Raw genomic sequence first — 52,690 nt, forward strand, 5'->3', positions numbered from 1 at the left:
TGATCTTCAGATATTCAGTTTCTTAAATAGCTTTTTATTCTTCAGACTTATCAAACTAGCCAGAATCATAAACTAGTCCCCATGTGATTGGATTCAACAACTTCTTTACACTTGTGAAGGCAAAAGAGCAGCAAGGAAAAGTAAGCATGCAGTTCAGTCAGACGTAGATGATGACCTTATCATGCAATGCATTTCCATTTTCACTTGGTTTATACAAAGCACGACATGAAGGATTACAAGTTGACGTGGTGTCTATTATCTGACACCTTGAGAAACTCCGACGTTCTTTCAATGATCACTTCAAAAGTTGTTTCGACATGTCATTATGCACCATCACTACTAGTGTTGCATGAATGGACTCTAGAGCGTAGAAGACTTAGGAAATTGCATTCGTATCTGTATGTTCGCATTCATCAACAAGCAAACTTTCAACTTGGTGAATTTGATGATCTAGAACCCTCGACAGTCTGTAAGAACAATCACAATAACCAAAATTTAGGAGTATCTTTACATGGAGAATCCAAAGCCTAAGTCTGCATCCTGATGATATCTGCAAACCAGAACACTCTCTTTACTTTTAATGGAAGATTGATCAGTAGTCTCAATGCATAACTTCCTCACGATTCAACATTTTGCTTCCATCCAAAATCAAAATCCTGACCACGGGTTTCCCATTCTTCATCTTGTGACCGCCTTGTGAAGTAACAATGTTGTTGCAAGTCTAAACTTCATGCATAGGAACTTCATTTTTAAGATAAGCATGCTCGATTAAAATCTCCACAGTTTTAATAAAGTCAACAACTTCATCACACCATTCAAGTTCCCCAACTTGCAACTTTTAACCACTCCCTCAATCCATTTGGAAATCTATTAAAGTGCAAAAGGTCCCACACCAGGCTCCCTTAGATTCATCAACTATTGATAAGGCCATCAACTATGAGATCAATCAAACTAAACAACTGCAGTAAAGATAAGATTTATCATAACAGTAACCTCGATAATCTGCTCCATATTAGTCAACTGAACTATGCTTGACATTTAATAGTTTATAACCAAGACGGAAAACATATGTTGCAATCTCCCACAATATTTCTTTTGTTCCATAATTCAACCAATCTCCTTAGAATCACAAATTTTTTGTGCACCACCGAAACTCGGGTTTTTCATCAAAGTGCATGATTTTTGCTTAAAAGGAAACACATTATGACTAGGGTACTTTCTAGAAGCTAGCACTTGAATGAAGAAAAAGTAAGGAATTGAGGAATGGGTCATGGGAAATGGCATTGGTCAAGGTTCCGAACTTGACGCATCTAATGTGTGCCTTTTAGTTACCTGAAACCAATCATCTTGATGCTTAGGTTCAACAAAGGTGTTCATCCAAAGTCAAAAACTCTTGAATTTCCATTCTCAAAGGTATAATGCCCTCTATCAATATCCTCAGCAATGCAGTAGCACATATTTCAAATCCCACAATCTTGAGCAAATATTTTGTAACTGTACTGGTCTTCCATCTTTCTAGTGTAGTGACTTTATGCAGATATCCACAATAGGATCAGCCTTAATACTTGTCTAGAGCAAACCTCCCAATAACGACATCTCAAACTGCCTCAAGGGGACCGGAAACAAAGGAATATAAGAAGACGACAAAAGACAAGGAAAATGAGCAGGGCATGAAACATTCACCAAATAAGTAGAACCCATTTCATTATTTTATCCATGGGTTTGATAATCAATGGATTCATCCATGGAAATTGTCTTAAAAGAAAAACACAAAATCTAACAAGCTCTTCACATATGGAACAACAAAGGATATCTCTTGAATGGAACCAGATAAATAAAGATTAAGGCAACAACAATCAATCCATAATAACCTAATAAGCAATGTAAAATCATAGGGAAAGAAGTGGGAGAAGTGTGAAAGATGAAATAAACAGGAAACCATAACAGTCATACCTGAAAGTCTCCTCTATAGAAAGGTGTGTTGGGCTTCAAACTTACTACTCCTACTCCTAAAATTGGCCAACTCATCTTCTCTCTTATCCTCCGATTTTCTTCTTTGCTCTCTGGTTTTCTTTTTTTTCTTTTTTTTGGTCTATGATCTTTTCTTCTCAAAGCAATAGTGTCTTTGTCTCTAATCTTCTCTTACAACCCTCGGCGTTCCACCAAAAAATTCACACTACCAAAGTTGCCTCTCACCCACTACTACCTGTCCTTTTCTTTTTCTTTTTCTTTTTCTTTTTTTTTTATATCATTTTTTCAAAAAAATACTTTCTTTTCTCCCTCCCCAAAATTTTTCCATCTTTTTTTTCCACGAAAAAAAAAAAAAAAAAGAATTCCAACCCCTCAATAAATCTGCTACTTCTTTTTTTCATATCAAAAATTTGCCACTTTCTCTTTCTTCCCAAGGTAAGTTCATCATTCTCCTTTTTCCATATCAAAAACTCTGCCACTTTTCCTTTCTCCATGTAAAACAGTCAATCATTGTCCTTCTTTATAAAAGAAACTGCTACTTTCCTTTTCTAAAAATCTTCAAATCTCTAAAAAAAAATGCTACCGCATATTCTCTTCTAAAACCTTATGTGCCATGTAAAGAAACTACTTTCCAATGTGGCCAAACTTTCCATCCATGAGCTACTGGGGTGTTTCCTCTCAAGTCAAACTTTCTTGGAAAGTTAAGATTTCCTCCTTGCAAAATCTCATGCAAAATAAAAAGTAAAGAGCAGAATAAGAATTAAAAAAAAAAGTCATGTAATTGAAAATTAAAAATTAAAATTATGCAATTAAAACTAAAATATCAAACGCATGCATATTTAAATACTTATAATAATAAAATATAATTTCAAATAACTTAAAAAAAAGAATCATTAATCTTAAGAAATTTCCTAATAACAAGTAAATAAATAAATAAGTGAATAAAACTAACCAATAAAAAAATAATCAAGCACATGCAAGTTATACAAGTCATGCGAGTCATGCAACTATGCAAAACATGCAAGAAAGTGAGTCAAAAAGTGCTCAAGTGACGTAGGGCGAACTAAATGGAATCTAACCTAAAGTGCAACCTAGTGAAGCCTAACTTAAACTCAAAGGGCTGCCAAGGTTACAACAAGGGGGGACAAATAAATCCCTCAACCAAAGTCTCCAGGGTGGCTAAAAAAGGTTAGTAGTATGAGTAGCAATGGGCCACCAAGGAACTATTGTGGAGCACTGGAAGTGAACTTAAAGATATGTGTTAAAGGGACAAAATGGAGGGTCTACATCGAGTTTAGAAATGCTAATTGACACTAAGGATTTATGAACTCTATGGATTTTAGATCAAAAACTCAAAATTGTTTGCATATTTTAAAATCTTTTCAATGTCCAATTGTTTTAGCTATGACAATTGATAAAGGTATACTACTATGGTTTATTTAGTTTGGAAAGTCTCAAGTAAGAATTTTCCTTTTGTTTATTTCTCATATATTATTAATTCAATTTCATATATTTTATTTCATTATTTTTAGGCACGAAAATGTATAATTTGACTACAATAGTGTGTTATTAAAATGAGAAGTAATTGATGGTCCAAATGGAGTGTATCTCCATTATCCTCTTGAATAAGGCTAACCAGCAATATGATAAAATTTGGTGACTTAAAGGATAAGTTGTATCATGTCATGTCAATTTGTCACACTCACACTAAATTAATTATGTTATTTCAATATCCAATTCTTCTACTAATCAAAAGTGGGAACATTATTGTCTACAATTACCAATTAAAAATGATCACGTGATATAATGCTAACATTTTATGCTATAGCACAAATCCTATTATAGAATACCATTGAAATGTAATGATTGACACTAAAAAATGTCATATTTTCATAACTAAACCATGATTTTTAGTATACTTTTGAGTGTTTACCACTCCTAAATGTATAGTATCCCCAAGTATAGAAAGTCAATTCTAGTCTTAATATCCTAATTAGTTATGTGTGAAACCATTAGGAGGTTATCTTAGGGGTTTAGGGGAATCGGAAAGACTTGAAGAGTGAGTGAAAAATTTTGAGGCAATTATTTAATTTATTCAAGAGTTTGGAAAAAGATATCGATGAATTTTGTGAAAAATAAGGACAAAACTAAGTGAACATAAATTGAAATTTGTCATACATAAATTTGTAGAAGTGTTAAGGATAAGGGATCCCTTTGACTCCATTTTTTTTCCAAGAAAATATCCATAATTAAGGTAACATCAAGATTACCCATAATTATTCTCATTTGGAGAATTTTAAACATAAACACATTTTAATCAAACTTAATGCCTCATACTTGTGAGTTTGACCTCCATATACTATCCTTTAAGCCTCTAATACCCACTTTGTCACCAAATCATAGCCTTGGGGCTCAATAAGGATTTTCTCATGTCAAAATGACTTTAAGCCAAGTATTTGAGATAATATTAAAGGAGCTCTTGCACTTCAATTTCGAAGCATCAAGGTATGGTATTCTTGTTAGGATAAAACCCTTAAAAGCATGACATGATGTAACAAGTTTGGAATACATTATTCATTTAATGATATTCCAAGTTCACTTTTATCTATCCTTAATCCATGTATTACACTTTATAAGGATTCTAGTCTAGCATCTCTTACATTGTACATGACTTGGGAGCATTAGAAGTTGCACGAAAGATCCAAGTCATGAGTTCCTTACAAGTAGATGATTTATTCAACTCATGGTGAGTGCACTAGTATGTATGGTTACACATTGGACAAGACCTATAATGAGTCTTAACATAAGGCTATCAGGTAGTCATAACTTCACCAAGCTGCTATATTATATAGTCTCTTAACCTTGAGAGAATATTAAGTTTGTGCAGAAGTTAATAGTGGCTTTGACCTACAAGTGAGATCGTAAGTTATTCATATATTCCCTATTAATTAGGTCACTGTTGATGCAAGCTGGTAACAATAGGTATTCTCAATAAAGGCACCATGATATCTCATGGACTTTGAAATAGTGTGTCCCATTGGGTGATCCTAAAGAATTGTGATAATGAAATTTGTGGGATAATAGTAATTCTTTTAATGGAATTTGACATATGCTCTTAGTTGTTGGGAACCCTGGATTACTCCATTCCCATGTCTTGGATCTCGTAGGTGCATGCATCTATCCCTAGGCATCTCTAAATCTATCGCATTGAAATAAAATGGCAATTAAAACCATTATCAACCATAGATCTATAGACACAAAACTCATACTTGTGATATGGATGTTCTTAGATCAAAATCCATCTAATGAAGAATGTGCCTAAAAAATCTAGAGGTTTTGTACACCCAAGATCTTCTACTCGATGACTCAAACCATGATCTTAGCACTCCAAAGTGTGGGCAATGGAAGGGAGGAAGCTTTAGCTCTCTCTATCTCTCTCTTTGGAAGTGGGAGATGACTAACTAAACATCATTAGGAAACCCTAACCCATAAGGGGTATTTATAGGGTTGCCCACTAGGCTTAAGTGATTTGAACCCATCAAAGCTTAGGTCATTTAATCTAGCCTAAAACGGGTCCTAATTGATTAATTAATCACATTAGGTCATCTAATTAATCAATTAGCCCAATCCAGAGACCTTGTTCATTATCCCTTATACAACCTTGTGTAATTACCAAAATACCCTTATGCACAAGAATGAACCAATCTAACCCTCATAAATTGTGTCATCATGGTATATGAACTTAGAGTGGGGAGCATTGGGACCCATAAGAGTACTAGCTCCCTCAAAATCCAATTCTAAAGTTGATTTAATATTCCACTAAAGAAAATCAACTGCACTTCGGTACCCTATGTAAATAACAAGATGAAGCTCAGGTACATAACTTACTATTCACTACATGCAAACTCCCTATGAACTAGTGTCCATAATCTAACAAGGTAGTGTCATCACTTATTAAGATTACCCCTCAAATACTTAAGTTACATATCTTACTTATGTGATCAACTAACATACTCTAGCTCCAAAGGGCATATGTCAAATTCCACTAGAGAAATTACTATGGCCATAGATTTCATGATCACATGTCCTTTAAATCACCCAATGGGACACACTTTCTCAATCCCATGAGATATCATGGTGCCTCTAATGAGAATACATGTTACCACTAGCCTTCGTCAACAATGATTCGTTAATCCATAGGGATATATGACCACTTTAAGGTCTCACCCATAGATCAAAGCCTCCTATTGATTTTGGAACAAGTTCAATATCCTCTCAAGGTTGAGAGTCCATGTAGTATAGTAGCTTGGTGAATCATGATAATTGGTAGCCTTGCATCATGATTCATTGTAGGTCATATCCAGTGTGCATCACATACACTAGTGCACTCACCATGGGAAACCCATCCCGATGGCCAATACAAGCCATCCCTCCAATTAGGAGATGGTGTACTATAATCTTTACTAGATTGCCTAAATCCATGAACCAACTATTGACAACTTATCTACTTACAAGGAATTCATGATTTGTATCTTTTGTGCAACTTTTAATACACATAAGTCATGTACAATGTAAGATACATGGGTTAAATACAAATCAAAGTCAATACACTAAAAGGATACCAAAAAAATAATTAAGTTTAATTTTGTTACAACATATCTTGCTTTTAAGGGCTCAATCCCAACATTAACGAGCTAAAGTATGTCATTTAATCACATAATAGGAGGATCTGTAACTCAAGGATTGTAAAAATAGTCTTGAAAGGTTGATAGTTTTCACCTTGTTACACTACAGACGATTAGTTCATAGGGAGACTGTATACAGTGGATAGCAGGTCACGGACATGAGCACTTGGTGTCTTGTTGTAATATACATAGGATATTAGAGTTATGTTGATTCTCTAAAGTGGGATGTTGAATCAACCTCAGAATTGGATTTTGAGGGAGTCAATACTCCTATAGGTCCTAGTGGTCCCTGTTTTGAACTCATATTCCTTAATGACACAATTTATGAAGGTTGGATAGGTTTTTAGTTCATTTTTATGCATAAAAGCATTTTGGTAATTATGTAAGTTTTCACATTAAAAGCTTATATAAACCTCCTTAGGGGTTAGAGCTTTATTCTTTTTCTTCTTCCCTTCAAAAAATAAATAAAAACAAGTGGTGACTCCAATTTTTCACAATAAAAAGTAAAAAAAAAAAAAAAAAAAAAACAAGTTCTGCCATCGAGTGGGGACGCATGTGAAAAAATGCAAGTCCACATTATTATCTATTAAATTTTATCTAAGGCATTATAGTTTTAATATGATCATTATCATACAATGCCCAAGATGCTAGAGACTCAACTATAGATGGTTTTCTCAGCCCTTCAACTCCTTGCTATCAAGTTCAATGAGCTTTCTAATTTTGATTTTTTTAAGCTACCAAAGTTGTGTCCAAGCTACAAAGGATTTTGAGATATCTTATAGCTCTTTTGAGCAAACAACTAATCACTATTTGCATTAACCTAGCTCATCTTAATCCAATAGCTAATCATCTCATGATACGAGTAAAGGATCGCCTTCATGGCGTGTAATTAGTTCCTACTAAGAATAATGTTGTATGAAGATGGGTTATCAACTATAATGAATGGAACAAGTAATCTTACCCAATGGTGGCATCATAGTGCCATTAAATATGTTCAGCAGTTATCCTAGCTTAGCCAATGTCTATATTGAAAGTGTTATTTGATGGAGGGAACTTAGATGTTTGAGCACTCTTTTCTTGCCACTTTTCAATTCTCAAGTTGTGCACTCTTTCCTCACAAGCAATAAAAGTTCCTATCTTTGTGTTAGTTCATTTGATGATTGATTATAATGACTTAGGAAGATCCAAAGGCCACATGATCCTCTTCTAAGAGCATATTCTTGCATTCCTTTCTAAAGACTTCCTCCAAACTCTTAATATTATTCTTAACAATAGAGTTTTGTAACGTGAAGCCCAAGATAAGGACCTCATAGATGGCAAGCACAATTAAAGTTTCATGCACTCCTTCAATCCTTGCTAGATATTGACTAAACCTAAAGATGAATTGTTTGAATAAACCATCAACCCTTTTCTTTATCCTAAAGAGGGTCATTGCCCTAGTTTTAGGTTAGGTAGAACAACAATACTGACCACAAAATATTTACATAAGTCTTGGAATGAGGTAACAGAATCTTAGGGTAAATTCTAAAACCACAACAATACTTGAAGGAAAGATTTTGCATAGTATTATATCACTACTCTTCACCTCTAAGGTCATTGCTTTTCTCTAATGCATTAAATGATCGAATGGATTATTTGTCCCATCAAAGAGATTAAATTTAAGGATAGTGAATCAATGTGGAGACTCATGTAACAGTACTCATTGGGTGAATGGATTTCTAATGATCTCCATCCATGATGTTAATGTAACACCAAGCTTCCATTCCTCATTCTCACTAGCGAGTATGTGTCATAGATGAGTCTATTGACTAGTTATACAATCATCATCACTATCGATCAAATATGGCATTAGTTCCACTTGAGATTTAATAGGAACCTATTACTGTTAACTTGTACCTAATTAATCACTTACAGATGAAGAGAGCATTAAAATCCAATAGTTGCTTATCAAGCCTAGCTTTCAAAGCCTTATTTTCATTTAATCAATTATTCTTACAAAGGCTTCTTTATCTAATTGTTGCCTTCTAAGTTGCTCTTTCATAGCACATGGTTGTTCCTCTATAACAAAAGTAGAGGCCTGATCCCTCAATAGCTAAAGTTATCTTAAGTGTGGACCATTTCCAACATTATAATTAAGACAATTCCCACAAATGACATCAATTATTATAGCAACTTTGCTCTACTCTACCATCAAAGGACATCATTGCCAACAATAGACCTTCTAGAATGACCTTTTGTGCTTAAATTGGTCCCTCATTTTTAAAGAAATACATTCCATTTTATAAATTGTCCTTGATAAGTATGGAAAAGATGATAGATGCCCATTATCCTTTGTATATTAATTATTATTTATTGGTTGATTGTAACAAGGAAAAGATTATACCATAAAGTTTTACCTTTCTTAAGATTGCATATTAAGGAAATAGAGCTAAACATATCCAAGTAGATACTCATGCCACTCAACCAAGGCGGAAGATTCAAGTGACTAGGCTTGTGGCTCGATTAATTGGATGCTACTTATTGTTTTCAATAGAAAAATACAAAACAATACTATGTTTATTAAAGAAGCAACGAAGACAAACACGACCAACTACTCATCAGTTTCTTTTTTTCTGCCTTAAATGACGCCCCTAACTTGCCACCAAGCGCCAACTTCATCCGACCTTTTTCCCCTCAATAAATTAAAGAGCATAGTCGTCAACACGCAAACCCCACAACTATATCTGAAGGCATCCTCACACACGGAGAGCCGAGCCACAAGGGCGAGGCACACGCCAAAGGGAAAAGCTAATAAGGGAACAGCCAATTATAGTCATACCGAATACGAGAGAGAGAGAGAGAGAAAAAAAAACCAATCCTCGTTTTCCAGGGTCATCTGGGTTGTGATCGGCGTCGTCTTTCTCCACTGTAAGTTTCTTGTTTTGTAATCTAGTCTTCCTGTTTCTGCAGATCTGGGATGCTGTTCTTTTTTTATTTTTCTTTGCTGGTTGTAGATTTGTTTGTCTGTGAGTTGGGTCGTTTTGGAGTTTTTTTTTTTGTTGGTGGAAATTCCGATGGGAAATGTGGGGATGGGAGGTTTTTCGAATTAGGTTTTCTTTTTCTTTGTTTTCTCGTCAGGCAAACGTGGGGTTGCTGTTGTTATTACTTTAAGCTTTTTAATGTTGGGGAAAATCGGTGTCTGTGTTTCTTTGTTTCTCCGTAAATTGAGTTACTTTGAAGATTGTGTTTGATTGATGGGTAAATTTGATAGGACTTTTGCTTGCAAAATCCGATTTGGAAATTTACTTGGAAATTTTGATGACAATACTTGGATGAGAAAATTTTCTGGAAATTTTGACGGAAAATTTTGATTGGAAACGTGGGGTTGGGAATTTTTTTAAAAACTTGGGCTTTGCTTTTCTGTATCTTCTGGTCAACCAAATGTGGAATTGTTTGGCTACTATGTACGTTTCCATGTTGGAAAGTTGATGCATCTTTGAATGAAGTATGTTACTTTTCCTTGTTCTGTAACGTGTCTTGATTTGCTCTTTGCACATTGATTAGAGTCTGAGAAGGAAATTATATTTGTGTCAGTTTCAATTGATAAAGAATAAAAGGAAAATGTCAAAAATAGCAGAAGAAATAAATCTATTTTTAAGTAATTTCTTCTTGGAAAGATTAGGATAGAACCTAAAAAAATCTTATCAAGAAAATAATGGCTTAGAGATGTAATGTGCTTATAATCCCCGTGATCACAAAGAAATTCAAGATAGCTTAAAGGTGCAGTCCTGCACATGAGAGTGCATGTCTTCGATGTTTTAGGTCAGACTTACTGTTTAATGCAGATGAAAAAGAGGAAAGGATGTTTAATCCTTTTAAAATAGTAGATCCACAAGAACACCCACAAGTTTTGCCTCTAACTAGGCTGTCTCAACTTGCAAGTCACGTCTTTCTTCTGTGTGTATCTTTTGGTAGGCCCTATAAATGCTTTTGCACATATTGGATTCCACTTCAACAAAGAATTGTTTCTTCATCTGTACCCATAATTAAAACTGTCTGTCTTGATGCTATCTATACCAGGCTAGATGTTAAGTGTCCTTAATGTTTTTAGTGTTTGCATGTGAAAGAGGATAGTGTACACTATCCAAGTGTTGATTGTTTTTGTTTTATTCCTCACAAGCATCCTCGGTATTTTGTTCTTGGATGATTATCTTGGTAATACTCCTCCCATCCTTGTACCAGCAATACACTCTCAGTTCTAGCCAACTGTTGTGAGAGAAGCTTGTGTCTTTTACATTATCTCAGTATTGCTCCTCTCCACACAGTTGGAAGTTGAAAGAGGATAAAATTTTCTCTGAACATTGTTAATTGTTGGTTTGACAGATTCCTTTCTTTCTTTCTTTTTCCCCCCTTTTTTAAGATCAGAAACAAACAAATTCATTGATATGATGGTTGGTTGGATGGGTTTGCTAATAATAAAGGTACCCTTGAAATTTTCGGGATAAATCATGCTCCATTTTCCCCTGTTCTTCACTTATTATTTTAGACATCAGCTTGCAATCTTGTGTGTATTTGTCCATCAAACGACATTTTTCCATAAGATAGCTTGTACTTCAGCAGGGCTGATTCAACCAACAAACTCAGTCCTCACCAATATATCTTGAACTTCAATCTTCGTGAAAACAATTTCTGACTCCATTTCTATTAGTACTTATTTGACAGCAAAGGATTCACATAGGTGGAAGCATAGCCCCATATTTTTCTTTAAAGCAAGCTCCATTGCTCATTTTCTCATTCACTATCACTTCTATTTTTTACCCTTCTGTCCATCATCACTCAGGATGCACATTATTGTTGCTCTAGGGTTCCAGCTGTCATAATCATTTGGATGTTTTAATAGTGGCACCACAGTGTATGGTCTCATTATTCCCCATGAACAGCGACTTGTCAGACCATCGTTATTCCCCACATACTTCTGTCTTTCGTCCTTATTCTTTGGTATGAACCTTGGTTGTTTTGTCATATTCACAAGTAAATATTTCTGATTCTTATATTACTATTCTTTCTACTATTAATCCCTTTTGGGTGATGTTGTTTTGTTTTGAGACCTTGTCTTAATCAACCCTTTTTACCCCTCATCTCCCACAATTTGGGTGCAGAAAAATTCAGGTGTGGCCAAAGGGGATTGTCAGCAATGGTTCATGACAGCATTCTATCTCCTCATCGGAGGTCACAGACTGCATTCTCTTCACCATCCTTCAGGAAGCAATTCCAAGCTCGAGAGGAGTTGGGGAGTTGCTCAACACTGATCCAGAGGCATCGCTTCCTCCTAACAGCTCTCGTCCTCCTGGCCTTCCTTTGCACCATTTACCTCTACTTTGCTGTCACACTAGGCTCCACCAGATCATGCTCTGGGTTGACCGGAAGCGAGAGAACCTCATGTCGCCTAGAGCATGCAAAAAGTACTCTATCCTCAGGCAAACTGAAATTCTTCTAACACCCAGATGCTGATCCGGCTCATAGAGTTGTCATTGTTTTTAGTCTTCTTATCCTTCCTCCTGGAGTTTGAAATCTGAACATATTGTTTTTGTGTTACTAGTAGGTTGTTTTCTACTGCTCAACTAGCTCATTGTCATTCAATCAAGTATACATAAATTCCAGCAGCAATCGATCCGGGAACAGAACTGTTACAACCTCAACAGTTAATTCTTATTATCAAGAAATGAAATTATGGTTGTTGGTATTCTTCCATTTTTAGTGACCTTGTGATGATGATGATGATAATGATGATGACAAGCACATCCATTATCTGCTTCTCCAGCTAAGTAAGAGGTGTGGTTGTACTGTGAATATTGCTTTTCTCGGTGTGAATTCTCTGGCATCAACTAAAGAAACAGAGCTCTTTCTTTGTTTCTTTCTTTATTTGTCAAGTTGGGATGTACGAATCAGAAAGTGGTTTGTCTGCTTTAGGCGGGTATTTTATGAACCAGTTTAACTTAAGTTTATGAGGCTAAACTTGATTAAAAAAATTAACAATGCTTTCAATAACTCTATTGTGATTTTGATTAAATTTCTAGGAAAGTTGCTTATCTTTGCGGTTGTCTGTTTCTTAGGAAGTTTGGGTGAAAGAAAATCAAGAGGATTTGAACGAAAAAGTTTGAGGGAAAGAAAATAGGGAAAATGGAGAGAAAATTTGAATGAAAAAAAAAAAAAATTCTTGTTTGGCAATCAAAATTAAATTGTCACTTCTCCCAAAGTTTGCTCAACTCTCTTTAAGATTAATAGAGGGAAAAAGTTTAAATAATTTTTTATTTTGTTCCTTTTTATGTTTCCATTTTGAAAATTTTGGTTCTCGAGAAAATATGAAAGAAAATGTGAGGAGAAAAAAATGGAGAGGAAAATGGAAGAACATAAAAAGGGAAGGAAAATAAAAATAAATTTAAAATCAATAAATTATTTTTATATGCTATTTTAAACTCATTTTACTTATTTTAACTTATAAATATTAAATAATTTGAAAATAAATAAATTTCTAATTAATTTCTCTTTTTTTTTTTTTTTTCCATAGGATAAACCAAATATGAAAAAACCATTTTTATTAGCATTTTTTTTTTCTTAATACTTTTGGGGACCACAATGTAACCTAAAGGAAAATGCTAGATAAAAGAAAAGAAAAAAGTTAGATTTAAAGTTTATAAATTATTCTTAAATGTTTCTTCAAACTCCTTTTTTTTCTCTTTTTAAATAATTTTAATTTTTTTTCATGATAAATCAAATATGCAAAATTTATTTTTTACTCTCCTTAGTATTCTTTTAAAACCAAACATATTGCCATTTTTTCTTTTTTTTTTTATTTATTATTTAAATATAATAGTTTGTTGCATTTTTGCTATTTTAAAGAAAATTTATTTGTGTTTGAATATAAATTGAAAAAAAAAATTGTTTTGATAGAATTTTTATATTATATCATACAAAGAGAAGAAAAAAATCATTTTAAGTGACTTTAAGTATGACCATGACATGCCATGACCAACATCCCTCTTTTATTTATTTATTATTAATTATAATTATCATTTAAAGGTTTATTTATAGAAATTCTTTTGTTGTAAAAACATTGATTTTATTATTATAATTTCGATGTTATTATTATAATTTAATTGTTATAGAACTTTATGTCTCTTTAGTGTTTTACAAGAAGATATTTTTATTTTTTATAGTCCCTTTTTTTTTCTTTTGAAATTTATATTATAAAAATTAATTGTTTCATTGTCTATTAAAAAATGGTTGCATAGTCTCCCTTTTTTGCCCAATATTATTATAAAATAAAATTTTAATTATATAATTATCTATTTCTTCATGAATAAAAATTTGATCTAAAAATTGAGTGAAATATTATTAGATTCCTCACAGGAATATATAGAAAACTAAATAAATAATTTAAATATATTTTAGCATCAAATTTAGCAAGAAATTATAATTTTAAATTAAAAGTTCAAAGTCCAAATAACTTTAAAACCATGTTTGGTTCCGAAAAATTTGAAGGAAATGTGAAGGAAAGAAAATAGAAAGGAAAAGTGAAAATAAAGAAAATAAAAAATAAATTTAAAATCAACAAATTATTTTTATATGTTTTTTAAAACTCATTTAATTTATTTATTCTATTATATAAAGATTAAATAATTTTAAAATGTATAAATTTCTAATTAATTTTAATTATATTTAATTTTAAAAAAAAATTATGGTGAAACTAAATAGAAAAAATCTCAACTTTTTTTTTTCCTTAGAATATTTGGAGAACTAAACATAGTTTGAGGTTATATTTGGTTCCAAAAAGTATTAAGAAAAAAAAATTTCTCATTTTTTATTTTACTATGGAGAGTGCGAAAGAAAGTCAAATATATTTAAAATTATTAAAAAAATCATCTTTTTAAATTATTTAATTTTTATATAGAAGAGTCAAATAAATGAAAAAAAATTAAAATAATATATAAAAATAATTTATTAACTTTAAATCTATTTTTTATTTGTGTTCATTTTTTCTTTCCTTCTATTTTCTATTTTATTTTTTTCCTTTCACATTTTTCTCCAAACTTTTCATGAATTAAACATTTTCTAAAAGAAAAGAATATAATAATTAAAAAAAGATTACACCAAGAAGACTTAAAAGGAAGATTGTTGACTATGACAAGTATAGTCCCCATCAATGACAAGAAATAGAGTCCATTACGATATGTTCTTTTTCCAAGTAAGAGGTGTTGGGAAAGTTAGGTATCATCCTTTTGAGAAGCATGGCACATGTCATGTTTAGAGGCTATTTAGATCTCTTTTGCTCATAGAACTTTTTTTTTTTAATTATATACCTGTGAACCCCGCATTTCGGCTCAATGCGTTTCCCACTCGATAGCGAGCTCGATTTTTGATTTATTTGAAAATTTGATTTTTATTGATTATTTGAAAATGACTTGGAGTCGCCACTTATTTTTGTTTTATTTTTTAAAGGGTAAACAAAATAAGAAAGAAAAACCCTAAGTGTGACTCCTTGTTTTGAGAAATATGGTCTGTAAAAAACCGGATCGGGTTCGAGGGTCAGGTTACTTACCGGGAAGGTACGATAAAGACCGTAGCACCCCTCTAAGCCCCTAAAGTCGGGTCTCTACTAATAAAATGAAGCAATCATGGCAATTGATGAGGAAAACAATGAATACCCGGAACTATCATGCACATAGGAGAATCAAAACATGTATATGGAAATACCGGAATGGGAATAGATACGTGTCTGGGTGACGAGCCATAATGCGCTTATCAAAAAGTGAGGTTAGTACACAATTAACGAATACAAATTATAGCTCATGCATATCGGAGTGAAAAATGAAAATCAAGCAAAATATATTAAGCACAACAGTTGACAGTCAATAGGGATCAAACATGGGGCCCTCACCAAAACCCAATTTATTGTTCATGAACTAGTCCCCCAAATTTCGTGTTTTAGAATTATGAAGAATTCATTATTACTTATGTAAAATCAAAGATATCTGAAGATTATTTAGGAATCGAAATAGAATTAAAATTATTCGAGTAAAGACTGGATTCTTGGAATTTGTTTGAAAATCGGGATTTTGGGAATTAAATTTAAGAGTTGGAATTTTGAATATTAAATTAGAAAGAAATTAGAATTTTGAAAATCGGAAATTAAGTTTGGAAATTGAAATTTTGAAAAAAAATGTTAAAATAAATAAATAAATGGAATAATAATAATAAGGACGAAAATAATGATTAAATAAATGAATGGAAATATTGGAATTTTCGAAATTGAAAATTAAATTCGAAAGCCGGAATTTTGAAGAATTTGTTTAAAGATGGAATTTTAAAAACAAACAAATAAATAAATGAATAAAATGACAATGATTAAATAAACTGGTGTGAAAATTAAAAATTGAGAATTTAAATTTAAATTTAGAAGAAATTGGAGTTTAGGAAAATTATTTGAAGATTAAAGTTTTTAAAATTAAATTTTGGCAACAAAAGGTAAAGAAGATAATAATAGTAATAAATAAATAAAATGACATATGGATTTGGGTTAGTGAAAACCGGGCCTTTTTTCATTTATATGACATGTAACATATGGCTTTGGGTAAGTTTGAGAGTGTGAATGCCCTTTTACCAACAAAAATTTATTTATATGTCAGCATCAACTTTAATAAAGAATCAAAGTCAAAAAAGTGAATACTTTGAAGAAAACTAATATTTTGTATGGGAACTTACTGTACTCTTTAATATAAATTATACAATCTCCTGGGGGGGCACTCACAGTAGGCTTCACTTTCACTACTGCAGACTTGACTGCAGGGGGCACCAGCACATCAACCTTGATGGGTTGTTCTTCAGATTTTCAATTGCTCTCAACCCCATTGATGCCGCTGTCAAGTAATAGCTCTCTGCTACCTTGCCGAGGAGGTTCCGTTGTTGCATCTGGAAGTGAGCTAATAGGTACGGGACCCCATAGACTAACACAAAAGCTGTCCCAGTCAATATCTCCATCAGGCGTGGTGCAATTCGGCATATGAGCACTTCCTAATGCTCGGTCACCTTTGTTGGGGACATTCAGAGAAGCTCCAATATCAACATCGACCATAACATCAGTGGGAGTTGCAAGCAATGACACCATACTAACAATCCGAATATTCTTCAAATATGATTTTCATTTCATGGATTACGGAAGACACAAAATCCACAGGAAGGTCATAAAGAACCTGCTCAAAGTTATTGACGCCTTCTCAGTGCCTTTAACTTGTTGGCTTTCAACTTGTCCAATAGGAAACATGGCAATATCCCAAAGATTCTGATGTAGAGACCCCCCTCAAAGAACACCCCAATCCAGACAGCCAAACTCAAACGAGATGCCCAACACTCAAAGAAAGAAAGAGAACAGAAACAGAGGAAAATAGAATGAAGAAACAGAGCATGCGGGAGAGAGGATGATGCCTTTAACTCCAAAACCTATTTTAATGAAGATTAAGAAGCTTTCAAAAGAAGCTAGTGGGGGATCCTAACACATGAATAAGTAGCACAACCATCATACGGTACACTTAGAAGAAGAACAGAGACTCGACAAGTAACCATGAAAAGTGAGTTTAACATCTTAGATGATCAAAGCAGGTATTCGGATATCAGCAAAAAAAATATAGCAAAACGGTAATAATGGAGAAACTTAAGAAGTAAGAATGCTAAACCTGCGTGAATCCTCTCAAGCAGAAATTTTTTCCCGAGTAAAAGAGTCCTTCCCCCTTTTTCATCTGTCTCCCCCCTCCTCCAGCTCTCACTCTCCTTTCTTTTTTCAGCTCGTTCCCCCCTTCCTTTTTCTTCTGTTTTGTCTTCCTCAACAAGCCACTACCGGCTCCACTATTGCTCCACTCAGCAAGTATGGCCCCTCTGACCACCAGCATGGCCTGCCATCTTGACTTGCTGCCTCCACCAGCTCGTCTCCTGTGTCGGGAAGGGGTCCCCCCATTTGCCTAGGGTGCTGCCAGCTGCTGGTGATGAGAAGGCACCCTCCCCATGTTATAAAATCCTTAAAAAAAAAACTTAAAAGTCCCCGACTCTTGAAAGGGTCAACAATACCATTGATTTTTTATTAATTATATGCCACTACTTGTTTTTACTACTAATGATTATATATGTATTAAATATAATTTTTTTAATCTTAAAAAACATAAATAAGTAGTGATATAGCTAATATAAAAACTAGTTAATACTATTAAATTTAATTTTTTTTAACCCAATAAAAAAATAGTGAAATAACTAATATTTTCATTTTGAGTGTTTACATTTACATCTATTGAATCCCTTCACACGTTCCCGGAATTTTAAAAAATTTTAAATAAAAATAATATTTAATAAATAACCAAAATACTCTTAGAGTTAGAATTGTTCATACTATATTCCGTCCTAACATCCTTAAAAACATCTGAAATTATACTTTTAAACACGCTTTAGAGTGTGTGAAGGTATAATTCTAAATTGTTGCAATTGAGTTTGAGTGTCCAAATGGGACTTACCTAATCCAATTCAACAAACCGCGAGTTAAGGGAAATTGTTTTTGAGAGTTGAAACTGCCTAGAAACTTCTCTATATAATAATAATAATAATAATAATAATAATAATAATAATAAAAAGAACATCTCTCTCACTCTTTCTCTATCTGAAAAATCGAAAAGAAGATTTTGTAAGAAAGTTATCTTTTAAATTTCATTCAAAATTTTTCTTCTATGTGAAAGAAAGGTTAAAGAGCATTTGTGTGCATTTGTGCCGTGAAAATAGAGTGGTTTTTAAAGGTAGAGAATTCATCGATGAAATAATTAATTTCAATTTTGTGTATTTCGAAAGCCTTTTTTTTTTTTTTTTTTTTACACAAACATATTTTTAGTATTGGACCTTACACATTTAGACACCACAAATCTATTGTTTTTTTTTTTTTTTCATTTCTCTTTTACTTTATTCAAAATTTCTCATTTTAAAGATATTTTTAAATTATTCTTAATTATTTTTTTTAACTATCTTTATTATTATTATTTTTATGACAATTTTCATAAATTATAAACCCTAAAATATATTTATATGGCAAAAAAAAATATATTCAAATATGCATTAAAAATATATATAAAATGTTGAAATTATCTTTGAGCTTATCTTAAATTCTCTTTTATTAACAAACAAACTTCAAAGAAAGAATTTTTATCATACGATTTGTTATTGAGAAGAAAAAAAATTAAGAGAAGGAAGAAATAGGCATGGAAGAGAATAATAAAGAGGGTATTTTAGGTATAATGCAATCTTTTACGTGGATGAGTTAATACTTAATACACCCATTTTTTCCCTTTCAAAAATCTATAATTTCCTACCTTTTCTGAAACGGTGTCGTTCCGTTTTCTCCGTTTCATGAAACGACGTCGCTCAGATGCAACGACCGAGTAGTCATTGATTTTCCACCTGCAGTACTGATACTGATACTGAAAATCAAAATCAGAGCAAATCCACTGACTCTCATGGAGTCTGAGCTCTCAAACAAACCAACAAGGCGTCGTTCAAAGAAACGGAAGCTCTCGAAACGGCGACGTACGGGAGAAAAAACCCTAACCCCTTTGAAAATTTTTAGTTTCTCCTCTTTTTCCATAGTTTCTCAGGAAACAAACACACCGTTCTCATTCTGTATTTGCATTACGTCACTATATTTCGTTGGCCTATCATCAATTTCGGAGTTTTCCTTTCTTATTCTGTTTTTCTTTCCTTATCGGATTAGGTATCTCATCTTTGTGGGTAGAAATGTGATATCTGGGGATTATATTCATCTTTGGAAAAAAAAAAAAAAGGGAAAAAGACTTTGTTTGGAAACGAGCAGAAGCTCTGTTAAGCTTATAGCATTGCTAATCTCTATTATTAGCCTCAACCAACAACTTCATTTGTTTATTTTCCTTTTTTTTTTCTTTGTTTGTCTGGTTTTTTTTTTTCCCCGAATTCTCTTTTCCTTTTTTGTGTTGGTTGTTTGCATGGGAAATGGTTGCTTGAGACAGTTATCCTTAGAACTGGGGATTGAATTTTTATTTTCAGGGAAAATAAATGCTTTCTGGGAAACAAACAAGAGCTCTGTGGAGCATACTCTGAAACCCGCATTGTTCCATGGAACCATTTTCAATGATAATGGCTTCATACCCTGAAACCATGGTATTTTGGACCCAATTTCCAAGAAGTAGTTGAGAGAGTTGCAAGATAATTTCATTTCTTGTTTTTTGAGAGTGAGAGCAATGAAAACATTTTAGTTTCTTTTATTTTCCCAAATTTTCTCAGCAAACAAATGGTACATTACTAATCTCAATTTTGTTTTTTTCCACTTTTATGGGCAGCCTGTTATGATTGAAAAATGATTGCTTGGAACACATAGTTTGAGAACTGGGGAACTGTTTTTTATTTTCTGGGGAAACAATTGAAACCTCCACGAGGCATAGTCTGAAACCCCCACCTTCTTTTTGTTTCTTGTCCTCAGTGAAAATTAAAGGGAGAAAGAGAACCACAGAAAAAGGGATCAGCCCTCTTGTTGAGAAGTATTGGCGTCAAAGGTACAATCTTTTTTCGAGCTATGATGATGGTATCAAAATGGATGAGGAAGGTTGGTTTTCTGTTACACCTGAGGAGATTGCAATAAGGCATGCCGAGAGGAGTGGGGGTGGGTGTGTAATTGATTGCTTTTCAGGTGTTGGAGGCAATACCATTCAATTTGCTAAAATGTGAGTTTTGCTTTATGTCTCTCTGCCTTTAACTTGTCAGTTATCTTTATTTTGTTTACTTGTTCAACAAGCTGAGTGCTTGAGCCCATTCAAATTTGGTTGAAGTTTCTTGATTATAGGAATTATGGGTTATATTCATCTTACTTCTTTTTAACATTGAAAGATCTACTTCGATCTATTCTCCCTTTGTTCATGGGTCTTTAGAGGGGTGAAAATTATCCTTGTTAGATTTCATTGACAGCTTGAGGGGATGATAAGCTTCATTTTGGGGTAGTGCTTTTTTTCCCTTGACTGTGTCTTCCTTTATAACATTTGTCTATCACAATATGTGTGTGTGTGTGTGTGTGCGCGCGCCGCGCGTGTGGAGAGAGAGAGAACCAAAAGTATTTCACTAACCATGTAAGTATATTTGACTGGGTAAATGCCACTACACCTTTGCAAAGCTCAAGTTTTTGGTTTTCAACCTTGGCTTTGTTTATCTTTTATTTTAATCATGTCAGATTTAAAAGATTAATCTATATTTTATGTCTAGAATAGGAGTTGGTTGACTGTTCTTTTTGCCTCTTGTAGGTGTCACCATGTTGTTGCTATTGACCTTGATCCTCACAAGGTTGAATTGGCTTTTAATAATGCGAAGATATATGGAGTGGAAGATTATATTGATTTTATTATTGGAGATTTTTTCCAACTTGCTTCATCTTTAAAGGTAATGTTGTCCTTTGTACCTTTTAAGTTCTAATTAATACTGCCTATTCCTGCAGTTGATTTAAAAGCAATGTCATGCCAGTTGGTTTGTTAGTTGGCGCCTGCAGTTTCCTGCTCCTTTAGATTGTGTTTCCTTTGTTTTGTTGGGAGTGCTTTATAATATTCTGGTAATTTGGTTTTTAAATATCTAGATAATTTGATTGAATTTGTCAAACAAAGTTAATTTGACCTTAGTTTCTTCAGCATTAAGTTGACCTTTCTGGATTCCATTATCCTGTGTGGGGTTGCTTTTATTGACTTGTAATGCTGTTGTTTCTGTGTAGTAGCTAGGGTAGGATCATGCAATTATGGTATTAGGAATTTTGATTTAATTGTTTTCTTTCATCTTCAATCCTCTCAATAGGAAGACTGTCAATTGTTGATTCAATTGGAACTTCCATTTTGGGGAACTTTAGCTGTAAAAACCATTCTCTTGTACGCCATTCTAACTTTGACAAGGATAGTTACTTATTTAGTGTAGGAGTTTTCAAGCTTCCACTCCACCCTCTGTAGGCAACATGACTTCATTATGATATCTCTCTCAATCTGAATAACTGGAGTGCCATTTAATTATTAAAGAAACTTATTGAGAAACTTATTTCTTTCTAAAAAAGCCTTGAGTGAAGCTCCTTTGAGTTGATACTTGGAATAGGGTCAAAACTTCTGTAATCTTCTTGTTTTAATTTTGAACAGCTTTGCCTTAGCAAGAGTCATTGAAATTTAGCTTAATGATAGTTGGCAACATCTGCATGCTAAACATTGATCACTGGTGCACTGTTAGCCATTGACTAATGGAAAAATGGAACAGTTGGCAAGACAACTTGGAAAGTCTCAATTAAATGAAATAAGGTTCACTTCATGATTGCTGATGCAGAAAACACCATTGTGCTGATGCCTAGATGGTAATTCATGGCATGTTTACTAAATTTCAAAGGCTAGATGGAAATTTATGACGTGTTTGCTAAACTTTAAAGGAAAAAGAAATTGGATAAGGGAAAGAAAATGAATGAAAGGAAAGGGGATCAGAATCAGGAATTCCATTGAAGCATTTACTTGCAATGCATGAATTGGAATTGAAATGAAGTTGATTGCCTTTGAAGTGTTTACTAACCATGCAGGAAACAGAATGAACTGTTGTACTTTGATCATTTTGCCCTTACACACAATGTTTTTATTTTTTGATAGGTTACAAATAATTTTCATTATTATCATTAGAGATTAAAAAAAATATTGAAAATGAATAAAAATCATATTTCTAATATTTGCATTTTTAAAAAAGGATTTTTATTAATTTAAATTAAGGGATTATTTTTTAAAATAAAAAATATTTGTTATAATAATGGTTTTGAAGGATCCATGATTTTTACACCTTTTCAAAATTAGCTCCAATGGGCAAATATTTATTTTAATGGTTTTTAATATTTAAATCTTTATTTAAATAATTAAATATTATTTTTAATATTTAGATTTGTATTCAAAATTTTAAATATTTAGAACGTTAGTTTAGAATATTTAAATCTTTATTTTAAAGTATTTAGGACTAGTGGGAGTGGCATTTAGGTAGTCCAACTCTTGGAATCCATTTCTTTGCTTTTGGAGGAGAATCCCATTGCCCCATTTGGAGGAATAGGTTTCCTCAAATATTGGTGGGGCCTACTCCTACATTTTGATTCCGAAAATGCTAAAATGCAAGTAAACAAAGGAAAAGGTATGACTCCCTTTCCTTTGATTCCCTCAGAATGAAGTGAGCAATTAAGCCCTTGCAGATTTATTCGAGAAATAATGGTCCACTGGTTGTTTTTAGGATTTAATGGTGCTGTGCCACAAAAACTATGGTTTCATAGGTCTGTGCACACTTCATTAAAAAGGGATAATTCAGTTATATTTTTTATAATTTCTGTATTGGGATTGCTGTAATGCATATGGGGTTTGCTCCCAGTTAGTATAATTAGTTATAAGCCAGGTATTTGATAGAGTTGTTTCTTATAAGTTGCTTTCGATTTAGTAGTTACTTTAGGGGCGCTGCTCCTGCTGTTATCGCAGTGAGCTATTTAGTTTCCTCCCCCTCTCTTTTGGTTTCTTTAGCTTAAGTTTCAGTTTGTCAAAATTTGTTTGATTCAGGGCCTAAGATTATTGTTGTTGAAGTTTCTAATTTTTCGTTGAAAGATGAACTTTTGGAAACATGACTCTTGATAAGCCTCTTGATTCATGGAATAATGATTTCTTGTAATATCTAACAAACTTTGTTACAGATAGAGGGCAAAGGAAAAAGTGCTTCAACTGCATTTTGTAATATTGAGCTGAAACAGAATTTTTTTACCTGAAGCTGGTGAAATTTTTTTTAATATGAGATGGAATAAACTCTTTTGTTAACATTATCTTTCATTTTAAGTTTTCTGTTTGCTAATTTTGTTAGGGAGACGTAGCATTTCTTGCACCACCATGGGGAGGGCCATCGTATAAAACAATTCCAAATTTTTCCCTTGATTTACTCAAACCGAAAGATGGGTAAGCAGAGATGTCTTTGTTTTCACTTTCATTGGTAGTGTTAAATTAAAAATGTTGAAAAATCTATTACTTCATCTAGCACATAAAGAATGGTATACAATAGAAAAAGGTCTGTTGTCATTTGAAGAATTATTATTTTATTATTATTTTTTTCTAAATTTTCAAATGGGTACATAAATGATGTATCATGTTATTGAACATTTTAGGGGGTTGTATGCTTTTAGTGATATTACATGGTTCTGCATATTAATGATCATGCACAGATGGTATTATGTTGATTGATGTTTTCTCCATGCTCCTGGCCACAGATCATTTTGCTACCTACAACTGGCTACTTGCCATGTACACATTTTATCTAATATTCTGGCTGTAAATTTTAAACTGATGTCTCTATTAAGGCTTCCCAATATTTCATTTGAAATTTTCATTTAGACTTTTTTTTTATTTTTTAAAATCAATACTGATGTTAATACTTACATCTACATTAGCTCCATGTTGTGAGGACATACTTGGGCAAAGTTGCTTGGTTCTCTAAGGGACTTCCACTAAAGCATTAACTTAAGTTGTGAATTTTAGGTGTATCGCAGACTTGAAACAATCTGTTACTGACGCTTTGATGGTTCACTTCCTTGAAACCTAACCGCAATGCTTGTGCAGGTATTCGATATTTCAAGCCGCTCAAGCAATAACACCTAACATCATTATGTTCTTACCCCGGAATGTGGACTTGCGCCAAGTGGAAGAACTTTCTTGGCTATCTTCTCCTCCTCTAAATATTGAGGTACTAGTTTATAGGATGGTCATCTGACATCTTCCTATCCTTCTCCATTTCTTCTAATGCCATCTAGGTCAATTTTCTCCACCTGTAAGTTTCCTTGCCTAATTATAACAACACCTTTACATGTAACAACTGATTTGACATGTGCAGATTGAAGAAAATTATGTGCAAAACCATTTGAAGGGCATTACTGCTTACTTTGGGGGTACTGCATTTGGTAAACTCAACCTTTAGCTAGCAGCCCTGGTAGACGCTTTGTAAATATGATCCACCAAACGTCTCCAGCATGTTAATCAAAAAATGGGTAGGTAGAAGAGAAAATTTTAAGCTTGTTAGATTTCTAGTTTCAGTAACAACAATTATCTTTATATAGAGGTAGAGTCCCTAGCTTGCCTTGATAATTTTGAAGGATGGCTTGTGTATCAATGGTTTTTCCCAGTCCTGTGAAGAGGGCTGGTGGATTTTCATGTTAACGTACCTGTACCATGACTTGTAGAAGTATCCTTTTTTTTAACAAGGAAAGTTTGATTATCTAACTCAAGTCAGATGATCCATACTTTGTTTTTGGTTTTCAAACTGCTGACATTTTATGAGATATTTAAGGAAAGAAGTTTCTAGTATTGTTTAGATTAAGTCGTTGGAATTAAACAGGCTCTGGCAGGCAGGCAGGCATGCATGCATACACAATGAATTTTATCAACATTCTTGGCAATTGATATTTAGAAGATCCAAGGAGCCATGCATCTCTCTCTTCCAAAATAAGGGCAAGTTATGACCTTTTATAAAGTCCAATAATGTACAATCAGTCTAACTATCCTTGTGTAGATAGGATAGATAGGGTTGATGTGCCCCCTTCTATTGGGAGCCTTCTATATGAATTTCAGTTTGCCTATCAAAAAAGAACAAACAAAAGGAAGGAAAGCTTTTTACTTGTCTTAAATTCTTGTTTGGCAGATGTTTCTTTTGGTAAAAAATATTGTATAAAGTATTAGATGTATGGGTATTTCCTTGTAACAATAGATATCGAGCAAAGTTGTTAGGAATATCTGGATGATTGGAGAAAAAATTAAGAGATTGAGATGAGTTTATAAAGACTATGTTGGATAGGTAGAGATGTAAGAAAGAATGAGAAACATATGATGAAGCAAGTATTTGTGGTTTTGGGAAAATACTAGGAACAAAAAATACTATGGAAAAATGGTTTCTCATGTTTGGTTCCACAATGGCAAATTAGAAAGGAAATAAATATAATTAAAATTAGTTATTTAGGCTATGTTTGGTTTTCAGAAAATTTGAAGGAAAATGCAAGGGAAAGAAAATATAAAGGAAAAGTAGAAGGAAATAAAAAGTGAAAAAAAAAAAAAAAGATTAAAAGTTGATAAATTATTTTTTTTGTTACTTCAAACTCATTTTATTTATTTTAACTCATCAATATAAAAATTAAATAATTTAAAAATATATAAGATTTTAATTAGTTTTAATTATATTTGACTTTCTTTTATATTTTTTATAGGACAACCAAACATGAAAAAATCATTTTCCTTTATATTTTTTTTCTTTCCTTAGTATTTTTTGGGAACCAAACATAACCTTTAGTCTTTATATAATAGAGGAAAATAATTGAAATGAGTTTTAAAAAAATATATAAAAATAATTTATTAACTTTTAATCTTTTTTATTTTTTATTTTTTTATTATTATTCACTTTTTCTTTCCTTCCACTTTTCCTTTCTTTTTTTTTTCCTCACATTTTTCCTCAATTTTTTTGGGAACCAAACATAACCTACAAATTGGGTTATTTTGGGCTAAAGAGTTGCATGTGTCTTTTTTTTTTTTATCTCTCTTTTTTTTTTTTAATTATTATTATTATTATTTAGCATTGTGAATGAGTTTTCTTGTGCGATAATGTAAGCATGGTTGGTCGAATTAAGATAATTTTTTTTTTCTAATACGTGTGAATGATTTAATCTTTATATAATTACACTGATACATGGTACTAGAATTTTTACTGACACCCTGAGTGGTATCATATTTTCCATCGATACTAATGGTGTTAAGAGGTATAATAAAAAACTTGAAAGAAATTCTGTTATATATAAGTGTAAAACCCCCCAAACATGCATACTCTATAGAAAGTACTTTCAAACTATTTTGTTCCCATTAAATTGCTAAAATTTTCAAAAATATTTTTCTAACTATTTTTATCATAAATTCTCTATCATAAGATTTTCCAAAATTTTTATTTATTACTTAAATTAAAATGTGTGTGTTAAATAGAAATTGTTCTTAATTTCCTTGTCTTGAACTTTTCTTATCCAAAAATAGTCATTCTCCCAATGGGGAGAACATGAAGGACTTGATTTTATCTTCCTCCTCTTGGGGAAAGAGCCAGAGGATCATCACAAATGTTGTTCTCTTTCTCTCGCAGGGAGGACTTGGAGAACCACTTGTCCTATAACCATAGGGAAGTTCCAAAAGGAAATAACAAAAAAAAAAATAATAATAACATCCAATTCGAAATAAATAATATTTGAAAATAAATTTCTATGAAAATTTATTTCTTATAAGAATACAAAAATATTTTATTTCAGGCCATATATACTATATATAAAAAAACATAAAATAATCTTATTGCATAATTGATAATAAATTTAGATAAAATCCAAATTACCAAAAATACCTACAACCAAAAAATAGGGTTAGAAATTAAAATAATAATAATAATAATAATAATAATAATAATAATAATAAATAAATAAATAAATAAATAAATAAAAACCTAAAGAAAAATATCCTAAATCTACCAAACAATTGTCACCAATGCTCAAGTGCCAAAAATGTTCTTGAAGGGCATTTGAAATGATTTGGAGCACTTAAGTGCCTTGATTGAGCACTCGATGAGTGCTTAAGTGTTGTAGGCTGCTCGAGCACTACAGTCTATAGTTGCACACCCGAGGTTGCTTCTCCAGCATTTTTTGGCCACTTTTTCATTATAAACTCACCTTTTTGTCCACCAAAGATTTTTCTGAATGCTTGGATTGCAATCTTCCTTCTCTTAGGTTACAAAAATGGATAAAAAAAATTAATTTTTACAATGAAGAAAAAGTCTATGCTCTTAAACACAAAGCTTACAATCCAATCTATAGAAAAGGAAAACAAATATCACACAATCCATATTCATTCATGAGAACAAATAAACTTCCATTTATACATGCCTCTAGGTCATAGGATGAAAGAAAAAACCTTGTGAAACAAATGTGAGCACATCCTAGAAAAAACCTAGCATGCAAGAACCTAACCTAAGGCTTTGATACCAGTTTCTAGGATCGGAACTCCTGATTGTTCTGTTCCTCAACCTTGAATCACATAGGATGCACACATTTTATCCTAAGTTTCTCTAAATCTATCATAGTGGAAAAATACGACATTAAAAGCTAACAAAGAACACAAATTTAGAGATAGAAACTCAAACCTACGATCAAGATGTTCCTAGATTGAATCTTCAATGAAGATGTCAAGACCGTTGTAGTCATCATAGAACTCGTCTACCCAAAAGTCTTCCACCTGATATCTCATTTCATGGATCTTGACACAAGAGAATAGTGTAATTCTCTCTCTCTTGTGAGAGTGGTTAGGGTTTTTCTTTTGTAAAACAAAATGACAAAAATCTAAACTCTAAACCCTTATAGGGGTTTATATAAGGCTCTTTGTGAGCTTAAGTGACTTGAACCCAAATTGGGTTTAGACTACCTAATTCAATCCACCTAGGTTTTAATTAATTAATTAGTCTTATTGGGTTCCAATTAATTAATTAATTAACTCATTCCAGAAAGACTATTCATAAGATCTAATACAACCTTATATTTTTACCAAAATGCCTTTATGTACACTTTTGAACAAGAAACCCAAATATCTTAAAACTAACGTGTCATCATGAACTAGTAGCTCAAATAAGGACCATTAAGACCCATAGAAAAATATTAGCTCCCATTAATCCAATTCTCAAGTTCACTCAACATTCCACTAAAGAGAGTTAATTGCACTCTAATATCCTATGAAATTACAATGAAGCAAAGTTCAAGTCCATGACTTGCTATTCATTACATGTAGACTCTCTATGAACTGATGTTTGTAATCTAATAGGATAGTACTATCAATCTATCAAGATTATCTCTCAAATCATTGAGTTATAGATCCTTTTATTATGTGATTAATTGACATAATCTAGCTCATAAAGAGCATATGTCAAATTCTCTTAAAAGAATTAATGTGGACATAGATTTTATGATCACATGTCTTTTAGACCACTTAAGGGAACACATTGTTTTAATTCTATGAAATATCATAGTGTTTCTATTGAGAATATCTATTGTCATCAACTTCCAGTAATAATGACCCAATCTTTAGGGAATATATAACTATTTTAGCGCCTTATCCATAGATTAAAGACTCCTATTGATTTTAGCACAAATTCAAAATTCTCTCAAGGTTGAGAGCTTATGCAATATAGTAAGTCTTGTACAATGTGTTATCATACACACTAGTGTTGTCACCATGGGAACCCCATCCCAAGAGTTAAAACAAGTCATCCTTTCAGTTAGGAAGTAATACATTATAGTGTCTATTAGATTGTCCAAATTCATGAATTGATTATAAACAACTTATCATCTTATCATAAACTTATGACTTGTATTATTTGTACAACTTCTAATATACTCAAGTTATGTACAATGAAAGTGATATAAGCGTGTATACTTAGATAACTAATTAATGCAAAAGTGATGTAAACATTTCCTAAAATACCCTTTTATTTGATAGTATTAAATAAAATTATCAAAGAAGTAATTATCATTTTAATTTAATAAAAGTATTTTACAAATAAATATATTATAATTTTTTTTATTAATAATATGATATACAAATCATTTGGAAAAAATATTCTCTAGCATTCTCAAGTGATAAATAAAATCTTTTTAATTTCCTAATTAATATGATTTTATATCATGTATTATCTAAATCCACTCATTTTCTTTTTCTTTTTCTTTTTTATAATAAAACTGAATAAAAATTTTGTTAATTGACATCAACAATAAAATAAGAAATTTTAAAAATTAAAAATATGATTAAAACTAAAATACTTAAAAATTAAATACAATAAAAACCAAAAAGTTAAAAATTAAATAGAATTAAAACCAAAAAACTTACAAATTTAAAAAAATTAAATATTGATTCTCATTGTATTTTATATTGGTGTGATAAAGCGAAATGAAAGTTAATATTTTATTTCTATATTTTTAATTTTAAAGTTTTTTAGTTTTAATTGTATTTTTAATTTTTAAAATTTCTTATTTTATTAATCTTAAATTAGTTTTCATGATAAAAAATAAATAAAATTGTCAATTGTTATTATTGACCTAACAAGTAAAGGTCATTTTAAGTTATTTGACTTATGAAAAAGTACATATATTTTAAAATATTTTTAAATTGATGAAGATAAAGCTAATTTATAAAAATTGAGGTTCATTTTTCTATATTTTTTTTCAAATTAATGAGGCAAAACCCACTTTTCCCTTTAAATTTTCATATGAAAATCAAAGCCAATGATCATGGTTTTACCTTTTTGGTTATGATTGTAACTTGAACATGATTTTAATTTTTTGCTTGGTTGAAATGCCTAATTTAATATATATATATATATATATATATATATATATATATATATATATATATATATATATATATATATATATATATATATATAAAATGGAAACTTTAATATGGTTCTAACATTTTGTTTGGTTAAAATTTTTAATTTTTAATTTATACAAAATAAAATTCATTTTACATAAAAACAAAAAAAAATATATATTTAATCATTTGTATTAATTTTTCTTTTAATTTTATTAAGAATTAAATTTTTTGCATATTGAAGTTACACATTTCTCAAGTTACTAGGAAAAAATGGTGCACCCTCTAGAGACACTAAGTTTGTGCATCTCAAAGTAGTGCACATGAACAACTATTGTTGACCAACTCACCTTGAGGCTTATGTTTCAGCTCATTTAGGCAAATGCCTCAAGAACGCCTTTAACCTTATAAAACACTAACCTCCAAAAATGATTTTCTCATGGCATCGTATGCATGCAATAATTCTAAACATACAAAAGATACACTAACCAACTCCATCCAAGCTATGTCTGAGCCAATATATTCATTTGAAAGGAAGGCATTGGCCTTGCTATGTAGCAACCTCTTCAGACTGCAAATGCAAATGCTAAAGGAACTTTTTTCAGTCAGAATAGCAAACCATGACTGAAAATGAAGAATCGATCGAAGAAGGACTGATCCGTGAAAGCGAGTTAAATGAATAAGATTTGATGCAAAATCGTTTGTCGCGGTTGCAATATCAAATGGGTCAATTATGATGTGAACATCACCGACAACTTGAAGATCTTTTGGCTAGACAAGAAAAGTTGGTCTATCAATTTTATGGCCGACAAAGGAGAGCAAGTACTCCGTCAAGAAACCTGACATGGCAGGAAGATGATGCGATGAGCTAAACGTCAAATTCAAAAATGACACGCAAGTCACCAAGGAAACGTCTACAATTCACAACACCGAAATCAAGGGAGTTGGAGCAAAAGTATGAGAGGTTAGTGGCGAAAGTACAGAAGATCAAGCTACAAGCGAATGTGTCATCAGGGGTAGCTAAAAATTAGATGAGTATGTTGCAGTCACTGATATCGCCACAACTATTACGGGAAGAGCTACCTGTTCACTATGTGCCTCCTAAGTTTAACCTTTATGAAAGAACTGAGGATCCTACTGAGCATATCTATCATTTTCGTCAATTGATGGCTCTCGTTGACGATCGTGAGGGCCTACTATGCCGAGTTTTTCTTGCCAGTCTTCAAGGATCGTCTCTAACCTAGTTCCATCAACTCCCTACTTGTTCTATTCATAGTTTTGCCCAACTGTGCGATCAGTTCATGACTCATTATGCATGTAATATACGTTCTCGATCTAACATTGATCACTTGTTCAATCTCAAATAAAGCCCAAGAGAACCGCTCCATAAGTTTATCCATCGTTTTGTTACCAAGATGATGCAGGTTGAAAGCAACAACCCTAAGACTGCTATCGTTGCCTTTAGAAAAGCCTTGCTGCTTGGTAACCCCTTGTAGTGATGGTTCACTAAAAGCGGGCTTTGTCACAATGGAAGCACTCTTATCTAAAACTAATCGTTATGCGAATATGGGGAAAGAGATGGGAGTGGTGGAGAGCAGGCAAAAAATGTCACAGGTAGAACATACATAGGTTTAGAGACTTTCAGCTAAAAGGAAGGTTGAGCCCATCAAGAGGTCTCTTAGGTACCTAATGAAAGAAGTACCTCATACTGAGTTCACTATCTCTCATAAAGAGTTTTTGATGAAAATAAAAGATGGACCTAATTTTCGGTGGCCTCCTCCACTGATCTGACCGATTGACCACCTTGATCAAACTAAGTACTATTAATAGCATCGCTTAAACGAGCATCGCACCAACCAATGTAAGTCTTTACGTCGTTACTTGGAAGAGTTGGTACAACAAGGGGAACTACAACAGTATGTCAAAAATCGATCAGGACAACCCCCTCTACCTATAGATGAGGAACCAAAAAAAAGAGTCAGGAGTTAAAGATGGTACCCTTCCAATGATACATGTGGTCGACAGTGCAACCTCCAGTAGAACGCAAGCTCGTATGGAGAGACGTCAACATCAAAGATTACTTTGACGTTAGGAACACTTCTAGTCCATCCCATAAGCAAGGTGGATAAGGTGTGTTAGAAATGATAACCGTGTCATAAAGTTTACCTTGGAAGAATTGTGCGATGTGTCTCTCCCTTATGAAGACCCACTTGTAGTAACCTAAAAAATTGGGGAGTATCGAGTTCAAATGATCTTAGTCGACACTAGGAGTTCTTCCAACATCCTATTTCATCATTGTTTTCAATCAATGAGTTGAGAGCATGAAAAGTTATGTCCGTCTCAAACCCAATTGGTAGGGTTTAATGGAAAAGCTACTCATGCAGTCGAACAATTAATGTTGGAAGTTGTCACCAGGGAAGTGAGAGTAAACGCCCTATTCTTGATTGACTGTTCAGTCTCCTCATAAAATGCAATTCTGGGACATCCTTGGATTCATGCAACAGTGGATGTAACTTCTACTTATCATCAAAAAATAAAGATAGCAACGCTTAGAAGGATTGTTGAGATAGCAAGTGATTAGCTAACAACCCGAAAAATGTCATTTGGCAGTACTTAATACCGAGGTACATTAAGGGGGAGCTCAATCCCTGACACCTCTTTTGACTTAATAACAATTAATACCCCATCTCCTGCCTGCTCCAAAGGAACCTTGACATCAGCAGGAGGTGGGAGAACCTACGCGAGAGGTATTGATTGGGGGGAGAATTGTGTTTTGGGCCTAGCTGGGCCCAAAAATTAAGAGAAGGTCCATCTAACTGACCCATTTAAGCTGAAAACCCATAGGAAGTGTCAAAATTAAAAAGAAGGATATGCACTTTTATTAATTCCAAAAATAACCTTTGCTGATTATAAAAAAAAAAATAATAAACAAAAAAATCCAGGTTGGAATTTTGCCCTAATTTTGGTGTCTCTTCAGATTTCAAGCCTAGAAGCCGTTTTTTTCTCTTCATCCCGAGTTTCTCCATCACTTGCATCTCAATCTCTGCGGCTCTTTGGAATTTTGCCCTAATTTTGCTCTCTTCAGCATTTCAAGCCTATAAGCCATTTTCTTCTCTGCCTAGAAGTCGTTTTCTTCTCTACCTAGAAGTCATTTTTTCTCTTCCTCCCGAGTTTCTCCATCGCTTGCATCTCAATCTCTACGGCTTTTTGGAATTTTGCCCTAATTTTGGTATTTCTTCAGCATTTCAAGCCTAGAAGCCATTTTCTTCTCTTCCTCTCGAGCACCTCCATCGCTTGCATCTCAATCTCTGCGGCTCTTTCATTTTTTCTCGCATTCGTCTCTCTCGAAAATTTGAATAAGGTATGGATTTTAGTTGGGTCTCTCTTGTTGCATATTTGAGGTTAGTAGATTGCCTAAATCTCGACCTAAATTTTCTTAGTCCAAATCTCTAAATTGTGTTCAACTTGATCTCCGGAGTTCAAGTTACTATTCTCATTCAATAGTTGACTTCTTGGTTTGCTACTATTATTCGGATACTGAGAAAATAATGAGAAAAAGAAGAAAAACTTTTGAACCATAATTTTTTCTTTAAGCCTTGAGAATACAGAAAATGCATTTTACCTACAACTCATGATTCATCGCTTAATCGATCTGATTTTATTTTTGTAATTTTTTTAGATTTTTTTTTCATGCTATTTGTATATTTTAAATTCAAAAAAATATTTGTGAAAAATTTTCATATATACTTGAAAATAATTTATAATTGTTTAATTGGTTGCTAGAAAACCAGGAGAGGAAAAATGGAACGGGGAAATGGAAAACCTAAAAACCCTAAAGTTTTCTTATGGTGCCTTGGCTTGAGATGTAGGCACAAGTAACAGATTTATCTATTTTTATCTATTAGTTTTTTTTACCCTTAAACCTTAAATGTGTTAAACTATTGCTTATGGTTTTGTATGAATCATCTAAAGTAGGACATGATAGTTTAGAAGAGAATTTTGTATTTGTTACATTTTTTAGGCTATTATCTCTTCATATTATTTTGCAAAGCAATGCTTTATAATTAATATTTAAATATCTCCATTCTCTTTGAATAAGTTTGTAGGCATGTCTGATATAGTAGTACCAACAGAAATTGTCTAAGGGTTTGAGTGAGAATGAGAATTTGTTTTCTACCTAGTGTAAGTATAGGTCAGAGCTTAATAAAACGTGGGGGATTATTTCCTATTGAATGTCTTATAGTTCCATAATTCCAATGTTTTTGGTGTATATAATATATATATGTTCTGGAGTATTATGTCAAATCAGACACAAAATCCTCCTACTTTACTAGATATTGTTGTGATGTTTTGTCTTAAAGTTCCAAGTACTGACACGATTAGATTATTAGCATAGGTAAGTAGTAGTGTCAAATTGGGTAGCACTAAAGTAGTTGGAGAGAGAGGTTTTTGCTTATAAAAATGTGAACTATGAATATATAAGTAAAGGGGAATGATAGAGAAAATAAGTTAGAGATTTGTTTTTAGAAGTAGGAGTAGAAGTAACATAGTTTTTAGTTGTAATCTTTCATTTTTTTTTTCCTTTTATAGCCTTTCTTAGTTTTTAATTTAATGATTTTTTTTAATCTATTAATTTCAATCTTTTAATTTCCATTTCAGTTTTACATTTCTCATTTTGTTTTTTATTTTTATTATTATTTTTAGTTTTGTTTAGGTTAGGTAGTATTTATCAATCCAAGAGAAGAGAGAAGCTTAGTCTTCATATCTTAGTTCAACTCACCGTTTGTTTATTAGTGCCTATCTTAAAATAATCTTACTGTTGACAATTGTTAGAATAATTAAAAGGAGCAACAAAAATTATTTTTTAAGACTTTAAAGTTACATTTTTTTGTATATACATTTTTTAAAATATAACTTTTTCGTATGGGAACATAGTATATTGTGAGATGAAAAAACTTTTAAGATCACATTGAATATGCATTATTGTTTGTTCAACAATATAAATTTGTGCTTTATTTCAATAGGTTGATGGATGCCACAAATGGAATATATTGTTATATTTTCGTGGGAGGCAAACTTGTCCAAAAAAATGATGGCCTTTGGGAATATGTTGGTGGAAGAAGCAAAGGTATTCACATTTATAAAGGAATGACATTTGAAGAATTCACTCACAAGGTCTTAGAAAAATTCGACATTTCTCTTCATGTGAGGAGGATGCACTATACCCTCAAGTTTAACCCTAGAGTCATCCAAGATTTAGAAGATGAGGATGACTTGGATAACGTGGTTTCCCACAGTGATAACTTTGCAAATGTGTACATAGTAGAGTCACCCAGTGTGGAAGCCATAGAGGCAAATATACCGAATACACAGTTGGCACTTGGGTAATGCACTTTCACTTGGATGTCTATTTAAAATTTTATGAATATCAATTTTACACATTATGTAGTCTAATTTTGGTTATGAATGTAAATGCAGAGGTCCACATCCTACGTTTCCTTCGTTTAATGCATCATGCGATGCAAGTCCTAATACTATGATGTTATCAAGAGGTTTTGCATCGCGTTGTGCAGATAGTGAGTACACCCCTTTGGAATCGAATCGGTTTCGTGAGACAATATTAGGTTCCGGACCTACATTTAAGAATGCAGATGAGTTTCGGAATGCAATATACCAAATGTCATTAGCTGGAAGGTTTCAATACAAGTACAAGAAAAATTCACCTACTCATATGTCAGTAAAGTGTTCGGTTGAGGATTGTCCTTGGAAGATAACAACTCATGCTATTGAAGAAAATGAAATATTGCGAGTTTATACTTACCAAGTTAATCATAATCATATAGCTCAAGATGAGTGTTCAGCTAAGGTACGGGTTTCTTCCAAGAGAGGCGTTGTTGTTGTTGAAGACGTGTTTAGAACAACTCCAGAATACCTTTCTCGACAAATTTGCAAGGATTTTGAACGTGATCATGGAGTTCAATTGACTTATAACCAAGCATGGCATCTTAAAGAGAAGGCAAAAGAGCGTTTATATGGATCTCCACGTGCGTCCTACGCGTTTTTGCCTTGGTTATGTCATAGGCTAAGGGAAATTAACCCTGGAACTATTGCCGAGTACACTTCTCATGAAGGTAACTTCAAGCAATTGTTCATTGCCCATGCATTTTCAATTCAAGGGTTCACCATGGGGTGTCGACCGGTATTAGCTATTGATTCTTGCCACCTAAGTGGTCCATACAAAGGAGCTCTTTTGTCTGCCATTGCATATGATGCAGATGATGGAATGTTCCCTCTAGCCTTGGGTGTGGTTGGTTCAGAAAATTATGAGGATTGGTATTGGTTCTTGGAGAACTTGAAGGGGATCCTAGATGGTCAAGAAGTAATTATTATATCAGATAGACATCAAGGGATATTGCGTAGTGTTTCGGAGTTGTTTGGGGTAGAAAATCACGCCTATTGTTATCGACATGTGAAAGAGAACTTTTCAAGCTTCTTCAATAGGCAAAACATTAGGGGAAAGAAAGGGAAAGAAGATGCTTTGTTGCTTTTAGACAACATTGCATATGCTCGGTTGGATACAGACTACAATGAGGCGTTTGAAAAACTTGTGCGTTTTAATGGCGACCTAGCAAGGTGGGTTGCGAAGAATAGTCCAGAGCATTGGGTGATGTCAAAGTTCCTTAAAAAACGTTGGGATAAAATGACAACTAATATTGCAGAGTCCTTCAATGCGTGGTTAAGAGAGGAACGACACCAAACAATTTATACGTTGTTGTCGATACACATGGATAAGCTTGTAGCCATGTTGGACACCCATATGTGTGGTACAAATAAGTGGAAGAGTGTGGTTGGACCCAAAACAGAGGAAAAGCTAATGTCAAATATCACGAGATCTGCTCCGATTACTGTGATGCCCTATTTGGGTGGGACGTTCAAGGTTTTTACTAGAGATGTTTATTTAGTTGTGGATATGCAACAACATAAGTGTACATGTCTAACATGGAAAATGTTCGGGTTACCATGTCCACATGTATGTGCTGTGATCCGCACATTGAGACATGATGTGTATGACTATATCGACCCATGTTTTAAAGTCTCCACCTAACATTTGATTTACTCGGGTCAGTTTCAACCATTACCAACACACAACATGCCTAAAGTTTGTGAGGCTGGGACTTTGCAAGATGGCCAAGGCAATGTATTTCCTAGTCTCCAACCCCCACAAGTGAGACGTCCTCCAGGAAGACCCCGACAAAGGTGTATTGAGTCACAATTTAGCCATAAGAGAGTTATTCATTGCTCTCGATGCAATGGCATAGGTCACAATTGGTCTAAATGTAATAATCCATTGTTGTGACATGTTCATTTCTTTGCTTGTAAGGTTTTCATTTTGTGTACAATCCCTCATTGTTCCATTATTTGCTTTATGGTCATGGGGTTGTTGCTTTTGGATGTTATGTATTGTCCTTATTATAGACACAATGCATTTTTATTTTTATAAGACTACTTTTTAATTTTCATTATTTGGAGTTGCTTTCATTACTGATTTAATTTGAAATTGCACTTTCAATGTGGTATCCTTTAGCTTCATGTATACTTTCACTTTCCTATTTTAAGTATGTCCTACTCACATCATTGGATGCGTGCATTTTTCTTATCACTTAGCTAAACTTTCATAGTATTGTACTATACTTGCTGTCTAGTTATTCAGTTGGTCAATTTAGCTGTGCATAACATTCTACTTTTCTATGCCCAATGATGCAATTATAATATTAACAATGGCTGGTAATGGCCTAGATGGTTCTGCTGCCAATTCACTCCCACTCTCGGTATGGTTCATCATACTTGCTTATCTTTGTTGTTTTTTGCATTCTTCCGTTGCCAACATACTATTTGAGAGGTTTTCGCTTCTCTGGTAGAGTGCCACAAGAACTTATAATCTATAGTAATGCAATTTTAATGTATTGTGAGAACATAAATCAGAATGCATGTTGGTATCAAAATGGGTAAAATTTCATTTTATGATATTTTACATATTTGAATTGGTGTGAACAAATGACTCCCTTGTTTATATATAATCTGAAATCATTTTATGAAATTTTCATTTTCAGATACCTTTTAAGTTAGTATATATATATATATATATATATATATATATATATTATGCATGAAATTTAAGTGATTTCTTCATCTTCCTTATTATAGTTACCATGTATCAGTTATGTTGGAAAGTTCTCTAATATTGAAGTTTTAACAATTCAACGTTTATTTATTAAATACTATTATATCAGCTTTGTAAGTTGTCGGGTAATATTTGTGTACAATTTGGTAATATAGAAAATGTGGTTCACTAACGCCATATAAAATTATGCTTTAGGGATCTAATGGTCTTCACTATACAGCTGTGGGGATAGGCAAAAACCATGTCCTCTAGGAGGAGGGAGGAGGGTAGAGGAAGGGATAAAGAGAGGTGTTCTGGTAGGAATGGTGATGGGGATGGGATTAATGCTAATGGATATACTAAAAGTATGTTCGGTTGTGTCACCTCAAACCATATTTTATAAAACCTATAAAAGTTTTAAGTCAAAATGAACTTCCTTACCTAGTGTAATGATTGGATTAAGTGAATGTTGTTTCTTCTACGGAAAAAAATTATTTCTACTTCGCAAGATATTTTAGTTATTTAGGTTTGTGCAATAATTTATGAGAGAGAAGGAAGATATCTTAAACATTTTCCCAATCACAGACATGTAACTGTAGGACTTGAGATTTTGGATCCTTTACAATCAATTTGAAATCTTCATTCCACTCAGGGTCCATTGTCTTCATCTTAATAGAGGTTTTCTTTGCTGGAAGCCTCTCCCCACTTAGACTGAGTTTAACATAAGGATCGGATGCTCCAAGGATGTCCATCTTCAAGAGTTTGCATGCCCGTACAACCTTTACATGTAATAACCCCACAGGCTTCTTGATAGGTGCTCTATCAAAATCAAAAGAAAATAAATAGAAGGATATATTTTAATGCTAATCTATGTTAGAAGTTACAAGCTAAATCTGATCTGACAATTGAAAACCTCTATATTTTTTCTTGGACCCTTTTCCCCATATGCAAGAACATATTGATTGAATTTCAAGTCATGACTCATGAGCTCAATGCTAATTGCTAAAAGCACCCATATGTGGAATTTGCCCAACCATGTAATGAGGATGATGAATAAACTGTTGTTTCTAGTTCTACTACTACTAAGATTATTTCACAGAGAAAACTCATTAGTCCATATTGAAAACTTACACCAGAGCATCAAGAATAGGCATTTCAAGAGTTTGGGGGCAGAGGTAGAGGCTAGCCACTTGTCTTCTTATAGTTTTCTACTGACAGACAAAGAAGGTAAACAAACACATTAAAAATATTATGAGAAAAATATGAAACTTGAGTATAATCAAAACAAAGACATTAACAAAAGAAATAAGAAAAAGAAGAAGAATGTTTATAGCCACTACAATTATAAAATTTATACTTCAAATATTGTAGGCTATTAAAAGACTTCCAACCATATGCACTTCAAAAACCCAGGGCATCAATATGTACAAATAAATCAATGGAATATCAATATGTGTTTATGCATGCATAAGACATAAATCCAGAATCCTAATTAACTTTCTTAAAAAGTCATAAAGGGAGGAAAAATTGGGACCCTAACACTCACACTTCACAATCCACATTCCAACTTGTTATGAGGCTCTAAGTTTCTTTTCTCTTTCCCTTGCTTTTTCATCAATAAATAATCCAACTATTCAAGTTTGCATACCCTTTTCTTGGTTATTTCCTTTTTTATTTTTATAGGTAACCCTTACCTCTAAAAAAGCCACTTGAGCTAGGTCCCCAGGGCAAAATGATCACAATTATTTATGGGGACCTCAATGTTATTGAGACATTAGGCTTCTTTTTGCTTCACTTTCTAAGTGATTTAAATATGAAGGTGGAAAGCCATGCCTTGCCAATTTCTCAATGCCTTGGACTCTGGACATACCTTTTTTTCGGGTGGCAAATTCTGTATTATTTTTTGTCTGTAAGATTCAAACAATTGACTGAAGCAAGGTGCATAGCTCTCTAGACACTTCATATATCAGTATTTTGAACTAGTAACAGAAATTCATTTACGCTGATTCAAGCACTGACCAAGCAAACTAATGTGGCAAACTTGTACCCAATGTGGCTTTTGCCAGGAGCAGTACAAACATTTAAAATTGCTCATGCATATCTTCTTGCAGAATCCTTACGACAATGAAAATAATTCTATAAGTTAACAAAAAAAACAAAAAGTCATAACACATAACTTTTTAATGTATTATATTACAATTATGTGGTGAAGCATAATTACAATTTCTTCACCTGTAAATGGGTACACAGCCAAGCTGTTGAAACTCTAGTTGAGTCTTACCTTATATTACAATTTTCATTTTTTAGGCAAACAGGAAACTTGTAATTAAGCAAGATATTATAAGTGTATGTTGTGAACTATGTTTTGGTTTGAAGACTGATGCATTGGCATAACACATAACTTAATGCTAGTTACTATGCTGTGGTAATGAAGGAGAACTGCTATTGAAGTTCCAAGTGTAACAAGCAGTGTCATAACTTCTACTTGAAACTATGTTCGATGTTTCTTACCTTAGTTGATGTTCTTGTTGTATTGGGCATCTACCAGTTGGAGTTTATGGTTTCCAAACTCCTCTTCATTCATTTAATTCTCCAACACTCATGGATTCATCTTATTTATTCTTGTTTTCAAGCGTAAAGATACTCTTTGTTTACTATTCTACAAAAAATTATGTAGTAGCATTTCATAGTGTATCAGTACCTAATTTGAAATGCCCACTTCCTTTATTCTATAAATTTTAGATTATTATGCCCATTGAATCTGATTCAAGCCTCAAAACTTTCACAAGTTTAGATTAATAGTCCTAGGTTTCATTTATTTTCTCATGAATCCTCACTCAGCTAACAACTTAGGTATGAATGAACTTTGGTCAAACACATGATTCGTGGTATCAAATGATAGTGTACAATTCTTCAATGATAGTTATTACCATGTGGGAATACTCTCAACAGAAACTTGGATTCCAAACCTTGTCCATGTTCAATGGCAGTAGCAAAGTGCTTGCTCTAGCAGTTCCTCTAGATTTTGTGTATGTCAGAAGTATCAAAAGGAGCAGGTTAAACCCCTTTTAAATAGCCAGAAGAATGAAAAGAACAGGGAAAACAAAGAGACCTCTTTGAGTTTTTTCTCTTGCTCACATCCATGAATGCAAGGCCCTTAGCAGCCACCATGTTGTTCGGTATAGTGGAAAACACTTGGGGGAATACAATTATTGTAAAGATGATTCCTGACACAAAACCCAGTGTGTGCGAGGGAATACGAATACAAGGCATTTGAGTTTGTGAGCTTTTATTTCCACCTTCTCAATCATTTTATTGTAATCATGTTAAGGCAATGAAAGAAATCTACTTTTCCATAGCATTTTCTGTTTACTCCATTTGTTCGTTGTTGTTGAAGATCACAAATTCATTACCAAGGATTTTTGTTCTATCAAGTTGTCTTACAATCTAAATGGGAATTAAATAGGATTATTCATTGATTTGTTGATGGTTTCTTTCTCTAATAGAATTAGTCAATTTATTTCCATAAATTGATTTGATTTCTTTCTTTTATATATCATGTAGTATTCTCATATTTATTTTTGTACTTTTATAGTCTATTCTGTACATTTTTTACTGTTATTGGCTATTCTATATAGGCTTATTCATAAATTTACAATCCTCCCTCTTACAGGATATCTCACTGTTAGTAGCACCCAACCCCATCTAATGTCTTACCCTGCTGTATATTATTTCTAAATACAAGCAGACAAATCTTTGTAACTTTGAGAAATGACAGCTTTACTTTTTCACTTATTTTTTGCATTACCAACTGCAAAAATGTTGCTATTCCTAACATGTCCATGTTGTCAAACATTGCATGCAGGGCACATCAATGTTTACACGATGCTCAGCTGCAAGATTTAAGAAACTCTGCAACCGGTTACCAGAGGAAAAAATACAAACCATAAGAGACCTCCAATTTGGAGGTCTCTTAAACTTAAACTGCACAGAGGTGTGCCACAACATCTATATCTTTCTAATCCAACATTTCAATGTTGGATTTAAACGGATAGAGTTCTCAGCCCAGAAACACTATCCTGTTACAGCCATCGATGTTGGCCTCATTTTCAGCCTCCCAACAGAAGGGCGGATTTTGTAGGTGACCTCTACATCATCAGAGTATCCATTTGGGACTATTCGGGCATGCGAGGAGAAACTCCTGGACTTACCTGTAGGCGAGGAGTTTCGTAGAGCATTCATTTACTACACATGTGCCACATTGTTGGCCCCCACGTCTAGGCTCAATGGTTGCCGTAACTTGTGGCATACCATCCATGAGGATGGATTCCAAAATGACGTTAATTGGGCCCAGTTTGTGCTTGACCAACTGGTTGAGGGAATTAGGTGATACCAACAATCTAAGACCTCTTGGGTACATGGCTGCGTTTTATTTCTACAGGTAGTGAACTTATTCAGTCTTTGTCTTCCATTTTGTTATATAATTTTATTGCACAACATAGTCACATTTGCCTACTGATGTTTGTATTTATTATGCAGCTGCATTATGTCATTAAATTCCAAATTCCTTCAATCCAAGTCCCCATTACAGTGCCCCCAGCATTGGCATGGACTGATGATTTGATTAAGCGACGACTAGTCGCTGAGATAAAGGAGTTTGGAGCATTCGGACATGCTGAGATTGATTTTGTAAGTTATGCATGCATAAATATATTGTCATTACCAGCATAACACTCATTATTTAAGTACTAATCTTCAGTGCTAATTATAGGCATCCCAAAGATCTCCAACCTTAGAGAGAACTATGGAGCCAGAGACTAATATGGACCATGACACAAATGTTGATGCTGAAAATAGTGATGTAAGCTGTTAATTTTTTAAAAACTTAATAAATGTTCATTTCATTGTCATTGTAATTTATTTTTACTTCTTAACTACAAAGAAATATGTTGTTGTCATATTTTGTTCTCAAATATTGACATCAATATCATGTCATAGGAAATATGGCATCAATATCATGATGCAGAACGAGCAATCGACCAATATCAACTGGGCATTCAGCAGCAGCTGAGAATAATGCGTGGCCTTATGCATAAGTTAGGGACTCGCAGACATAGTCGGGTAAATTCAGATGCGGGTGGTCACTCTAGCTAAGCACCAGCCAACACTCCCACAGCCGATGACCATGCATTTCCTGGTGATGAGTACATGGCTTCGCATGCTGTAGACCATGTGCTAGACACACCAGATCGCGTTGTCGCCCCTGAGTATGAGTTGCAGCCCAATGTACCCATTAATGTAGTAAGCGGTAAGTGATAAAATTTATGCAAACACCCATATGGTTAACAACCTAAGTACCCAATCATAATGTATACCTTTGCTGACTAGTTTTAAATCTCGTATTGCAGATGGTGAAGAACAACCAGAAGATAATGTTGTCCCCACAAATAGGAACGTCTGGAGACGCCGAGTGCGTCGAATGGCTCCAAACCTGTTGTCCCCATACATATCCCAGCCACAAACCAAACAATCTGCCATCAAAATCGACCTAAAACAAGCAGCTGCACTGGTATTTGGAGAGGATTTGGATGCTAGGTAACATACTTGAGTGACACTCCTCTCATTGTATGATAGTGAAAACACAAAAACTAAATTGTATTTGTTTGTAACAGTGAGGAGCTAGTGTCTATGCATGACTATCCTAACCAGAGGCAATTTGGGCTGCTTCGAAGGGAATGGGTGGATAGGAAACGACGTGCATATCACTTCTTATCCCTCTTTATGCATTATTTTAAGTTTGAAAATGAAAGTGTGGTTCTAATATAATTAGTTGCTTACACTTTTATGATATACGAAATCAGGTCGTCGATGCCTACTGTAGATTGTTGCAGTATGAACATGAACCAAAGTCGAAACTGTTTCTATCCCCCTACATAGCTGTAATGATGACTATTCCATTAAATCCTTGCTTAACTTTATTTTTTGTCTTGAACCAGGCATCACTTACAATGACAAACCTGATATTATCCCCTATTTGACATGTAGGAAATGGTAATCCACTCCCAGGCAAAACACTTAGTGAGGGAGGCAGTTATTGGACGCTTTGAACCACATCTGTATCAGATTGATATTCCATATGTCAATGTTAACGAGGTAGATTCCTATGTTTAATGCTTGGATTTGTATTTTTATTGCATCAAGGTACAATATTTAGATGTATGTTTAATGGCAGTCTATTGGTGCAGGTCTTCTTACCGGTTCTCATAAAGAACCATTGGACATTGTATGTATATGACCTAGCAAACAGGAGAGTCCAACTGCTAGATTCTCGTCCTGGTAGGAAGAAGACAATGTTGAGTGGAGTTCAACAAAATTTGGTAAAGTAACAAGCAACAACTAATAATTTGTTAGGTATGTCTTCCCATAAAAATTTCAATTGTTGCGTTAATAAATGTTTCAGGCCAAGGTTGTCCTGTGGTTGGTTGCCCACAAAAAAGAGGTATCACCTTATGATTTGAGGACATTCAATTTCATAACACCTGATATACCCCTTCACCCTAATGAGTGAGTGTTGACCTTGCAGTCCGGGATATTGTATAGGATTGCAACTTATTTTAAGTTCATCTCTTATTTATAATTCCACACTTAATAACGTTTTGGTAATTATATTGACGTAGGCACGATTGCGGAGTTTTTGTAATGAAATTCATGGAATTGTGGTTAATGGGGGGGTTCTCCAAATCAATCGATGTGGTACGTAGGAGGAATTATCTATGACTATCTTATTAATGTTAAAATAGTTAGAAAAGCCTAATTAATTAATTAGCTGATTTGTTGCTATCAACTTGAATGAATGCAGGAGAAATTGAAACATTACAGGTTGAAGATCATAGGGAGTATGTTGTTCTCAGCACAAAATGCACACTGAGACCGTGTCCGGAGAGATTAAAGGGGATTGTAATTTGTGATAAGACTGTATAAAGTTAGCACATTTGTATGTAATTTATGGTGGACAAATGTAGTTCTTTAAGTATTATTTTTTTGGTGCCATCTGCGGAAATGAACACTGGGATTATGGGATTAGTCGGAGTTTGATTGTTTTTTGACTTAAGTTGATTGTCATTGCATTGTAAGTAAAAAGGGAGAATTAAATATTATTAGAATGAATCAGGAAGAGACTTGATGTCAGTAACTATTCTTCGTGGCTGTATGCATCTTCTTGATCAGGCCGATAGTGAGAGAGTAGACAAATCTGAGGTCAATGGAGATAGACTAAAGGAGGCACAACATATTAACAGATCTCTCTCTGTTTTAGGGGATGTCATATCTGCCCTTACCTAGAAGAGTCCGCATGTCCCTTACAGGAATAGTTAAGTAACAAAACTTCTTCAAGACTCACTTGGTAAGAATAAACTAATGCATTTTCAGAGTATGAACCTCATATTTGATTTTGTTTTCTTTAATTTTATTTTTTTTAATTATAATATGGCTTTTGGATTGTAATTCTCTTTAGGAGGGCAAGCCAAGACACTAATGTTTGTTCACATTAGCCCTGAACCGGATGCTGATGGAGAAACAATTAGCACAGTTAAATTTGCAGAGCAATTTCCCAAGGTAGAACTTGGTGCTGCTCGTGTAAACAAGGATAGTGCAAATGCCAAAGAGCTGAAAGAACAGGTTCTGAATGCTCTCATTATTTATCATTCTTCTCAATGCTTATTTATTATTCTGAAAACTTTGAACTATTATTTCAGATTGGTACTCTGAAGGCAGCTCTGGCAAGGAAAGAGGAAAACCAGAGGACATGCAACATTCATTTTCCAACAGTTCTGAAAGATAGAGAACAAAAACCAGTGAGTTATCGCCTTAAGGTCAAGTGGACACTTGGCATCATCTAATAAGTCTTTCGGAGGCTTTTTCACCAAGAAATCTGGAAAAAATATCATTTCACACAAGCTCCAACAATTTCACACGATTATGCGAAGTAGAAAATTCATCAACACCATTTTTGCCTTCCTGGAGCATTTCGCATGACTGTGCGAAATTTTTGCATGGTCATACGAAATCAGTTTTCACTTCTCCGCTTTAGCTGTAGCCAAAATCCCCCCTGGGTCCATTTCGCACATCTGTGTGAATTTTTCGCATGTTCATGCGAAATTGAAAAACATGGTTTTTCAACTTCTTTTTTCCATTTTTCCCATTTCTTTCTTTTAAATCCACTTCCACCACCTTCAATTCAACTCTAAAGCTTGGTCCAAGTGCATTGCTTCTTCCTCATCATCCACATTGTGTACCCTCCTCCATTCCATTTCTCTTTTGTCACTCAATACTTCAAAAATCACCTTAAAATATCTCCAAAACTTCACAAAAATCCATTAGTATCTCTTGCAAAGGTAGCAATGTATTACTTGGGCATATTAGGCACAATTATTGCTCAAAAGATATGAAACTCATGAGAATTAGTATCTAAAATGTATGGTCTTTAAGTAGTAATCAGTACTTTATGTTGAAGGTGTCTCAAACCAACAAGGAGTAAGAGTAGGCGTACACTTGGAAACTTCATCTGGTGCGATCGATAAGAGTGTAAGGTTGGGTTTCGAAGCCTCAAACAATGAAGTTGAATATGAAGCTTTGTTGCATGGCTTGAAGATGACCCAACTGCTTGGTGCACGGAACCTACATGTCCGATAGGGCTCCAAACTTGTGGTAAATCAAGTGCAAGGACACTATGAAGCCAAAGATGCATGGATGAGAGCTTACCTTTGGTAGGTGAGGCAAATGATACAGACATTCCCAAAATTTTGTATTGGCCAAATTCCTCATAATCAAAACATGGTGGCAGATCTCTTAGCTAATTTAGCAATACATCACAATACGATAGAACAAAAGACAGTGAATCTTGGATATCAAGACCAACCTTATGTTGAAAAACCATTGGTTGAAGTAATTCGAACACACACTTCGAGTGATGACTGGCGATACCCTTTTATGGAATTTCTTTTACATGGAACAACCCCTCATGATAAGAGGGAGGCTCACAAGTTGCAAACACGAGCCTTCAAGTATGTGATTATAGAGGAGCTGTTCTATTGACGATCTACTCAAGGACCATACTTACGATGTTTATTTTGAGTTGATTCATTGTACCTGCTAGTTGAGATACATTAAGGGTAATGTGACAACCACAATGGAAGAAGAACCCTAGGGCATCACGCTATCAACCTTAGTTATTACTGATTGTACATGCAAATAGACGCAACTCATTATGTATGTACCTATGACTGATGTCAAAGGTGTGCTCCTCAACAACATCAACCTTCATTTGAATGTCATGTCACGACCTCAATTTGGCCATTTGCACATTAGGGTTTAGACTTAGTGAGACCCCTTCTGATAACTATTGCCATAGATTATTTCATCAAGTGGATAGAGGCAAAACCCTTTTCTTTGGTGAAAAGAAAAAACATCCGAGGTTTCGTCTGGAAAAACATATTTTGTCGGTTCAACATACCTTAGGAGATTACTACTGGCAATGGGACATAATTGGAATCTTGGGAAGTTAAGGAACTATGTCAAGAACTAAACATTCAACATCACTTCTCTGCTCCTACCTATCCACAAGGAAATGGACATGCAAAGGTTAGCAATAAAACCATTATCATGGCACTAAAGAAAAGGTTGGAGTCGTCTAAAGCCAAATGGGTTGAAGAGTTACCCACTGTCTTATGGGCTTATTGGGTTACCCCACATAGTGCTACCAAAGAAACTCCATACCTGTTGGCCTATGGTACGGAAGCAATTGTACCCATGGAAATAAGACTACCTTCTCTACAAGTGCAAACATACTATAGCAAAGCTTGCCATGGAGCAATGTCTGAAGTTGTTACATTTCTTGAGGATAAAAAGGAAATGATAGCTATATGAGCAGTAGCGTATCAACAATGGGTGGCCTGAAACTACAATCGAAAGGTAAGACATCGTTTGATAAATAAAGGAGACTTGGTACTTCGAGCTGTCTTGGATACCAACAAATGCTCCAATGATGGAAAATTGGCTCCAACCTAGAATGGTCCTTTTTGTGTTTTAAAAATGGCTTCTACCAGTGCCTGTTGGCTCGCCTACCCAAATGACACTCAGCTATCACGATTGTGGAATCAAGCGCACCTAAAAAGGTACTACTCTTAACTTAAATCACTCATTGATCCTTTTTGGAAATCTACTTTTTGTCTTTATGTGTGTTATGTAGCTAGTAGAACATGCTCTACATAAATAATATAGTATGTCTTGTGTAAATAATAAACTCAAGCCACATCTTTTTTAACCTCCTTAATTTGTTGCAATAATACTGGAACTAAAATAAAAGCAATAATTGACAATGTTACAGGCCTCGAGGTCATATGACTGGGCAATGTCTTTTCAATACAAGTTTGATCATAATCCCTAGCTCTATCATGGTGACTCGCCACAAGGGGATCAATACATAATTAATTGGATTGTGGGTGATCGATTGGTTCACACCTCAAACAACTGGTGCAACGATCATTCTTTCTCATGAACCTAACCACAATTCAATCTTTATGCTTGCATAGCATCAAGGGCTAAGAGTTGCATACATGTAGTACTCAAACATGCAACCAAATCGAGCCACATACAAAATTAAAAGAAAGTGTGGCATAGCATCTTAATCACAAAGTGTCCAAAAAAATTACACCACTAAAAAGCATTTTGTCATGTTCCTGTAAGCGACTAAAGTCTAAAACTAAGAGGATACACTATCATCCTACAGTCAAGAAGATTATGGCATGGGAGGATTTGAAAATGAACCTGTGCCTTGCAAGAAAAGACTAGCAGCCGACCTTGACGAATCACCTATATCTCTAGAAGGTGCACCTGGATTTGTCATAGCCTTACCAACTTCAAGTACCTCCGAAGAAATTTGCTTGTCACCACTAAGCACACTTGAGGGCATTCCAGTTTCTTTTGCTAGGCCAAATGGGTTATCCAAACCCAACCCCTAAAACAACATGGTAAGACCAAACATCAACCAATGAGTAGAACATGCAAGAGAAATCAAGAGAAACAAGATGGATACCTCTAATTCAGACCTAGTAAGGTTTGCCCCCATACCCAATGGTATGCTGCTAATAAAAAAACTGGCCAAATTCACCATTTGATTTGTTGTTTGTCCCAAACTATGGTGGACAAATGTCTTGATTCCTAATTTCAAGTGCGCCTCACTCCAACCAAGCATGTATCATTCATTTTGATTTTGTTCATCACAGACCAAAAGATCATTTGTTAATTGGTTAAACATTCTACCATGTCAGACCTAGTAAGGTCTACCCCCATACCCAATGGTGTGCTGCTAATAAAAAACTGGCCAAATTAACCATTTGATTTGTTGTTGGTCCCAAATCTCGATTCCTAATTTCAAGTGCGCCTCACTCCAACCAAGCATGCATCATTCGTTTTGATTTTGTTCATCACAGACCAAGAAATCATTTGTTAATTGATTTGCAACTGATGTAAATCAACTTCATACATCATCTTTGCACAACGAATGTCTTTTAGAAGGTCACTCAACTCCTTATTTTCTTTGGTTGGAAATACGACCTAGGTCTTCAGACAAGTAACCTCTTGTTGAAAGTTCGCCTAAGCTAAAGACAATTTATTTGATGTTTCATTCATCAATAGAGTAGATTTCCTGACCAGTTTTCTCAAACTAATTTGAGTTACACCCATGGCAGTGAGGCGACGACACATTGCTAGGCCAAATTGGAGAGCCTACCAACAAAGCGAAGTATTTCAAAATAAGGTAGTTCAGAAATAGAATTTACATTATAATTTAGTAATTACCTAATAGTTCAATCCAATGGATTTATCCATTATAACTGAATCAGAAATATTAGTGAGAGCTCTAATACCTTCAAGGGAAGACGATTGTTTAGCAATATGAATTGCCAAGAGAAGATCTTCACCAACTATCGATTTGCCATTTGTTTTTTTTTATCGTTCTAAACTAGACAAAAATGGAACGGAAGAAATGGCCTCTTTTAGACTTTGTCCTTTAGTCTCATGTGCCTCTAGAAGGCTTGACTATTTGTGTTAGGCAGTACCTTTCCCCTCAAAAACTATATCAATCAAATCAATTAGGGCAGTTGACGATGTAAAAGGTACTTTACTCACTAAGATACTTGTGGAAGACCTAGTGACTCGGCCGCTAGATCAACTCTTGCTCGGAATATTGTGAGCCAAAAAAGAACTTGTAGTACTAGATTATATATTATGAGACTTCCCTTCATAAGGGATCTTCGCCTCGGAAGAAGCCCTTCTTTTCCTCTTTAAAGGATCAACAGCCTGAAAAGAAGGCGGAAGAGAAAATTTCTTTTCCAAAGAAGATCCATTTTCAGTCTTTACAAAAGACAAGCAGGGCACAGTTGAGATCAACCCACGTGATACAAATGTGGCATAAAGCTAAGAAGGTTTTAGCAGTAATTTCTAATCCCAAAGCCTAGAATCTATTCGAAACCATCATGCAATTTTTTCCCAGCGCGGATCTTCAAGAACTGGAGCTTCAGTGTCCTCTAATCAATTTTTCTCATCAAAAACATAAAAACCCCAAACCATAACAAAAGCATGAAGAATACCTACTTGGAACACCATGTATCCGAGATACTCTCGGGAGCCCTTATGGTTCAGAAGGCCCAAACTCCCAATGGCCAGACACAACAACAATTTCCCAATTCACCTCCTTATTTGTGGAAGGACCGCCAGTGATAAAACCACCCATGCCACTCCGAGGGGACAAATACCATTCATACGAAATGCGAGCTCTCTTAGCGTGATAAATGTACATGACGTCCCTTGTCGAAATGTGTAAACCTTTTATGTGATCCAACACGACCATTGACATAATCAAGCGAACGGTGTTAGGTGGTGAGTAAGGTCCCTAAATAGAGGAGGAAGAGACAACCTAAGACCTGCCTCGAAGTAACCCTTTGGTAAAAGCAGCTCATCCTCCACAGGGCTATCTTCATCCAGAGTCACATCATTCTCTTCTAAAAACCTAAGTCCGATTGACATAGGGATATTAAACTCCGCCCGAAATTCTTCTATGGAACTGGATGACTTCATCTTTTTCCCTTTCCTTTTCGACATGGATGAGAATACAGATATAAGAACACCGGTAACAATGAATGCAAAATAAACACTCTTAGCTAGTCTTAATCGCACAACGTGGTCTATTTCATTAATCGCCTCGAGTCTTGAAGATCATCGAGTACCTTCAGTCGTCGTTGAACTTCGACAAAAGATTAAAGTCAAATGTTCAGACTGGATTTCAGATACCAGATCCCCAAAAAGACCCATAGTCCGAAGCTTCTCCCAGAATAACCTTGGGACTGAGAGGGGGGGAGGAGGGCGACTGGTAGCACAAAAAATAGGTGCTTGCCAATCAGGCGCCTCCCGCAGGTATCTTTCAATTCAACACTCTTCCTTGGAGTATCATTTACGGGGAGACACTCCCACAAATCTATACCAGAACACTACAGACAAAGCTCGTGATCTTTGAACTGGAATTTAACGAAAAAGTTGCAGCAACCGTCAATGCTAATCTAGAAAGTTAACACGCATGTCGCTATATAAAAAAAGGAAAATCAGCTCGTTGTCCAAACACAAGAAAATGAAGAAAGAAAAATAGCTTCCAAATTCAATATTGTTTTTGGAAAACATCTTGTTATGCATGCCATTATGTACTATGTTACATGCACGCTTTGGGATATGTGAAGAACCTATGTTGGCATGACAAGGGTTTAGGAACAGGATCCAACATGCTACTGCCCAGAGATGTTCTTAACAGATATATCCAGTAAGGGGAAAGGTCCCATTCCCAGTTCATTTTTAGTAACCTCATAATGGCGATGTATATTTTATCTTGGTTATATATTTGTTTTTGGGATTAAATGAAATATATTTTTGATATATTTTTCCAACAAAAAAGGTCATCCTTATTTTTGTTATTAAATTGGTTAAAACCTTTTATCCATTTCTAAAAATGATCAAGAATTCGCCTTGCAAATATTTTTATATATATGTCTATATAAAATACTTTATTTAAAAAACACAAAAATCAAGACCTTGTTTGATAACTATTTTAAAAAACAAATTTATATTTTTTACAATAAAAAAATGGGAAACACGTTTGACAATCAAAATTATAAAACATAATGTTTCTAGAAAAATATTTTTAAATTGTTTTTAATTGCTCTGTTGAAGGTTAATTTTAAAAAATAATTATGTAGATATAAAGAATGATTAAAACTAAGGTATTATATATACAAATTTTAAAATATAAACTCTTTTAATATAAAGAATAATTAAAAATAAAATATTATATAAAA

At 33.9% G+C, this 52,690-nt stretch overlaps 2 protein-coding genes and 1 long non-coding RNA gene across 3 annotated transcripts; all 3 read left to right on the forward strand.

Annotated features, from left to right (window-relative positions):
• Positions 1–9,120: 9,120 nt before the first annotated feature.
• On the forward strand, positions 9,121–12,386 carry LOC100256982 (uncharacterized). The gene is made up of 2 exons (XR_009466615.1): positions 9,121–9,563; positions 11,795–12,386. It is a non-coding gene; the product is annotated as an uncharacterized LOC100256982 (long non-coding RNA).
• A 6,634-nt stretch (positions 12,387–19,020) lies between these two features.
• LOC100262065 (uncharacterized) lies at positions 19,021–24,984 on the forward strand. Its single transcript, XM_002271734.4, has 6 exons — positions 19,021–19,247; positions 20,173–20,413; positions 20,984–21,119; positions 23,574–23,665; positions 24,323–24,446; positions 24,594–24,984. Exons 1-6 carry the CDS (start codon positions 19,178–19,180, stop codon positions 24,675–24,677), a joined length of 747 nt encoding a protein of 248 aa, XP_002271770.1. The 5' UTR covers positions 19,021–19,177; the 3' UTR covers positions 24,678–24,984.
• Positions 24,985–35,278: 10,294 nt separating this feature from the next.
• LOC104880400 (uncharacterized) lies at positions 35,279–37,235 on the forward strand. Its single transcript, XM_010656883.1, has 2 exons — positions 35,279–35,514; positions 35,609–37,235. Exons 1-2 carry the CDS (start codon positions 35,279–35,281, stop codon positions 37,233–37,235), a joined length of 1,863 nt encoding a protein of 620 aa, XP_010655185.1.
• The last annotated feature ends 15,455 nt before the right edge of the window (positions 37,236–52,690 follow it).

Source organism: Vitis vinifera, chromosome 9, assembly GCF_030704535.1.
Source record: "Vitis vinifera cultivar Pinot Noir 40024 chromosome 9, ASM3070453v1".
In the NCBI taxonomy this organism is placed as follows: Eukaryota; Viridiplantae; Streptophyta; class Magnoliopsida; order Vitales; family Vitaceae; genus Vitis; species Vitis vinifera.

Excerpts from the sequence above, each read along its gene's own strand:
- LOC104880400 (XM_010656883.1), top strand. The coding sequence starts at position 35,279 with ATGACATTTGAAGAATTCACTCACAAGGTCTTAGAAAAATTCGACATT. Across the intron at positions 35,515-35,608 it reads AATACACAGTTGGCACTTGG|AGGTCCACATCCTACGTTTC; the intron begins GTAATGCACTTT and ends ATGTAAATGCAG.
- LOC100262065 (XM_002271734.4), top strand. The coding sequence starts at position 19,178 with ATGGAGTCTGAGCTCTCAAACAAACCAACAAGGCGTCGTTCAAAGAAA. Across the intron at positions 19,248-20,172 it reads GAAGCTCTCGAAACGGCGAC|TGAAAATTAAAGGGAGAAAG; the intron begins GTACGGGAGAAA and ends TCTTGTCCTCAG. Across the intron at positions 21,120-23,573 it reads AACTTGCTTCATCTTTAAAG|GGAGACGTAGCATTTCTTGC; the intron begins GTAATGTTGTCC and ends TAATTTTGTTAG.